The sequence below is a fragment of the Mya arenaria genome, chromosome 16, assembly GCF_026914265.1.
Source record: "Mya arenaria isolate MELC-2E11 chromosome 16, ASM2691426v1".
Taxonomy (NCBI): domain Eukaryota; kingdom Metazoa; phylum Mollusca; class Bivalvia; order Myida; family Myidae; genus Mya; species Mya arenaria.
In genome coordinates, this window is record NC_069137.1 from 45,008,085 (window position 1) to 45,080,173 (window position 72,089).

Consider the following 72,089-nt stretch of genomic DNA (forward strand, 5'->3'; position numbering starts at 1 on the left):
TCATACTGTCATGTTGCTCTTGTTATACCTTGCTTATAAGTGATTAGTTTGAGACATTTCTTTAAAAAAGTACTTGTGACAATGCTTGTTATTGGGGCGTTGTCTATCTTTACGTTTTTATCAGTCATTTTATCATTAAATTGGATAACAAAGCATATGATGCAATTTTATTTCGGACAATGGGTTGATTTATCGGCCTTGTGAATGTGTTACAACCTTGAACTACGCCCTCGATCGATGTCAATTCTGATTATTAGCAGATCAAAAGAAATCATAGCGACTTCACTTAAATGCAATAACCGTATAGTATTATTTACACCTAGTTTTTTTCTAGTGTGTTTATTTGTGCAATTCTCTTCAAATTAAGTATTGGCCTTCTAATGGTGCAAAGATTGTTTCTAAAACTATTAAAAGTATCTTACCTGATGTGGCAGATGGTGTCGTTTGTGGAACAGTTGCTGGAAAAAATAATCTTATATGGAGTTGCTGTTTTCAATTTATTTCAACACGGTTATATAATGGTTCTTATAGTTTGCTTTGTTGCCAACACACCTAAGGTAGTAAGACGCCAATGTGCATCATTTCAAACTATGATCAGCTTGATGATTTCCTAATTTTTATCATTTCCTGGATTGAAAAAAGGAACTTACGGTCAAATAACTCTTTTGATAAACCATGTACTTCCCTCACTCAATTTCAGTTTTTTATAAAAATCAAATCACCCAAAGACAAGAATTTTCCTTTATTTCAATAATTATTAATCATTTTGATAAGAACTTGGTATCAGAGAATTAATAAATTGTTTTTAGTAATAAAAATATGTATGTGTAGAAATGTTTTAACTATTTTAAATTTAAAAACACTTTAAACGTTTGTTGAAATGTTAGCTAATGAAAGCAAAGAAGAAAATAAAACCCCGTAAGTGTTTTTGAATGGATTCGACCCTCTACCTTGTAACCCTTTGGCCCTGCCGCAAACAACAAAGCATTAAAGGGACTAGACACCAGATGGTCCCAAAATCGGTATTTACAGTATTTACTCAAAACAAGCCTAGAACTGTCAATTCTAGGCCGATAATGCATCAATTTACATGATTGGAATGTTTCGTCGCTGTTTCAGCTGAGTTTACTCGATTAAAAATAGTGTATATTGGTTTGCGAGTTTATTATGTGTATATGAAGCATGTGAAAGTCTAGAGATTAGTAAAAGATACATTTACCTCACCCATATTTAAATTAACTGAATTGTCGTGCTCGTCGAACCAAGTAAATTTCGATTTGGAAAGATATACAACAACTGAACAAGATACATTTGTCGTAAGCGATGTCACACACCAATAAGTACTTCAATGTGTTGTTAAAAACGGTAACAATTTTATATTAGTTTTAGACAATTTTCATTTATTGTTGCAATTCTATCATCGTGCGTCTAGTCCCTTTAATATTGAAGAGTTTCAAATTGAGGTTTTCATAAGTGATGTGCTACAGTATTCGCAACTTGTTCCGCTTAATAAAACTATTTACTCACGGCATCTGTTACACATTACTGGACACGTGACCTCTGCGAGAAGAGCGTCGTGACAGAATTGCGGGTTTCTCCGACAGCCAGTCACATCTAGGTCCATACATGAGCCGGAACCTGTGTCCACGTGCAGGCAAACCGCCCAAAACAGTAAAATTGCTGCAATAAAAGCATTTCTATGTCAGACAACATGTATATTTTTAACCAAAGTGTATACGAGTTTAAGTCTCCGTCGACGAGTTAATACCACATTGATATGATGTTATATTATATATTATTCTTTAACATTAATGTTTATTTAATAGTTTGTATACAATAAGCTAAATAACCTTTCTCTTTAACAGCAGCCATGGTCTTGCTTGTTCCGATTTAATATTGAACCTTTATATAAGACAGTCCTGCTTATCTAAAGTTCATGATATGTTCGACCTTATTTGTGAAACTAGTACCATCTTTTATGATATGTATAACTGAGCCACATATAGATGAACTATATTTTATATCATGGCAAAGATAAAGATTTAGTGTTGATGCTCATGTCCCACCATTTGGATTGGTGGACGGCTTCTGGTATCATCCTTCATTACGCCACTGACGAAAAAAATAATTTGTTTTTATGGTGTGGGTAATGCACCATTCAATTGTAACCACGGCCCCACCCAAATGCGGGATTTAGCGGGGACTTTGACTTTCGGTCCTGCAAAGTCCGGGTAAAATTCTCGCCCTGCGGGGACGAACCGCTGGTAAACACCCCGCAAAATGACCCCGCACCCTAAGGACCCCAGATAAGGCCCATTTCCCGCTATATTTGGCGTGAAGACAAACCACCGCATTCATCCGACACTGCGCGACCACCTGAAAGGTATAAACACGGTCCATTTCCCCTGTTATCCCCGGTATATCCCCGGACCTTGGAAATATAAAGGTGAAAAAATGCGAGTAGGTGATGCTGTAAATGCAATTTTTATTTCAATATCGTGAGAATAAAGTTACAATCAATTATCAGTTTTGCAAGAAATAACGTTGCAAAGTTAATGATTAATGAGAGAAAGTTGCACGATAAAGTATCAATATCGAGAGAAAAAGGTTGCGATGTAAATAATTAGTATTAAGCTATATTTCTGTAATTCGATCACCAACAGATTACACGAGTACAAACCATAAACCGTTACCGCGACGTTGAACTTCATTAGTCAGGACTTGTTTACCAGTGATTGGTTTTGGGTGTGGAGCATGGTATGTGTTAAGAGAAATAAAATCTTACACGCTTCACAGGATTGGGATGGAAAATATAAATATTATACTGTATTTCCAACTTCCCACGACGTATAATTGTATCAAACCAGCGACAGCGTCATATTACAAGATGTTTTCATGAAATAAAGTGAATAAGAAACAAGAACCAAATGACTGCCTGTGACTTGATATTGATGCTATTAAAAGTCACTGGTTTTTGCCCATAAATTATTATTAAGCAAACGGCATGCAAACTTGAGATCACGAGTAATAGAAAGCAGAAAAAAGAAAACTTAATCAGAATATGAAGCATGATATTGTTTTCAAAACAATGTCAAGAAAGAATATGTAGGAAATGGTTACAGTAATATCGATTTACAAGATGTGATGTAATATTACAATCAGGTTTTAAATTAGCTTTCAAAACATTAGAAATTTATAAGTAATGCTTTCTATGCAACTATGCAACTCAGTATTTAGATCGATTAATCAAATATGTGATTCAGACATATAGTGTTATTTATATTAAACAATAAAAACATAATCATTTCAACTTCTAAATATGGTAACATTTACACAAGCGTTCGATGCACATAATTAACATTGATTTAGGCATAGCGTTTTATAATTATCGAATATACGTAAGCCGTTAAACTGTACAGTTGTGTACACAACTCGATTAATCGAATAAGTAATGCAATCAGCTTTCGTTATATATTCTAAACAACACATATATATTTTAACTTGTTGTTATTTTTATACAAGCATTTGATACATTTAATTAACATTGATAAAGGCGTTCATGTATCATTATTACAAAAAAATAAATAAACGAATAATAATGCAATCAGCTATCGTTATCAAATGTAAGCAGTACTGGTGTAAATTTTTAACTTCAAAAAGTGGTTCCTTTTACACAAGCAATAAATGTACATAATTACAATTGAATAGGCTTTACTTCAGCTAAATTATTTATTTGCATACCGACTTATTTATAATCAGAGCAATTATCTATCGGACCAATAACACTTGTACATGAAAGGAAAACCCACAAAAAGCCACACAATAAGCCAGTTACATATCAGAACAAGTGAACAATAAGTTTCTTTACTATACATAAAAGGTTCCTTTTTAGTTCAATTTGGACAAACATACTTTTTAGAAACCTTATAATCTAGGTAGAGGTAGTCAAACAGTCACAAAAGCAACCTGTGATTATCAATTTAATATAGCACAATCACTTCGGCGATTAAGTAAGCTGTTAAATCCAGTAAATGGTGAATAAACACAGGTATGGTTTTAGTAAAGGACATATATAAATAGCGTTTATACCTAGGTAATAGATTGCCAGGTGTAAAATAACAATATCATTGTAGGTGACAGTAATCTACACTGGTCTTCAAAGAGTCAATTTCGCGTGCCCTTGTAACCCTGTGCAGGCGCATGTCATTATCTCTGAACACGGTGACTCCATCAGAGGTCCAGGCACTGTTTATATGGCCTTTACGTACTAATGATCAAGCAAGTTATAATGCGTCACTCCGCGAACTATAAAAGTCTTCATTCACAAACAACTTCTTGAGATAAGAGTTATGCTTGGACTGTGAACGTACTGAGTACAGTTTCTGCCTCGCACGAAACGACGTAAATTTCAAAATTATATCACGTGGCTTGGCCGGATCATTGCGTCCCGGACGACCAACACGATGGGAACGACCGATTTCATCTAGCGATACTGTACTACCCAAGTCAGACAATGTTAATAATGATGTCGTCTGTACTTTCGCCTTCCCGCTCGCAGACACCAGATAACCGTAGGCTATTCCCTCCACCGTAATGCTCCATGTGTTCTAGGTGGTCTTCAGATTTCTTTAGCATGCTGATGCGATCGTTTAGTAGAAATGATTTAGCCTTTAGCGTGTCAATCTTGTCTGATAATCTCAAATTCTCTCGATTACTTTAGGGATAAGTGTGTAAACATCATTGTTGATAGAGCTTTGAATCTCAGCATTAAAGAGTGACTTCAAATTATCTCGATTACTTTAGGGATAAGTGTGTAAACATCATTGTTGATAGAGCTTTGAATCTCAGCATTAAAGAGTGACTTCAAGTGTAGCGATATCGCCGTAACATCAGCTATGGATAACTGCTGATAACTAATATGTCAATACAACTCGTTTAAGTACATTTACAAAGAGTTTAACACTCATCCAGGACACAAGGACACAAATATGTGAAGTTATGCTTTGGTAATTTTCTACCATTGATAAGAAAACAGTCGGCGTCGCGAAATTTATAAAGTATGCTAAAAGCTACAGACACAAGCTCAGTTGCAAAAAGTTTAAACATAAACCCATATTTCAAAACGTCACTTGTTAGGTAAAGTCTACACCCCCTTAGGAGTGATTCGTGGGATTTGCTCAGTTATGACGTACGGTCCCTTGATTCATTTGATGGTTTAATTATGTGGTCTTCGCTTATTACCAACTAAGGATATTTCTTTTAATTTTGTACCGAATGTTGTGATCAACACCATAATCTTAACTTATTATTATTTTGAAGAGAAAAGTGCTAAATAGTTATGCTAATATATATATATATATATATATATATATATATATATATATATATATATATATATATATATATATATATATATATTCCATCATGCTGCGAAGACAAATCGTCGATAATTAATAACAGATGAGATACGCACATATCAAATAAAATACGTCCAGCCATTCTAAAGACAGTCGCTTAACACTCAAACTGTAGGACAAGTTAGCAAAACATAGGTAATATAATATAAAGATGTTATATCACGAAATGCATTCTATTACCAGCAAAAAAGGAGTTTCACTCTGAATGGGCTTTAATCAACGAGACCCTGGTATGGGGATTACGAAAATATTTAACTACAGTCGAACCCCATTGGCTCGAACTCGCTTGGCTCGAATTCATTGTGGCTCGAACTGGTGTAAAGCACCGATTTCATAATACTGATGGAAAGTATTCGTTTGGCTCGAATTTTCTGAGGCTCGAAATATTTTAGCCTGTCCCTTGGAGTTCGAAACAACGGGATTCGACTGTATAAGTACACTCACCCCTCAATCTATGTTTCGGATTAGTACCAACCAAATGAAGGGTCGACGGTAGCATATGCAACACACAGTTAGTACAATAACCCCGGCATGACTATGTTTAATTCAAACTGACCAAATGTAGGGTCGGTGGAAACATATGCAACACACAGTTAGTACAATCACCCGGGATGACTATTTTGAATTTAAACTGACAAAATGTAGGGTCGGTGGAAGCATATGCAACACACAGTTAGTACAATCACCCGGGATGACTATAAGGTCAAATGTGTGATGCTCATTGGATTTTAACTATTCTTCTTAGTTTAAGACTGCATGTACGCGTGTTTTTATAGTAAGTTAATAATCAGTCATCTCACTGTCAGAGACCAGTCTGTTTCGCTTTAAAATGTTTGTTTTCCAGATAAAGAGTAAATTTCACGCTAGTTTGTTGACACATTTTGAGGTGTGGGTGGGGTAAAAAATATCGGATCTATCAATTGTTGTGTGAATTCGCCATGAAGCTCATTTTACGTACTACAACGGTTAACAGTTCAAAATACAGTTGAACGATAATATAAAATGTTCGAACAGTTGTTTTTGTCTGTAATTTGTTTGGTATGAAAGCAAATGTTCGAACATTCAGCTTCAAAGATCAGTAACATGTTTGATAAACGGGATAACCGGTAATAAACGGTAAGTTGTTAATTTCCAATTATATATTTATTTAAATTTATAAAATATTTCTTTATTTTTTTTTAAACATTTTTGACATAATTTACTGAAGTCCAATGTTCTGTTTTGATCAAGGCAAGTACATGTAACAACAAAGGAATTTAAAAGTAGTTCTGAAAGTTGACATTTTCACTCCTTATTTTGCAGTGAAAATATCAAATTGATATTTTCACTGTTGTTATTTCACTGTTAAAACCCCATATTTCATCGTAAAGCATGAACGAAATGAATAAATTATATCATTGTAGTAGGTAAAACGTATGATTAAAGTAATATATTAATGATTGTCGAATATGTCATTTTCACTCTTGACATAGACGAGTGCAAGTCATCAGAATACCAGTGTGGCAACAATAATTCTGGAAACTGCACTAACCATCCTGGTAGTTACACATGTGAATGCCTAGAGGGATACTATTACGAGCAGACAGACAACCATACCACCTTATGTCATGGTAATCATCTCTTTGCCTTATCAATATTACATAACAATGTTTCGTTTAGTTTGTGAGTCAGTATTGTATCATACTTTATTACCAATCAAATTATTTTTCCATATCCAACAGTAAAAAAGCGTCGTTTTCTGATCCCGTATCATGCGAGTACCATGAAAAATCTCGCAACTACTTTCGCATTGCTAAAAAAGCGTCCCCCCAAAAACCTGTCAAATACGTAAAATAACCTAACTTTACTCACTCTTCAGACGCATTTAAATATAATTCAGGAACATGATTCTCATGTTCTTCAAAGAGCCATGCGGATAAGCACGAATCAGAGATAAACTTCCAAACTACCTACACGGCTACTTCAGTGAACTAGTTGTTTTCCATTTCCAAGTTCATAAAATATTGCATAATCCGTGTCTATTATCAAAGATATGAGCAGCTCGCCAATACAAAGTAGAAGGTGAATTCGTGTCATGGATAGAAATACCGATTGACTCACGAAAAGTCTCTCCATTCTTCATATTGTGATTGTTAAAAAAATCCACGAATATTTACTTTGTTTAAACATTACGTCGACAAAAATGACGATTAGTGTATACTCGTAAAATAAGTACAAACTTGTTGTTGTTGTTTCTGTGCTGTGACATTTAATAATTATTTTCTTTTATGCAATTTGGTAATTTTGCTAAAACATAAAATATTTTGTTCTTATTTTGCCCAATAAAGTGAATTCTGTAACTTCTGACATCGTTTCGCTGTAGTAGCTTCCATTCACTGCATGACATAAACACTACGTAACACGTTCAAATTCATACGCGCATTTGACAGATGGCGGTAGATTTAAATCATATTGAGACCGAAAAATAAAAAGGAATAATTAAATACAATCAATGAAATATTACGATAAAACGTTTTTCTGGTGACCTGCATCACGTCTCGTTCGGCGAGCAAACTTGTATCCTTCTTGACCTGCGGTCTCGATTTATATGCGTTTACACACCGAACACGACGTGATACAGGTCACCAGAAAAGCGTCCTATCATAATACCGCCTATTTATTCTATTGTTGTTCTGATGTGCAAATTACGGAATCAAACAGAACAAGATATTAAATGGAATTATAATGTGGTTTTATTGCAGATATTGATGAATGCACTAACAACACATTTTCCTTTACCAATGCAAAATGTGCAAATACAAATGGAAGCTTTGAAGTAACGTGTTCGGAAGGATATGGTCCAAACGCAACATGCACTGGTCCTCACTTTCAGTGTGAAGGTTAGACTCTTTTTGATAATTAATGATTACCTTTCAAGTTTGCTGTAGAGGCATTAGGAAACGTGACTAAAAGACAGGTTTAATCATTAAAACGACGTTTGTCAGAAAATGCTCAGTTACTTACGTCAATGGCCTGCTATTCCACATATTTCATCGGCTTTTATACAAGCTTTTCTCTCAGTTAAGTGTAATGGCATTGTTATAATAATAAATCAATAAGTTGAATTCATGTTTCAGACATTAATGAATGCAAAACAATAGAACATGTGTGCGGCGGAACTGAAATGGGGAACTGTACTAATACCAATGGCAGTTACACATGTCAATGTGCACATGGGTATAAGAATAATGTCACGTCCAACAAAAAATCACCTTGCATAGGTAAGTCCTTCGGATGACAGCGATCTTATTAGAATATAATAATTATATTGGAAACAGCTGATAATAAAGAGGTTGTCAAATAATGTGAAGTCCAACAAAGGATTTCTTTGCGAAGGTACGTGCTTAGGTAAAGGCAAAAAGGTTAATCATATTAATGCTAACGTCCAAACAACTAGTACTATAGAACTTGCGGAACAATTTTACGTCCAAAACATTACACCTTTCGAAGAGGGAAAGACATTCAATATCGGCAATAAGGTCAATAACGATAATTCAATGGTCAAAAAAAAAAATTGGGAGGATGCAGAAGTTTGCTACTTGCACGTGCACCTATATAAAAATAATTGACATTTAACATTTTAAAATCAAATATGCGTAGCCTTTCCTAAAAGGCAGCTGTTTATGTTCATATACACACATGCACGAAACGGCCATGACTATGCCACAATATACTGTAGGAAAATATAAATGGCAAGGATTCAATAGATATGTTTTATTTTTTTAAATACGTTGAACAGTTAGTTGTCAATTCATATGCAAATTAGAGACCACATGATGTCAACGAAATATATCGGGTTTCACATGTCAACTGATTCCAAATATATTCGAACCTAGCATAAAACGTTTCCTAATACGTTGACGTAAAAGGAAGATTCCTGAAATGAATTTAAAGTCACTTGCAACTTGAGCATGTCTGATTACTGTGTTTGTGAAGATAACGACATAATCAATTATCTTTGTGTAATATATGGTATTAAAAAGAAATATTTCACACAAAGAATGATTGTGTTTAGCCTCTAACAAGGTATATATTTGCAATTAATACAATCTTGACTTACCATATTTCCTTAGGTGAACCGAATGGTAAAGCTATTCGTCCTTTCATACTTTTCATTTTGAACGATAACGAACACACCAGAAGCCAATAATATACAATGTGGAAAGTAGTCATAGGTTACATTTGGCTATTAAGCATATTCAAAGAAGCTAATTGGTTTAATATTGACCAATTGATAAATATTTTACAAATTTGATAAAAGCAAATAGTTTATCAGTTGTGCCTGCAGGTTATCAGATAGCTCAGTATATCTGTGTTGTTGGATTCCTTAAAATAAAATAAACCGAATTATATTTAATATATTTAGTAATTAAGTATATATTTTTGTAGATATCGATGAATGTCACACAGCCGGGTATATATGTGGAGACAAGGACTCTGGAGATTGTCGAAATTATAATGGGAGCTACCACTGTTACTGCCAACCTGGGTATTATGCTAAAACGTTCGGGAAAAACGTCACATTTTGCCAAGGTCAGTACTCTGTTTCGGAAACGAATTATCGATAGAAATAAGGTGAAATGTCATTCATTTTGACGTCAGCATATGTTTGAAAAAAATCTTATGCATTGTGCATATATTATAAACCATGTTTCTCTAAATTGATGCTGAAAGGAAACTTTTTACTAAACGTCTTATAACTCACACACTGTCACCTTCGTCACATTCGTGTCAGTATTTGAAACATTGTCAACAATGGTCGACTTAAATGTTATTCATTGAAGCCTATTTGAAATTTCAATAAAATGTAAAACACAAATATCTGTTCTTTAATACAATTAAAAAAAGAGTAACATCGGGTTTGTCTAAACGATAACATACCGTTGTCATTTGTTTAACCATGTATTATAAAGATTTTTTTTTATAAACACAACCATTTAATATAACTACATAATAAAAGGTCAGGACTAGACCGGTTGAAAGATAATTTCGATTTACTTTGATTTTCCTTCCAATGCCATGACATGAAGGCCTTTGTTTAATATCGTAAATAAATATATATAGTAAAAATATGTGACTTTTGATGGTTTATTGATATTTATCATGGAACTAAAATTGATATTTTACCGTAAACAATCATTGATTTTTTTGTTTGGAAATCTTATTAAGCTCTCGGTTCTAAATCAAACACCATCGCGCACAGGGCTTGAACATTATTTAAAAGACACAACTCTTAGAGCCCAGTTGGTTAAAAATATTGCGATATTTCATTGAAAAAAGGCATATACGAGCGTATGTTGTTATGATTGAATTATGAAAAAAGTAATATATGGTTACCAATATATTTTTTAGACTTTAATGAATGCGAAAACGATACCTACACGTGTGATGGAGAATGTAAAAACTCCCCAGGAGGATGGGACTGTAATTGCAACCACGGCTATACTAGAAACACCAGCCATGATGTTTTTCATAAGTTTTGCAGTGGTAGGCAATGATTTTGATTTTTGATTTTATGAATTAACGAAGTAATAGAAACGAAACTTATTTTTGTTAATGCCATTTAAAGAAAAATACTTTTATTTTAAAGTCCAGTGGTTTTCAGTTTATCTATTTAACACTGCAACAATGTGTTAACAAACTTAATCCTGACATTTGTCGGTTTTTAATTCATCCCTGGTTGGACGTAGTCATTTCTGATGACTATGCTTTAATCTAGCATCATTATATTAAATTTTAAAACCATTTCCATCCGTTCAAATACAATTTTTGTCTGACAAGTGTCTGTTAGACCTTTAATCGATTGTCTTAAGAAAGGATAATTGCAACATATTTTGTAAATTGGGCCTGGCCCTGTAGTTCCGATTGTATCATTGTATCACTAATAAGAACTGTGACGCTTTATTATACTGTAGATATTGACGAATGCCACAACAATACATATACATGCATAGACAGCACTAGCTGTATCAATACAGAAGGAGGATGGCAGTGTCTCTGTGAAGGAAAACGTGTCAGTAAAAGGAGAAATGACACCGCGTCTGAATGCCTACGTAAGTTAACCCTGTGATTTAGTAAACGTAAGGTGATTCACTTAAAAAAACACACCAAAACTTCTATTTATTATGGTATGTTATACAATTTAACTTACACATATTAATTTCAATGACGGTGTGCGAGCCTAAGTTACTAAGAGTTTAACCACCTTCCATTTAAATGTGTTGTATTTGTTTGATCTCTAAATATTATATTTGTTTAGAATGAATGTTATTAAACTTTCCAAAAGAACAGTGTACATACTACAGTTGTACAGGAACATTGTTCTTTGGCTTACATGGTTCTATACGCCAACATTCAGTGAAATTACGACAAACTGTAACCAGTTTATGAATGCAATATTTTACTGGTCAATGTGTATATTCATTTAACTCTATGTTAGCATTCACAATGATTGAAAATGGGGTTCTGCGTGATTACAATCATACAGTTTTACATTGTAATTCAATGTTAGGAGTTAAGGTTCAACCAGAAATTTTCTAATTATTTCAAAAAACTACTATATTAAAAGCTTTGAATCTAAACGTTATATTTGATAATGTAACATGGAGTGCATTTTTGTTTCAGCGGATTTCCAATACATAGCTACAGTTGTTGTCAAAATATATCCAGACACCGAAACTAAAATATCTGAACTGGAACTTTTTATTTCAAATGGAGTAAGTTTGTAATTAAAATGACTTTATTGATTAAGAGTGGTTAAGGTGTCTGAGAGGCAGTTTGTTCGATCGTTCAATTGATCTCGCTCATTATCTCTAAAATTGCATGGTTTCTACCGAGAAAACTGACTTGATCTTGATACTATTACCTATCGGCCAAGTCGAGCTTGAATAATTTAGCACAAACTCGAACATACAGGAATGTAAAAACAAATTTGTTCCATACATTTTGACTGTACACGGAATGCAGTCCACGTCCTGTTCATGCAATGTAATTCATTACTTTTATGTCAATTCGAAAAATTCAATTTAAAAAATGCATTAAATATTTGTCAAATAATAATTCATTTGCAATGCATCAAACACGTTTAACGGCTACTCTGTTTTCTTTTAGATTCGTCAAATATTCATGCAGTCAGATGATCTTAACTCGCAAATAGTCTTGCCAGTTGAAATAACCAATAATTCAAAGAGAGAGTTGACTGACAGGTGAATCATTGTTTACTTTTATTTGCTTATTAATTACTAAATTGTAAACAAATGACCAGAAGTGTTCCATAAATGAAGTTATTACAGTTTCTATAAATGCTTAATATGTCAGCTTGAGTCGGACTTAAACCACATATTTTTGCAATTTTTGAGAGCAGAAAGAATAGTATTTTTGGCATAGAAATATATTTTATTTTTCTGCACAAAAAGCCTCAAATGCTACTTAAATGATAGGGGGTCGATATATTCTTATACTTCACACATATATGGATTGAGTACCTTGACATGTTAAATGAAAATACGAGTCATATTTATTTATATATCATTGCAAGAACATTCTAATAATACAAGGAAATATAACAATAAAAACAACGTGACAAGCCGTGTTTAGTGCCACAAGGAAAGTAAATAATCGTCAATGAAAAAGACACACAAATGTTTTTACAAAAAATACATAAATAAAAACACCACAAAGAAACCACACATGTATCAAAATAGCTTAACATATTAATGATGTGATAACCTTCTTGGAACGGCCAGTGAAACACGAGTCTTCTTGGGACTTAAAGTAGTTGGACGGGAAACCACTCGGACAAGCCCATAAGTAAAATAGTCCCGTAAAAACCCTGACATCACACAAGGTACAAATTGCATGAATGCATGCTGAATTGAGCACTATTTCTTTCAGAATGCCGACTGAAAACTTTCAATCAGCAGTGACATTCATTTTACATTTAACGAAACAATTGACCAAAGCAACGTTTAAGAAAATTTTGGCTTCTATTTGGAAGTCAAAAAACACCTGCTTTCCTGTTACAACAAACGTCACATCAACTGTTATAAGGATGTGTGGGGAGTTGGACGAGAATGCAGGTGCGTAGAGCATTCCATTTTGTTTAGTTTAGTTAGTGTCATGACTTTTATATATCAAATATTATTTGAAGTAATAAAGAGTGTTTGTACACATAACAACATCTTATTTGACAAAAATGAAAGCAATTTTAAGATATTAAAGACATCTTTATATATTTTCGAATGAAGAACATTTTAATGTTAATATTTACCAGACCGTTAACAATAAAGAAATACAAAACATTTCAAGTGTTTTTAAAACATAAAAAACAAAACCATACAAAACTCTATCTTCGCCTCAAGTAAAAGTATTTCCCTAATGTTGACGATATCTACTGAAAGCCATGCAATACTTATATAATATAACATGTTTTAACTGTGTAGGTTAATCATATAACATGTAATAGTGTTCTGTTTTTAACATACCATCTATAACAATCTTAAAGATCAGGCTACATTTGCAGTGTGGTTCTTGATCACATTTCATGTCTTAGTGTTGTGTCTTTGAATCAATAGCATAGTTAATGATCATGTTATATTTCAAGTGTGTTTTTAATCAAATGACGTGTTTTAGTGAAGATATAGTGTTCGTAGTTGTGATTGTGTTACATTTCTAAGTGTCTTGATTATGTAACATGTCGTAGGGTACTTTCGTAGGAATGTTATTGATTATTTCAATGATATGTGTAGTTTGTGATCATAATGCATGTTTATTTGTGGAAATTGATCACATTATGATGTAATTCTTTTTCTTGTAACAGAGACAGGAGATTTATGCTCGCTTCCAACTGTGAACTATTGCAATGCGACCCGCTCTGTTTGTGCTGATTTCAATGGACAGATTCAGTGCAATTGCCGCCCTGGGTATCACAGGGAGACATCGAAAAATAAGACGTGTGTGCCTAAGGCGGATAAAAGGGGTAACATATTTAAGATACAAGGAATGAAACAAATAAAGAAACGTAACTTTTCCCAACATTATACATTGTATTAAGAACTCCAACTTATATTCCATATCGAAGCGTAATGTTTCCACTATATCTTGAACTCATTTTAGACATTGTTGTAGTATTTAAATGTGGATACACATAATATCAATCTGTTTATTTGACTTCTTAACACGTTATTTTTTTCAGAGGAGGTAGCGCTTGTGTGTACTGTCAGTTTTAGCATGGACACTCACGGCACGAATTACTCGACGATAAAATTCCAAGTTAAAACACAGGTAAAAAGTCATCTATGACTTAATCATGTGTTTAATATTTAAAAAAAAATACACAAAACTTAGGCTGATGTTAATTTGATGAATAAATTGATAGGAAGATCACAAATATGTTAAAATGGAATAACAACATTACTGATTTCTTTTGTTTCCTGGCATGTTATAAATGGTGGAAATATGCTCAGAACGTATTCATAAATATGTTGACGTCATTTCCCGTACACAATACACATACTGATGTAGGTTAAAATTGTCCACAAACGTCGACATAATACCTTTACTTATTCCGTCATGACAAATATTTACTTCGTAACTGCAAGATAACATACCATTACTTTGTTATTTCCAAATACGTTTCCGTAATGAATAACTCTTATACCGTTCTAATTAAATACTTATTCCGTTATCCCGAGATAACGAATTATTTCGTTAAAACGTAACTACGTATTTCTTACAAAGTAAATGTTTGTTATGACGTTTTATGGATTTATAACCAGGTTTTCAACGAAAACCGGGTTATCAGCATGAGGTTGTCGGTGGGCGGGCGGGCAGTCGGGCGGGCGGGCATCAAATATTGGTTTCTGTTCAATAACTTTAGTTAGGATTGACATATATTGATGAAACTTGGTGTGTAGGAGCTTATGTGAAGAGCTAGCTTGGGATTGCTTTCGAAGGGGGTGGGGCTAAGGTCAAGGTCGCCTGTTACTAAAAATAGAAAAATGGTTTCTTCCCAATAACTTAAGTTAGGATTGATAGATATTGACGAAAGTTGGTGTGTAGGTAGCTTATGTGAAGAGCTAGCTTGGGATTGCTATTGAGGGGGAGGGGCTAAGGTCAAGGTCACTGTTACTTAAAATAGAAAAATGGTTTCTGCCCAATAACTTTAGTTAGCATTGACCGATATTGATGAAACTTGGTGTGTTAATTGTTTATGTCAAGAGCTAGCTTGGGATTGCTTTTAAGTTGGGAGGGGCTAAGGTCAAGGTCACTATTACTTAAAATAGAAAAATGGTCAAGGTCACTGTTACTCAAAATAGAAAAATGGTATCTGCCCAATAACTTTAGTTAGCATTGACCGATATTGATGAATTTGGTGTGTAGGTAGCTTATGTAAAGAGCTAGCCTGGGATTGCTTTTGAGGGGGGTGGGACTAAGGTCAAGGTCGCCTGTTACTAAAAATAGAAAAATGGTTTCTGCCCAATAACATAAGTTAGCATTGATAGATATTGATGAAACTTGGTGTGTAGGTAGCTTATGTGATGATCTAGCTTGGAATTGCATTTGAGTGAGGGGGCTAAGGTCAAGGTCACTATTACTAAAAATAGAAAAATGGTTTCCGCCCAATAATTTTAGTTAGGATTGACAGATATTGATGAAACTTGGTGTGTAGGTAGCATGTGAAGAGCTAGCTTGGGATTGCTTTTGAGTGGGGAGGGGCTACTGTCAATGTCACTGTTACTTGAAATAGAAAAATGTTTTTTGCCAAATAACATTTGATAGCATTGATAGATATTGATTAAACTTGGTGTGTGGGTAGCTTATGTAAAGAGCTAGCTTGGGATTGCTTTTGAGGGGGGCGTCTCTTTTTGATAAAAGTAAAGATAAAGTCATACAACAAATTAATTGGCTATAATTTCTGATTGCCCATAACAAAAACTTGGTTTCGTCGCATTGCGGCGCTTCTAGTTTTTCTTGCTTATAATTTGAAAACAAATATTATCATATTAACATTGCGTTCATCTATCGTTCTTATATATGCAGATAAAATTGGTTTACGAAAAGATGTTCCCTAATGTCAGTTTTTGGATAGAAGTCATCAACATTTCCAATCCATCTAGTCATAGGCGTAAACGGTAAGCGGTACTAACAACATATTTTATTCAAGCAGGATATCCATGTTTGTCTTTATAACAGATTGGTGTATGTTACACACTAGATTTTACCAGGTTTGTATCATTGTTTACAATGATATACGAGTGAGTATTACTTAACATGAGATTCGGTCCAACTAAATTCTGTGAAAACTAATTATATTTGCTTTAACTTTGCAATGTCATGCGTACAACACAACAAAAGTGGAGTTTCATTACGCTTTAAGTATAAAAGTGAACATAGCCTAAAACAATCTACGAGTTTTTGTAACGTTAATTGTTATTTCAAGTACTAACCGTATATGTTTAAACCTTAATACCTAAATATAGGTTGAAAAAAGGAAACAAAAAATACTAATCAAATTGTGTTTATAATTAACTTAAATGAATATTTAAATACATAACATGTGTATTTGCTGTAAATAGTTTAAGAGTGCTCCAATATCGTAAGTGTTCATGCTGTTTGAATGCAAGAGGGTCGAAATATTGCGAATAAAGTGTATGAAGCGTGCTAGCTCTTCTTGGAAAATATGCATACACGCCGTCGTGCGTTTGTACATACGCCATGAAAAACGAATTAAAACGACTTTCAAGTGCATACATTCGAGATAGTATAAATGCAATTTTTATCTAAGCTTCGTTGCAAAATAAATTGAACTTATGATTTTTTTAAATGATTGAATAGTAAAAACATCAATCATTCAATCAATTTAATCAGTAAAAATGATTGGAATATTTGCAGTTATCAAATACATAATTATTAAAATATAGATCCTATGTAATATCTCTTGCGTTCCCTTTTAAAACTGTTCAAATTGTATTATTTTTAAGTACGGCAAGGAGCGTTGATCCTACTGTCATGGCGTCTTTGTGCTTATATATTATTACTCTCGAGTGCACAGTTTAAACCATATTTATATCTGCAATATATGTAGATAATTCGAAATAAACTCCAGGGAATTAACATATATATTAGCAACTGTGACAAATAGTGTTTAGCCCCTTTTAGATATATTAAGTATATTAACCTTTGTTTAAATTGTTTCACTCGCAAAAGCCAGCACACGAATTAATTTTGCCTGCTGGTTTATCGCATTCTTCGCATCATGAGTATCATTATTCATCCATCCAATTCACCTTACTAACATGTTGTGCCATTAGCTGTCGTTTTGCATTGGTAAATTCACTCTCGACACATATTCAAAACCCCATATTAAAAGTAAAGCATTGAGTACATATCAAAGGTATTTGTAATCAAATAATAGTTGCTTATGAATACTTTCTATTCTATATTTCAATTTGTTCTCTTAAAGTTTATTTGCTGATCAATATATTATTATTAAGATGATTTAAAAACGAAAGTGAAAATTAACAATAACAAAAATATATGCCTTACTGTAAAAGCAGCAGAGAACAGTTTAACGATATATCGCTCGGCCCAATTACACTTGTATAACCAAGAACAAAGACAAATACTAGTATTATGATCTTAGAAGTTTGGTTTGCCTTGTGTTTAAACTTTGTCTTAATGAAGCTTAACCGTTCTACTCTCGTGCGATCAAAGGATCATTTTTTACCCATTTGACTTTCTTATCAACACAAGTTTACGCAAATCACTTATAAAGATTTTATGTTATTTATAATCACATCAGGTGCATGCAACTTTTTCATATTTGAAAAACTATAATTTTTGTTATAAAAGTAATATTTCTCTTCTTTTGTTTTATTAAATGTCAGCAACCTTTTACTATTTGCTTAACAAAAAGGTGTTTGTTCTTTACAAGACCAATAGATATAATGAAACATTTTTCTAGGTGATTTTGTTAACAATGTATTGTTTCAACGTCTTTATAAAGTTTTTGTATAAATACAAATACATTATGAATATCCTTCCAAACAATGACAACAATATTGTCGCATCAAGGTTATTTGATTTGTGTCTAATAAACATCGACTCAAACATTCATATGTTTTGGGAATGTCATATTTCGCAGACGTATTGGGGTGAATTTAGAATATTCATAACATATTCGTTTAATTAAAAGAGCTGAAGAAAACTAGCATACGAAGCTTTTGTGACTTAATTCCAAACAAAGATAAATTTGGTTATCAATAAATCTCATGATACTTTAAGGAAAATATTTCTTCTTTAAATCAAAATGTGAAGGAAAGATACCAACTTGTGCCATGTTTGCCCACTATCTTAGTAAACGACTTAAAATAGAGAAACAATAGTAACAATGAAGAATAAAATCAACACCTTTAAAAGACGATGGCAATATTTAAAACACTTATTATCTTATTAAAACAGCTCTAGTATGTAGTAGAATGTTTAGTATATTTGAATAAAATATCCAGAAAATACTGTACTTAATAAGAACCTTTTATTAGTTAGTAGTTGTTTTTTTCATATTAAATTTTAATACATTTCAGAAGCGAAACAAAACAAACTGTCGAATTTATAGCTCACTTCGAACAGACAGACACCGTGATGAAAGTTCCTGAAATAAATGAGAAGATGTGGGAAAAGTTTGTTAAGGAAACACAGTCGGAAACGAATAGCATTCTAATAAAGCTTGGCACAATTAATGTAAAACGTGAGTATAAGACAGTTTGGAATGAAATTGTGTTTTGTTTCAAAATAAATAAAATTCGTCGCGCCCTTCAAGCCGGCAGATAAAGTTATATGTACATCAAATTGCTTTCAGCTGCAGAACAGACTGATTTGTGCAAACTCAGCAAGATGTATGAAAATAAAACAACGACATGCACTTCAACTCTATCTAAAATCACGTTTACGTGCAAGGAAGGATACGTCAACAGCCCCAGTAATAGAGAAATGTTCCGGTGCTCTTGGGCAGGTATGAAACCAAATATCAATAAAATTGTTTCAAGCAAGTGGCTTGAAGAAAATACGGGATGTTTACGTTTCGTCGTTCTTTAATAGTATATTTGGTTGTCCGGTTAACTCAGTGGTTAGCGCACTCGCTTCTCACCAAGGCGACTCCGGTTCGATTCCCGGCCAGGGTGCACGTGAGTTTGGTTAGTGGTCACCAAGCTGGACACGTGGATTTTCTCCGGTTACTCCGGTTTCTCCCACAACACAAGACCACACTATCGCACAGCATCTCATAGACTATCGATACATTACTACATGTATCTAAATATGACCAAGATACACTGATCAATATTTTAAAACGAATAACAAACAACTTAAGGTTAATGAGCTATTTTGAGACATGAAAAACACACATAAATAGTATAAACAACAGAACATACAAATGAACATCATGTCAATTACATGGTTCAATAGTAGGGATCAATGAGTAAGGATCAATGCGTAGGGATCAATGCGTAGGGATCAATGAGTAGGGATCAATGCGTAGGGATCAATGCGTAGGGATCAATTAGTAGAGATCAATGGGTTGGGATCAACGAGTAGGGATCAATGCGTAGGGATTAATGAGTAGGGATCAATGAGTAGGGATCAATGAGAAGGGATCAATGCGTAGGAATCAATGAGAAGGGATCAATGAGTAGGGATCAATGAGTAGGGATCAATGAGTAGGGATCAATGAGTAGGGATCAATGAGTAGGGATCAATGAGTAGGGATCAATGAGTAGGGATCAATGCGTAATGATCAATGCGTAGGGATCAATTAGTAGAGATCAATGGGTTGGGATCAACGAGTAGGGATCAATGCGTAGGGATCAATGAGTAGGGATCAATGAGTAGGGAGCAATGAGAAGGGATCAATGCGTAGGAATCAATGAGAAGGGATCAATGAGTAGGACTAAATGAGTAGGGATCAATGAACAGGGGTAATTGAATATGGATCGATCAATGAGTAGAAATCAATTAGTAGGGATCAATAAACAGTGATCAATGAGCATGAATCAATTAGTAGAGATCAATATGTAGTGACCAACGAACACGGATCAATGAGCATGGATCAATGAATAGGGATCAATATGCAGTGATCAATGAGCAGGAGTCATTGAACACGGGTCAATAAGCATGAATCAATGAATAGAGTTCAATAAGCAGTGATCAATGAACAGGAATTATTGAACATGGATCAATGAGCTTGGATCCATTAGAAGAGATTAATATATAGTGACCAGCGAGCACGGGTCCATGAACATGGATTAATTAGTAGGGATCATTGAGTAGGTATAAATATGCAATGGACAATGAGAAGTGATCAATATGCAGGGATAAATGAACATGGGTCAATGAACCTGGATCAGTGAAAAGGGATTAATATGCAGAGATCAAGGAAAATGGATTCATGAACAGGAATTTGCCAAATGTAATAACTACGTGTATAACAATATGTACCAGTCTTCTTTCGCAAACTTATTACTAACCGATTTATATATTGATACATAACACTTTGTCTTCCGATTCATTTTGATTGATAGATAAAACTCGGCCTCAGCCTACACTGCCTACGAAAACAGAACAGCCGGATGTGGCTACAAAGTATATCGAGCCGGACCCAAAAAGTGAGTACCATGAGCATATATGATATTTCAGGGTTGTCATTGATGCGTTCTATGTCAGGAGGAGCTATTTGAGTTTAGTGGAGCTCGCCGAGTGGATTTAAATTAACTCGCTTATGTTTTGGACCAAAAAAAAAGGTTTTTCCAATAATGCATCTGAAAACACTTACATATCATTATTTTACTCTATGATAACGAAATTGCAGAAAAAAAATACAACCATATCATCAAAAGTATTTAGATCTAGTGGGTTCAAACCCGTGACGGTAAGGTCGATCAAAAATAAAAACTGCCAGTTAGACCACACAGCCAGCGGGACTTTTACAAAAGTATATGTAAAATGATTTGTTGACCTGTTAAGGATATATTGATAATGATAAGGAGGATGTATTCGAGTTGAGTGGCGCTAGCCGAGTGGAATTAAAATCTTCATGAAAACATGAGGTTCGAATACGAGTAGTAATTCCGACCCTTTTAGTATATACCAAAATGTTTAAAAAAAATAAACACACATTTTATAATTAATGTAGTGATTATGACGAAGAATTATTTTTATGACGTCGTTTAAACGCTTCATAATGATACTTGTTATAGCATGACGACAACAGAGTGATCCACGACCGTATATGATGCATTATGGTTATTATATGAAGACTAAATTGATGCTCTCCAATTGATGTTGTTTATCACAAGGGCAAAGTTTATATTTTGTATAGTTGACCGATATAAATTAGAATTGATAAAAAATTCAGTCTCTTAAATAACGTAATTCTAAAAAAAACACAAGCAGCGATTTGTTTAATACTGGTAAAGTCTTTGGTTTGATTAAGGATAGTCAAAATATTTTTTAAATTGTCAATATATATTTAAAAAAATCATATCAAGAAATCAAAGCATTTGAAGTTGCAAACACGCCTTTTTATGACATTTTGACAACATCTCAAACTGTTGAACAATTGGCAGCGGTGCCTCAAATGGGGAAGATTACGTCTCATTTCATCAGAAATGTGGTCTATATAACAAATACTCATCTGTATTTTTTATGACCATTTCAGGTCAGACTGCCCTCATTGCAACAGGTACGGGACTTGGTGGGCTCGTCTTTATCCTTTTTGTTGTCGTTGTTGTTGTATGTAGGTAGGTGATTTTCATATTTAAGGAGATGTGTTGGAGTTTCCCTAACTTTATGATCTTAGAACTAAAATAGCATGGCCAATGAATGTTTTGTTAATAGGCACATTTGAGCGTGCAATAAAAATATTCATTTTTTTTATTTTGCATTTAATCTTAAAGATGTGTCAGTTCACTAGAAATAAGTGTTGACCTTTTTAAAGTGACCATATCAATTTTTATTTTTTATGACTATTTGAAATTTTAGTCTGCTCTCATTTTCAAATCATACGTTAGCAAGCACAGAGCTGTGAAACAATTTCAAAGATGTCATTATCGAAATGGGGTAACGTTTGCACATTTTTGTGCGAGTTTTACTGAAACTTTAATGATCTTTTTATATTCTTTTAAAAACATTGTATTTCACCTCGTGGCTGTGTTCTCGTAAAGTAAAATATTTATTGGTCACGTGTTAATATATATAACGATCATGCTTCAAAACAAATAAAAATCATCTTAATCGTCATTTATTATTATTTGCCTGTTGTTAACCCATTCCCATTTCACTGTCATAATATTGGAATAGAGTTTCAGAATTTCAAAGTTTCATTTAAACACGACTACTTTCACTTTTTCCCAGGCGGCAAAGGAAACATAAAGAAAAGGAAGCGGCACAAATTAAACTGAAAGAACGTGAAAACAAGAGACCAACGGGCTTTGATGGCTCTTTCCTCGAGCGGAATTACATTGGCAGACATTCGGGTTCTGAACATAGAAATGGGTAGGATTCACGTTTAATGCTTACTGCTTTGTTTTGATTCTTCCTATCAAATGCACTGGCAGGGTTTTCACCTCTAAAAATAAGTATGAATATGATACACTTTCACTTGGTAATTGTGTTGGGTTATTGTTTCCTATTTATAATATTAACAGACTTTCGGGCCCTGAACCTAGCAATGAAAATGATTCATGTTCAATCCTTAATGTGTAAGGCTATATATTTCCTATCAATTGTATTGGCACTCTGGCTCTGTACATAGCTATGGGACAATTTCACCTAATTCTTTACTGTGTTGGGTGATTTTGCCTATCAATTACATTAAAAAACACTCTGGCTCTGAACTTGGGAAATATTCACCTGATTTAAACTGCGTTGCTTTTTTCCTATTAATATCATTAGCAGATACTCTGGCTTCAAAAATAGCTTTGCGGAATATTCACCTTTTTTACTGCGTTTTTTCCCATACCAATTACATAAGCAGACACTTTGGCTTTAAATGTAGCTGTGGGAATTATTCACCTTATTTTCCTATAAATTGCATTTCCAGACAAACTGGCCCTGAACATAGCTATATAAATATTCACCTTATTTGTACTGAGTTGGTTTATTTTCCCATCAACAACATAGCAGACACTCAGGCTCTGAGCGTAGCTATGGGGGAAATGTACCTTATTTTTACTGCGTTTCTTTCCTATTAATATCATAAGCAAACACTCAGGCTCCAAACATTGCTATGGAAAAATCACCTTTTTTAACCGCGTTGTAGTTTTTCCTATCGACAACATTAGCAGACACTCTGGCTTTGAACAAAACTATGAGAAAAATAATCTTATTTTACCGCGTTGGTTTTTTCCTATTAAAAACATTAGGAGACAATCTGACTTTAAACATAATTATGTGGAAATTCACCTTTTTTACGTTTTTTCCTATTAATAGTATTAACAGACACTCTGTCTCTAAACATTACTATGAGGAAAATTCACCTTTTTTAAGGTATAAGGTTTTTCCTATTAATGATATCAACAGACACTCTGGCTCAGAACATAATTATAGGGGAAAATTCACCTTGTTTTACGGTGTTGTGATTTCCCTATTAATTATATCAACAGACACTCTGGCTCAGAACATAATTATAGGGGAAAATTCACCTTGTTTTACGGTGTTGTGATTTCCCTATTAATGATATCAACAGACACTCTGGCTCAGAACATAATTATAGGGGAAAATTCACCTTGCTTTACGGTGTTGTGATTTCCCTATTAATGATATCAACAGACACTTTGGCTCAGAACATAATTATAGGGGAAAATTCACCTTGTTTTACGGTGTTGTGATTTCCCTATTAATGATATCAACAGACACTCTGGCTCAGAACATTATTATAGGGGGAAATTCACCTTGTTTTACGGTGTTGTGATTTCCCTATTAATTATATCAACAGACACTCTGGCTCAGAACATAATTATAGGGGAAAATTCACCTTGTTTTACGGTGTTGTGATTTCCCTATTAATGATATCAACAGACACTCTGGCTCAGAACATAATTATAGGGGGAAATTCACCTTGTTTTACGGTGTTGTGATTTCCCTATTAATGATATCAACAGACACTCTGGCTCAGAACATAATTATAGGGGAAAATTCACCTTGTTTTACGGTGTTGTGATTTCCCTATTAATGATATCAACAGACACTCTGGCTCAGAACATTATTATAGGGGAAAATTCACCTTGTTTTACGGTGTTGTGATTTCCCTATTAATGATATCAACAGACACTTTGGCTCAGAACATAATTATAGGGGAAAATTCACCTTGTTTTACGGTGTTGTGATTTCCCTATTAATGATATCAACAGACACTTTGGCTCAGAACATTATTATAGGGGAAAATTCACCTTGTTTTACGGTGTTGTGATTTCCCTATTAATGATATCAACAGACACTCTGGCTCAGAACATTATTATAGGGGAAAATTCACCTTGTTTTACGGTGTTGTGATTTCCCTATTAATTATATCAACAGACACTCTGGCTAAGAACATAATTATATGGGAAAATTCACCTTGTTTTACGGTGTTGTGATTTCCCTATTAATGATATCAACAGACACTTTGGCTCAGAACATAATTATAGGGGAAAATTCACCTTGTTTTACGGTGTTGTGATTTCCCTATTAATGATATCAACAGACACTCTGGCTCAGAACATTATTATAGGGGAAAATTCACCTTGTTTTACGGTGTTGTGATTTCCCTATTAATGATATCAACAGACACTTTGGCTCAGAACATAATTATAGGGGAAAATTCACCTTGTTTTACGGTGTTGTGATTTCCCTATTAATGATATCAACAGACACTCTGGCTCAGAACATAATTATAGGGGGAAATTCACCTTGTTTTACGGTGTTGTGATTTCCCTATTAATGATATCAACAGACACTCTGGCTCAGAACATAATTATAGGGGAAAATTCACCTTGTTTTACGGTGTTGTGATTTCCCTATTAATGATATCAACAGACACTCTGGCTCAGAACATTATTATAGGGGAAAATTCACCTTGTTTTACGGTGTTGTGATTTCCCTATTAATGATATCAACAGACACTTTGGCTCAGAACATAATTATAGGGGGAAATTCACCTTGTTTTACGGTGTTGTGATTTCCCTATTAATGATATCAACAGACACTCTGGCTCAGAACATAATTATAGGGGAAAATTCACCTTGTTTTACGGTGTTGTGATTTCCCTATTAATGATATCAACAGACACTCTGGCTCAGAACATAATTATATGGGAAAATTCACCTTGTTTTACGGTGTTGTGATTTCCCTATTAATGATATCAACAGACACTTTGGCTCAGAACATAATTATAGGGGGAAATTCACCTTGTTTTACGGTGTTGTGATTTCCCTATTAATGATATCAACAGACACTCTGGCTCAGAACATAATTATAGGGGAAAATTCACCTTGTTTTACGGTGTTGTGATTTCCCTATTAATGATATCAACAGACACTCTGGCTCAGAACATAATTATAGGGGGAAATTCACCTTGTTTTACGGTGTTGTGATTTCCCTATTAATGATATCAACAGACACTCTGGCTCAGAACATAATTATATGGGAAAATTCACCTTGTTTTACGGTGTTGTGATTTCCCTATTAATGATATCAACAGACACTTTGGCTCAGAACATAATTATAGGGGAAAATTCACCTTGTTTTACGGTGTTGTGATTTCCCTATTAATGATATCAACAGACACTCTGGCTCAGAACATAATTATAGGGGAAAATTCACCTTGTTTTACGGTGTTGTGATTTCCCTATTTATGATATCAACAGACACTCTGGCTCAGAACTATTTATACATAACATAATTATAGGGGAAAGTTCACCTTATATTATACTGCGTTTTATTTTCTCCTTTCAATTACATTAACAGACAATGAGGCTCATATAAATGGTGAGGATCCAGCTTATTACTGCGTTTAATGTAATAGGTAGTTTATTTCTTTATGCAAAAAGCTACAGAAACAAGCTCAGTAGCAACAACATTAAACATAAACCCGGTTTAGTGGCACTGGGCAAACACCAGACACATAGAACACAAAATCACAAACAAGAAACATAGAAGAACAACACAAAACTCCACAAACAACACAGTGCATACATACTATATATATATATATATATATATATATATATATATAAAAAATATGTATGTTTATCAAGAAGTGTACCACCCTGGAACGGTCAATAAAATGTAAATTTACTGGGGGTTTAAACCACAAACCTCACTCTTATCCCAACAATCCTTAATAAAGATAAAACGCAAAAAGGTAAATATTATCAAAGTATGCATTAACTTGAGGAAACGTTTCAATAAAACAAATAATCATAAATGTATGGGTAAACCCAAAGTACTTCTATGATTAGAGATCCCAACTCTATCTGCAGACGGACGGAACAATTCAGAGCACCTAATGCAAACACCTTTCAAAGATATGATGCAGTCATTGTTAGAAACTATAAACATCCCACACAGACTGCCTTATAAAATAAAAGGTACGATCATAGAGTTTCGTAATAAAAAGCATCATTGTATTAAAACTGGGAACATATAAGGAAAATATTATCAAAAATAAAAGCGATTTGTATTTGATAATCTTTCCTTCAAAATGATTTTAAAATGTAAACCTTATGTTCATGTTTGTTGAGTATATGTTAGGACAAACGATCGCGATTTCGCTACCCCATCAAGTATTACATAAAGCAAATGATTCAAAACATCCCTACATGTACATAACTTCGTATCAGATTGCCGCATGATACCTTCCTATTGAGTTTTGAAAACTGTAAAAATTCACCAACGCACTCTTATACAAACAATGCATTGCCTCGCGCCAATTTTGGTAAAAAGGTATCGTTTAAGTTGACCCTCTTGATGGTCACCATTTTCTTCTAATATGCAATATAAGAATGATTCCTAAACAAGCCAAACAATTTTCCATATACCGCCATAAAATGTACTTTTGGTCCACTTTTACGGATCTAAAACAGGGTTTAAATAATGATAAAAACTTTTTTTGTTTCCTTGCAGCGGACCTTACCCTAGCGGCCCATTTAAGCCTATTTCAAATGGCCGAGGTAGTCTATTTCAGCCAATAGATATTACAACTGCATTCCCTAATGGTGGATATGTAGGCAGTGACCGTAGATTGTCTGAACCATTGTATTCAAGGACAAACAAACCATTGGTTGACGTTTACCTACCATCTGATAATTCACATAGAAAACCTTTCACCCAAGACATGGTTCGGGTGATTCCGGAAACTTACAGTCTCCGTTTACCGAGGCTACGATGTACTTCAACAGGTGTCGACATCGGTCGAGTGTTTCCAGTCCGCGAACCCAAACCAGATTACGATGCGCCAGCCTCACCGCCGCCGGATTATCATCGTCGCAGTAGATCACATGATAGGCTAAATATGTCACCTGGCAGCGGTTTGGTAAGACATTTTGGTTTTAGAAGTTTAGTTTATTTTTCTTAATTATTAGGTAAGAAGAAATGTTTTGATTCTTAAGCGATATTAAACTAAACTTTTTCACAAGATTATATATTCGTTGACTTTCTAATAGCGTTCGATAATAGTATTTATAACAACTTGTGTTTGGCAACGTTATTTGAATATCTTATTTACGTTTTTCAGAACGGTTTCAACAGCAGCGGAAGTATGGAGCGTGTGCGGTCACGTGACAGTCATGGATACGGAAGCCTGGAGAGAGATCGCGTACCCAGGCGGAGCACCAAGTTTTAATGACACTATATTTTGTCATATTGAATAGAAATAAAAATAATACATAATATGAACGTATTTAACAGCTTTAGGCAGCATGAACAGTAGCATTTCTTCTGAAAATGAAAAAGATAATTTTATGCAAGTATTTGAGTAGTTCTCGGACAACTTTTTTTCGGACAGCCGCGATGTTTGCCTCCTTTTTAAATATATTTTTTATCACATTCATATTACAATCACGTAGATATTAAGTCGATGATAAGGCATTATATTTTATCATTTATTATAAGTTAGATAGGAATGTATTTTGCGTTTTTTTATTACGTCATTGCAAATGACGACCACTGTTTAATATTTTTTTTTTTTATTTTAGCTTGGGAAATCCTTTTTTGCAAATATAATTCATATGCAACTCATTTTTCTTAATTTTAATTGTTAATTATAGCTTGGGCATCGGACTCCTACACATATACAAATGTTTCATTATTGTATTGTTCATGTTAGCTTGTTCATCCCTTTCATACATATAAATATAGTATGTACTTCCTATCTTTTACTATTTATTGTATATATTAGCTCGTGCCGCTGCCTCATAAGCATTGAAAATATGTGTCTCCTAACCTTAAATTATAATTACGTATACAGCTTTTAAAGCTGTCTTATACAAATATCAAACATATCATACGGCTTTCTTTTCTATTTATGCACTTATGATATTGTTTTGATTACAATGACATAATATATAAATTATATATATCATATGGCAGCATGTGCGACATTGATATTGTCAACTCGAGTTCTAATTGTCACCCGAGGCGTTTTTATAATTATAATATCATGATGTGTTTGTGGTAATTCATTTAACCAGTTTAACAAAATATACAAACATGTTTACTTGCTGACAGTTCACGGCTGTATGAGTAAAAGGGAGGCAATTATGTCATGATAAAGCTAAAATATTGAAAAAGTTTTTTACCCTTCTTGTCATTCGAAATATCATTACAGTCACATGACCTGGCAGTGAATTATGGCGTTGTCAAGTGTCAAAAAGGCTAGAAATGTTTCTGATAATCAAAATATATCTTTTACTTGTAATGGGATTGTACCATTGTATACAAAAGCGAGGTATAATAATGTAAAATATGTATGTTTTGTTTTCTGCCTTAGTATTCGTCTTTACAAAATAACTCTTGTTTGCATATCTGTATAAGCAATGTTAAATTGTGATGCGTAGAAAGGAAAAATACGTATGTTAGACAGCATCAGCGCCATATCATGTTACATTTCGCAGCTCTCGAGTTATTGCCTGTTCGAGTTATCGAACTTACTTAATCACAGATTATTATAGTTTTAGATAGTATATATATTTTTGTTTGTTCAATATCAGGACTATTTTATTTACACAGTATATATTACGACCAATCAAACAAAATCCTCCACATTTTTAATACACACATGAATAAATCTAAATTATAAGAATTCTGTCAAATCTCGCTATATCGATCTCTGTTATTTCGATGTTCTGGTTAACCAAACACATTCGAACGTGTTTGGTTTTGTAATACACTTGTTGTATTGCAGTTTTCCCCGTGTCACAACAACTTTTACAGAGCAATATTTGATTGAAGTTTGATTCCGTTATATCTTAAAAGTCAGCAATACACTTCCTGTACAGCTTTTAAACCCCCGCAAAATAGTAATCTTCAGTGTTACACATTATTTGCCAACTCAAATTTACATTACCTTTTCTGACCAAAAAAACACACTCTTTTTTCGAGACATATATAGAACGCCAGACAAATAAATTCGAAAAAAATCATCGTACATCACGTGCATAAATAAGATTTACCCTTGCTCTATAATTTCAGCAAGCGATGCATTCATTTTTGTGTTACAATATTATTCCATAAACTTATAAGTGTATGTGCTGTTGAATAAAACATTTAGACCAGTAATTGTCTTCTTTTGGGTACCATTTTACTTGGTGTTAATAGCACACGAAAGTGATTAAAGATATATAAATGATCGTGTCATGTAGGTTAGCAAACGTTGTAATCAGGGCAAATGACCCCAACTCTCGGTTTAAAGGTCGAATTAGAATTCCGCAAGGTTTTATTATATTGATATACCCTTCACAATTACAACTTACAAAGCTAATACATCAAATTTAAAGTCATCCCATTTATTCTGCAACTCGAAGTCAGGGAAGATATATTGAATATCAATCTCTATGATAACAGTGTGTGTATACTACGTGATCAATGAGGTCATATATGCTACGTCGGAAGGCAATATTTTGCTTAAAATGAAGATTTAATCAAAGATAACTTTTCTTTTAATACACCATTCTAAATAAAAAGAAGGGCAATCTATGCCGCTTAAAGAGCCTCGGCTTCGTTTTATTACCGAAGTTTGATAAGGTAAATAGTTTAATCAAACACTTCGACAATCCTGTTTCCAAAATAATGTTTTGACAGGGCTACGTCAGACGGCTATATTGTGAAAAGGTTTGTCGAAGTGTTTGAAGAAACTAAACTCTCAATCAAACTCTGGTAAAAGACCGAAGGCGGGGCTCCTTAAGCGGCGTAGACTGCGTTATATTTTATCGCAAATGGTGAAGAAATAGTGAAGTTATTTTTTGTTTTAAGTCTTCATTCGAAGCAATATATTGCCTTCCGACGTAGCATTTATGAAGTAATTTATAATTTAATAATATTGCTCATCCCGATTTTTATGGTGATGCTTTAGAGAAAATCCGTAAAACCAGCAGGTAGTTGGGCTGATAGACTCAATGAATTGATTGTATATCAATAAAACCGTGGACATAAATGCCATACTTTGAACAGTATTTGCCTTCTAGTTTTTGAAGAAGTATTAAGTTGCATCAAGTTAATGCATACTTAAGATTTACCTTTTACGTTTGTTTTTTCCTTTATTCAGGATTGTTGGGACAAGAGTGAGGTTTGTTCACGTAAACTGGTTTAAATCTCAAGTAAATTTTCATTTTACTGACTGTTCCAAGGCGGTACCCAACTGTCCTTGATAAACATACCTAGTTTTTTTTATATAGTATATATGCACTGTGTTGTGGAGTTTTGTTCCATGTTTCTTGTTTGTGATGTTTTGTTTTTGTGTTCTATGTCTTTGGCGTTTAGCATGTGCCATTAAACGAGGTTTATGTTTAACGTTTGGGTACTGACCTTGTTTCTGTAGTTTTTCAAGTTTTTTCCCGAAATTTAACGCAAAGACCTTGTTTAAACGTTGAAAAGTATCATATCATGGATCGCATTAAAGATGCAAAAGAAATGCTCATTTGGCTTAAGATATCAAGTGATTTTAATAAAACAAAATTAAAATATTTATTTTCCTATAACCTTCTTCTTGTGATTGTAATTCATTCATAAGTATATTGTGTTTGTTAAAAGCTTAAGACGGCTCTTACTTGACATTTTTATAAAGATTGATAAGCTAGTCGCACCAAACCCTTTTGTTGTGTTGATTTATTGCGAGGATAATGTTATTGTAGAAAGAAACCTTCAAGATCAACTTAATTTACACGCCCAATGCATTTCGTTTGATGGATTTGATTTAGTGGTCATATCTGTGTAGTAAATAAAATAAAACTCGGTCATGTTTGGAGTGTAGAGTAGGTTTAACTTAAATGCCTAAATGCTAAGTGGCAGTGCATTATTTAATGAAACAAAGTTCCAGATAAAGTTTGATATGCAAGAATTACTTCATACTTTAGTAACTATTTGGATATTCATCATATTGAATGAGCATTTCAAGTGGCTGATACTCAATGGTTTTGATTTAATTGAGTATCAGCATAAAACTCTACTGAATAACTATTTGTGAAGGAATTCATAAACCAAATGATATATTGGGTAAAAGGCGACACCTATTCCACTTGACCACTCTCAACCTGGTGTAAATCAAACCCCGATACGTCATAGGCAAAAGGCGGACACCTATTCAACTATACAACTCTCAGCTTTGGATCGAACTCACGACTTCCGAGTTAAAAGGCGGAAACCCTTACCCATCGGCTGCTCTTACCCTGGTTAGGATCGAATCTAAAACCTGTTTTGTGGTTGACCAATAAGTATACCACTAGACTAATGTATCTGGTAAGTGGCGAGTGTCATAACCACCAAACAAAAAAAATAAATGAACAAACGGTGCGAACGAATAATCAAACACATTGAAGGGACGTTTAAAAGGCGACACTATGTTACCACGACTTTGACTTGGAGAACTTTTACATAATACATAAAGTTTTCTTTCTGCATGAGTAATGATAATCACTAAAATGTCAACAACAAACAACAATCAGTATGCGTTGTTCAACATTACAGCACCAATACAACAAACTAAGCATGGTTTAATAATGAAAAAGTTAAATGTAAATAGGAAAACAAAACACACGTTCAATGCATAAAACATAATTACATAAGGGCAGAATATAGGAACTGAAACGAAATGGATTATAGTAAATTCCATGGCCGCTCGTGTATGATATATATATATCGGTTCATCGCAACCCGAACGTAGGGTGTTTGCGGAAACGAGGAACACACTTCGCGAGGGTTTGGATGAACCTTATTTCCACGAGCGGCCGTGGTAGACGCTCTTTTTCCCACCCCAGTCAATACAATGAAGTTAAAATGCAACTCTTTTGTGCATAGTGAAAATAAATCTCAAATATAGAAATGCAATGAGTTGTGTTTGTCATTTATATGCACGCAGTGATTCAGAATATTTAAATAGTCAAACTGTTTTCTAAATAGTTCTGTGGAGAGGGCAGTATTATTGTTTGAACGTAGCTCGATTAACATTTATTTTTATTTTAAATATTGCCACTAGGCAAGGTTTCAAAGTGATTCGGACGACGGTTTTCAACAAGGGATGTAATTGATCGATGACAATAAAAGGTAGTTCCTTACGGGTATTCTTTTATCTTTGTCCATGAGCAAGATGACGATTATTTTCAGCATGGCCAAATATTTAAAGGTTCTTATATGGGATGGGAAAATACTGAATCTGTCTTGTATTAAACATAGTAAGTTGAAGTGAAGAAATGTTATCCAATTGAATGTTTATGTAATAATTTGGAATACATTTTTACAGATGAAGACAGTGGTTACCAAAAACGAAACACGTTTTAGTAAAGAAACCTTATGTGAATGAAAAATAAAGCTTTTCATAGATATACAAAACAATATTATAAATAATTATCTAGTACTACATAGTGTACACAAATCACATAGACAGCAATCAATGTCGCTTCACTTTCAACTTTAAAGCATCGATTTCATGGCAATTAAGTGTTCATAGAACATCCTCTGTAAACAGTTTGCAGGGTTGACGTCATACTTCTTACGATAGATCTTTTTATGTTCCTACACTATTGCTGAAAATATAAACAGAACAGTTGATTATGTTCATTTCTAAAGCAATCGGAGTACCTCGGCCATCTCCGCCATACGTCGAGCCTCAGATGCAGTACGGTGCATTATTAAAAGAAGTTCGTTAAATTAATAAAATAATAATATAAGTTATATTACTAAGTTTAAATTTATTCCTAGTGAAGTGAAGTTTTGCATAAATCATATAGATTACTATGCGTAAAGTCCAAAGGCGTTACTCCTTAATTGAAACTACTACGCGATTTATTTACAGCAAAGTTTAATGTAAATACTTATGACATCCAAGCTTGTTTTCGGTGGAAAATGTTCTATAAGCGAAAAGATTCGTAACTAGATGAAATGAGAAATGACATTGTGTTATTTCAAATGCTAAAATGTGTGTGCCTTTTGTTGTAAACGAGAAAATACTGAACTGTGAGTGCCGTTTCGTTGTAAACGTTGAAATGCTCAAATGTGTTTAGCTTTTAGTTGTACGAGATGTTTGTTGGTTCGAATTGTGTGACGTATGGGTTGGTGTGTTTTTGCGAATTGTGTGACGTGTGCGTTGGTGTGTTTATGGCAATTGTTTGACGTGAGCGTTGATGTGTGAACATTTGTATGCGATTGTGCGAACTTTGCGACGTGTGTGGATGTGTGTTTGTACAAATTATGCGACCTATGTGTGACTTAAGACGTGTTTAAGTGCGCTTAATCGGTTACAGAAACGCATCAAATTGTTACACTTCTTAGCTTAGAAATGACTATGTCAGTATTGAGTCAACTCTATGTTGAAAAGCAAATGAGTAGATGATACATCTTATCCTACGTACCTATTACTCTGTCTGTTGTCCTGCAGCAGCAGTAGTAGATAATACACAGCGTAATCAGGAACCCGGTGACACCCCCGACCCCGCCGCCAGCATATACACCCACGCTCGTACTCTCTCTATTTATAAGGATAATATTTGTCAAACTACCATTTGTATTTGTGGCGTCAGATAGTATGTAATGAAATATCAAATTACAAGAGAAATCGGGATCAAATGGCCTCAATTTTATAATGCAGTCGAAACTCGTTTCGTTGAACTCTTTTTTCTCGACGTTCTGGTTTTGTCGAAATTTCTTCCAATGTGTTGGATTTATTTATACTTTTTTATTATGGTTATATCGAATATTCGTTTCTTGAAGTAAATTCCGAGTTACCAACGACTGTATATGTACGACATCTTTATGACGGAACGTCAAGCGGTCAGGCAATATCCAAAATCCATTCAGCTGAATCTCTTATTTTGTCGTTTTTGTATATTTTGTCATTGTATGATTCGTTTAATATCATGAAATTTAACACAAAAGTGGGCTATTCAAAATTATTAAATGTACATAATGAACGGTCACAGTAAGTCGCTTAAGTGAACGTTTCTCGTCAACAAAATAAGATGATGCATCATATACATTTGCAAAGATAGAAAAAAATAGAATCGGTCTGTTCATAATCCTATCTAACTAGTACAAAATTGTTCCTAGCCTGATTAATGAGATGCGTCCATGGGCCCTGCTTTAATAAAATACCTTAGTCGTAAATCTTAGTCTGCGTAATGCTCGGAACACTCGTTCGGAACGCATAGAAAGATACAATCTTTAGCTTTACGATTTTTATTGAAACGGCGCCCTCGGACTTTAAGATTTACGATCTTTATTGAAACGGCGCCCTCGGACTTTAGATTTACGAGCTTTATTGAAACGGCGCCCTCGGACTTTAGATTTACGAGCTTTATTGAAACGGCGCCCCCGGACTTTAGATTTACGAGCTTTATTGAAACGGCGCCCCCGGACTTTAGCTTTACGAGCTATATTGAAACGGCGCCCTCGGACTTTAGATTTACGATCTTTATTGAAACGGCGCCCTCGAACTTTAGATTTACGAGCTTTATTGAAACGGCGCCCTCGGACTTTAGCTTTACGAGCTTTATTGAAACGGCGCCCTCGGACTTTAGATTTACGAGCTTTATTGAAACGGCGCCCTCGGACTTTAGATTTACGAGCTTTATTGAAACGGCGCCCCCGGACTTTAGCTTTACGAGCTTTATTGAAACGGCGCCCTCGGACTTTAGATTTACGAGCTTTATTGAAACGGCGCCCTCGGACTTTAGCTTTACGAGCTTTATTGAAACGGCGCCCCCGGACTTTAGATTTACGAGCTTTATTGAAACGGCGCCCTCGGACTGTTATCAATAAGCAACTTAGATTGAACTTCTATTTAAGATTAGAAACTAAGTGTTTTGATTGGCCTTATATTAAGCTGACCCATAGGCTGAATGGAATCACTGAGGCATGTCTAAGAAAAAGATATTAAGATCAATATTGAATACTGCTCCTGAAGTATATATATATAAGTTCCTAATTGTATTCTGATAAACGCGGATGCGGAGATTTAATATAATACAATGACGTGTAGTATAAAATTGCCCGGTTTGTGGAGCCCACAATCAGACTATTAGTTTTTTTTTGTTTTGGAAACTAGGCCCTTTTTCAATAAAAGGTCTTAGTCATAAACCGGACGGTGCTAAATAGTACTCAGGGACACCCGTAAAGTCTCGGGCAGAATCTATATCATAGATAATAGAATAATTCAGGGCAACGCAGTTCACACCAAAATAATTATTGTTGAAACCCATTGGTCGAACTAGCTTGGCTCGATTTACTCGTTGGCTCAAATTGAATGTAATCATGTTCACTTGGCTCAATTGTCCCATGCTCGAGGTATTTTGCCGGTTCTTGGGAGTTCGAGTCTACAGGTCCAGACTGTATATTGTGATTGTGGGGTCGCTGAAGACGTCAAAGCCTCAACAAAGACTCTGTGCAAACATAACAAGAGATAACAGGCGGCATATTCGGGAAAGGCAAATAACTGTACTTAAGAAGTGATGCCCCTTTTCTACTAAAACATGTAGACGACCACTTTTGGTGATTAAAGTAGTATTTGAGTCATTTCTATAGAAACATCCCCTACAGCTTCCCTATACCTCCCCAGCAACCCCAACACACAATATACACCACCCTTAAGCGCTATAATGATCAAATGAGCCCCAAACACACACACACACGAACACACACGCATACGCTTTGTATACACTCATAAATATTGATGTGCTGTCTGTTTTTTTTTGTGTGACTATTCCTACGTAAAAAAAAAACAATTTGGGTTGTGCTAAAACCTGATACTCGGTACCCGGTATCACTTTCCGGTCCAGGAGTACCGGACAGGGTAAACCGGGTTATTATTAGATGATACGGTGTCAGCTTGCAGAGCTCATGTATAACCTACCCTTCACAACACTTCCTGGAATGGTCATACGACGACCCGCAACACCCATAGTCACAGTACTTAGATGACGTAGTCCATTGGTTATAATAATACGAGGTTGTGTCAACCGTGCAATACGTTGCCGCCACTGCTTGACTAACTATAAAACAAGAATATTCCATTAATATGTAATTTATAATAATTCCAATAAATATATCTTAGTAATTATTTCAATAAATTTGTCGATATAGTTATTCCACTTAATTTGTGTTTGTAATTTTTCACTAAATTTGTCCTTCATAAATTGTACTAAAATTGTCTTCGTAATAATTTCTCTAAATTTGTCTTTGTAATATTTCAAATATTCTTTTTTTTTATTATTCCACTAAAATTGTCTTCGAAATTATTCCACTTAATTGGTCTTTGTTACTACTCAACTAAAATTTGCCTATGTGAATTAATTTTGTAATAATTATATTTGAATGTAGGACAGTTGCGTCAACTTGCCTAAACTATCTATAAATTATTGTAACAGTACACTTTTGATTCGCTGATTGTTCCAGGGCGATACAATTTCATCATTAATGATTAAGGTAGTTGTAGAGTTTGTGGTCTCTTTGTGGAAAATAAATGCTTCTGTTCTCGTTCAATTAAGTTTGGCTTTTCAAAATGGTATATATTGCAATGTAATCTACTGCGTTTGTCTCTGTATTTACCATCATAGTTTCAGATATAACTTTAATAAATATACCGGAAATAAAGAGTTCTCAAATTGGATGGTTTAAAAAGGATACCTTGTTCAAAATTTGGCAACGGGTAAACATATCAATATAATAATGGAAACTATAGAACCATATAATTGTTATTGGCGTGTGATACTCATTAGATGCATATGAATCAAATCAATACATATCCGCAGCAAGAGAAACATAATATTAAATGAAATACATATATGGATCAAAACAATACAGAGTAGGGACACCATACACACACTGTCACATAACATACAAACATGGATCAAGACCTTTTAGAGTATGGCCAACAGTCACACACTGTCACATGACATACATACATGGACCAAGACCTTACATAGAGTGGAAAACAGCCAAACACTGTAATATTACATACATACATTGGTCAATACCTTACATGGTATGGAAAACAGACACACACTGTCACATTACATACATACATGGGTCAATGCCTTACATAGTAAGGACAACAGACACACACTGCCACATTACATACATACATGGATCAAGGCCTTACATAGTATAGACTACAGTCACACACTGTCACATTACATACATACATGGATCAAGGCCTTACATAGTATAGACTACAGTCACACACTGTCACATTACATACATACATGGACCAAGACCTTAAATAGTATGGACAACAGACACATACTGTCACATTATATACATACATGGGTCAATGCCTTACATAGTATGGACAACAGACACATACTGTCACATTACATACATACATGGGTCAATGCCTTACATAGTATGGACAACAGACACACACTGTCACATTACATACATACATGGATCAAAACCTTACATAGTATAGACAACAGTCATACACTGTCACATTACAAACATACATGGATCAAGACCTAACATAGTATAGGCAACTAACACGTATTGTTACATGACATACATACATGGACCAAGACCTTACATAGAGTGGGAAACAGTCAAACACTGTCATATTACATACATACATTGGTCAATACCTTACATAGTATAGAAAAAAGACACACACTGTCACATTACATACATACATGGATCAAGACCTTACATAGTATGGACACCAGACACACACTGTCACATTACATACATACATGGACCAAGACCTTACATAGAGTGGAAAACAGTCAAACACTGTCATATTACATACATACATTGGTCGATACCTTACATAGTATAGAAAAAAGACACACACAGTCACATTACATACTTACATATATAAAGACCTTACATAGTATGGACACCAGACACACACTGTCACATTACATGCACACATGGACCAAGACCTTACATAGAGTTGAAAACAGTCAAACACTGTCATATTACATACATACATTGGTCGATACCTTACATAGTATAGAAAAAAGACACACACTGTCACATTACATACATACATGTATATAGACCTTACATAGTATGGACAACAGACACACACTGTCACATTACATACATGCATGGGTCAGGGCCTTACATAGTAAGGACAACAGACACACACTGACACATTATATACATGCATGGATCAAGACCTTACATAGTATGGACAACAGACACACACTGTCACATTACATACATACATGGATCAATACCTTACATAGTATGGACAACAGACACACACTGTCACATTACATACATACATGGATCAAGGCCTTACATAGTATGGACAACAGACACACACTGTCACATTACATACATACATGGATCAAGACCTTACATAGTATGGACAACATACACACACTGTCACATTACATACATACATGGATCAAGGCCTTACATAGAAGGGACAACAGACACATACTGTCACATTACATACATACATGAATCAAGGCCATACATAGTAGGGACAACAGACACACACTGTCACATTACATACATACATGGATCAAGGCCTTACATAGTATGGAAAACAGACACACACTGTCACATTACATACAAACATGGATCAAGACCTTACATGGTATGGACAACAGACACATACTGTCATATTATATACATACATGGATCAAGACCTTACATAGTAGGGACAACAGACACACACTGTCACATTACATACATACATGTATCAAGACCATACATAGTATGGACACCAGACACACACTGTCACATTACATACATACATGGATCAAGAACATACATAGTATGGAAAACAGACACACACTGACACATTACATACATACATGGATCAAGGCCTTACATAGTAAGGACAACAGCCACACACGGTTACATTACATACATACATGGATCATCAAGGCCTTACATAGTATGGAAAACAGACACACACTGTCACATTACATAAAAACATGGATCAAGAACTTACATAGTATGGAAAACAGACACCCACTGACACATTACATACAGTGTGCCACATTACATACATACATGGATGAAGGCCTTACATAGTAAGGACAACAGACACACACTGACACATTTAATACATACTTGGGTCAGGGCCTTAAATAGTAAGTACAACAGACACACACTGTCTCAATACATACATACATGGATCAAGGCCTTACATAGTAAGGACAACATACACACACTGACACATTACATACATACATGGGTCAGGGCCTTAAAAACTATGGACAACAGACTCACACTGACACATTACATACATACATGGATCAATACCTTACATAGTATGGACAACATACACACACTGACACATTACATACATACAAGGATCAATACCTTACATAGTATGGACAACATACACACACTGACACATTACATCCATACATGGGTATCAAGGCCTTACATAGTAAGGACAACAGACACACACTGACACATTACAAACATACACGGGACAAGGCCTTAAATAGTATGGACAACAGACACATACTGTCACATTACATACATACATGGATAAAGGCCTTACATAGTAAGGACAACAGACACACACTGTCACATTACATGCATACATGGATCAAGGCCTTACATAATATGGACAGCAGACACACACTGTCACATTACATACATACATGGATCAAGACCTTACATAGTATGGAAAACAGACACACACTGTCACATTACATACAGACATGGATCAAGGCCTTACATAGTAAGTTCATCAGACACACACAGTCACATTACATACATACATGGTTCAAGGCCTTACATAGTAAGAACAATAGACACATACTGTCACATTACATACATACATGGATCAAGACCTTACATAGTAGGGACAACAGACACATACCGTCACATTATATACATATATGGATCAAGACCTTACATAGTAGGGACAACAGCCACACACTGTCACATTACATACAAATATGGATCAAGGCCATACACAGTATGGACACCAGACACACACTGTCACATTACATACATACATGGATCAAGGCCTTACACAGTAAGGACAGAAGACACACACTGTCACATTACATACATACATTGATCAAGACCTTACATAGTGTGGACACACGACACACACTGTCACATTACATACATACATGGATCAAGGCCTTACATAGTAAGGACAACAGACACACACTGTCACATTACATACATACATGGATCAAGGCCTTACATAGTAAGGACAACAGACACACACTGTCACATTACATACATACATGGATCAAGGCCTTACATAGTAAGGACAACAGACTCACACTGACACATTACATACATACATGGATCAATACCTTACATAGTATGGACAACAGACACACACTGACACATTACATACATACATGGATCAAGGCCTTACATAGTAAGGACAGCAGACACACACTGTCACATTACATACATACATGGATCAAGGCCTTACATAGTAAGGACAACAGACACACACTGTCACATTACATACATACATGGGTCAGGGCCTTAAATAGTAAGGACAACAGACACACACTGTCACATTACATACATACATGGATCAAGGCCTTACATAGTATGGACAGCAGACACACACTGTCACATTGCATACATACATGGATCAAGACCTTACATAGTATGGACACCAGACACCCTCTGTCACATTACATACATACATGGATCAAGACCTTACATAGTATGGACACCAGACACACACTGTCACATTACATACATACATGGATCAAGGCCTTACATAGTAAGAACAACAGACACACACTGTCACATTACATACATACATGGTTCAAGGCCTTACATAGTAAGAACAATAGACACACACTGTCACATTATATACATACATGGATCAAGACATTACAAAGTATAGACAACAGACACACACTGTTATATTACATACATGTATGTACTTATGACTTTACATACTATGGACAACAAACACAATTATAATCTGTCCATTTCCAGACATGACCGGCATCTGTAACGTTTTAATTTCGCGTCAGTTGGAATAATTGTAACGGATGTTAAACTCCAACTGCATAAAACAAACAACCGTAATTGGATGTTTAACATCAAAAGAATGCTCAACGTAAGACCGTCAGGTTTATGCCCCCAACCAATCACCAGCACGTCCATAATAACAGCCCACGAACGGACTCAAACACATCGGAATGATTCGTAAGATTTACTCTATATTACAGTTCATTGAAAAAAATGTGTCCAAAAAACAAGACAACAATAATATAAGTTCCGCCGTAAAGGAACCTGAATTATCTCGATATTCCATTAATAATTTCATTGATGACTGTAACTTGAACACAAAAGTACTGTTCCAAACATTCAAAGGACTTAAAAAGCCACAAACTTAAATATGTGACAGTAGCAAAATCCTGGATCTGAACAGATAAGTATGAGGTAAAATCTTGTCTCTGTCGGCATTCCAGAACAATATCTAGAAGCATCAGACACAAACGAACAAACATATGTTCATGAAAAACACAGAAGCGATGCAGGAGTAAGACTCAAACGTCGCACAGAAATGGACATCGCATTCATTTATTCCCAATAATGAAACACTTCAAACCGAATCCAAATTGCATTGCAAAGAAAAATGCTAAATAGTCCGCATAAAACTGTTGGTTTGGAAGAAATATATGATCCAAAAACTAGAACGCTTGTGTTGCCTAAAGATATCAACAACAACATCAACACATATTTGCAAGTGTAATAGACCTTTCAGAAACAAACAGGTCCGAAACAAAGGCCCGTGTCGATCCATCCCTCATCACAAACGTAGGGATCTGTATTTTACGACGCCCAACAGATATGTCACACTTTCTGACAATGCCAGTGAGTCCCAGTGAGAATCAAAACCATATTCAGATCTTCTCCACCCCCCTTAGAGAGACTTATTTGAAACACTACGGAGCCTTTCGTGTTATTCATGGAAAAATTGTGCAAATAGGTCATAGATTGTCGATTTAAGGAATGAATTGTTGGGTTGACGTCATTATCGGAGTATAAACGCAATTGGGTTGGTCAAAGTGTGTGGAGTCCGATATCCAGACATGACAGACAACTGTAACGGACTGTTTGAGAATCGTAAGTCATACCATCGTATTATTTTCATATTCAGACAAGAGAGACAATGATAGCGGAATCTTTTCAAATCGCCACAAGACAGACCATACATACTTTTTTTATATCCAGACATGACACACAAATGTAATGGAATGTTTTAAAATCGCTACAAGTCAGACCACTGAAATATATTCATATTCAGAGAAGACATACCAATGGAATGGAATGTTTTAAAATCGTGACAAGTCAGACCACCGTAATCTTTTCATATCTAGACATGACACACAAATGTAATGGAATGTTTTAAAATCGCTACAAGTCAGACCACTGTAATCTACTAAAATCTAGACAAGTCACACAAATGGAATGAAATATTTCAAAATCGCGATATGTCAGACCACTGTAATATATTCATATTTAGGCAAGTCACCCAAATGTAATGAAATGTTTCAAAATTGCGACAAGACAGACCATTGCATTTTATATCCAGACAAGATATACTATTTTAATACAATTTTTAAAGATGAAGATGAGACCAACAACTCTGAGTGAATGTATTGAAATAGTGACAAAACAGACCATTGTAATCTTTTAATATCCAGACAAGACAAACAACTTTAATATAATGTTTTAACATAAATACAAGACCAACAACTCAAATTAAATGTTTTAAAATCGCGACAAGACAGACCATTGTTATCTTGGCATATCTAGGCAAGACGAAACACTGAAATGGAATATTTTAAAATTGTGGCAAGACAGACTGTAATGCAATGCAATAATATTTTGGCAAGACAGACCATTGTTATGGAATGTTTTAAAATCTTGGCAAGACAGACAACTGTAATGGAATAATTTAAAACCGTGGCAAGACAGACAATTGTTATGGATATCTTTAAAATCGTGGCAAGACATACCACTGTTTTAGAATGTTTTAAATCGTGGCAAGGCAAACCACAGTAACGCAATGTTTTAAAAATGCATCAATACCGACACTTGCAATGTTATGTTTTAGAAAATAAACAAAATAGAATATTGCAATGGAATATTTTCAATTGTGTCAATGCAAACCACAGGTATTTATTCATGTTGTTTTTGAGAATTAAGCAAAAAAATACAAATTCATGTTATTTTATCAGGCACCGCTGATCTTGTTATTCTACGTCTGGCATTCTTGTTCTTGTATTATTATTTATTTTTAAATTGATAACAAAAACCTTATTAACAAGTTTTACCAAAATATACGTTATTGAAAATTTGAAGTGAATAAAAAATGTGTTCCATACAGTTTTGTCATGTTAAACACATGCATAATATGTAAACACTAATACTGGATGCAATTATTTTAATTACAGTATCAACATGTTTATGAACTAAATGGATTGCAACTTTATATAAAAAATGCTTAAAAGAAAATCAGTTATTGAATATCCGTGATAGAAATGCTTATATATAACTATACATATATATTTTTATTTCTTCACACAAATATGAATCGTTATAACTTTTTGTTGATTGAACACTTGTGTGCGTGCATACTGTAGTTGTGTTCATTATATTACTTAAATACACATCAATACAAACCATATTCAATAGTGAACACTGTCACAAGTAAACATATGAAAGTCCTCATTGTTTTACTATTTTCTACACTTTAAAAATTTAAGTGGTTCCTCTATAAATGTCCGCAGCTGAATGGGGCTTACCGTAGCTAGATTTTGGAGATCGGCCAACATGTCTAGGCCTTGGTACAAAGATACGGCGAAAATGTAATAAATGCTACCTTCCTTTCTTAAAATTCAATAAACTTGAATCGGCTTTGTTCTTTTTTGTGTTTCAACAAAGACTGTTTACGCGCGATAGTAAGTTTACTGCTTAAAGGACCTAACTGAAACGTATTGGATACTAGATATGGTATAGTGTTGCATCTACAAGTCTCCTGATAACACACTATTTCGTGGAATATTACGAAATTTCACGATACGCTTAACATACATCACATTGAACAAAGAGAACACCCTGGGTTTCTTAAAGCTGTACTCTCACTATTTCACCATCAGATAAGTGTTACAAACTTGGCCTAATATGATCAATGTGTATAATTATTATAGAAATGAGATATTCGAAGTTCAGGATAGAATGCATACATACATGGGACTTTGTATTCATTTTCAACAAGTTTATATTACACTAAGTACATATTTTATTTTCCCGTTCAATATTTCTTTATCTACTTTCTTCTGTCAACAAAGTAAGTGTTGAACATCATAACTTCTTTTAGTCTTTAATATAAAGAAAAAAAACAATACTGTGAAATGCTAGTATTTCGTTAAAGAGATTTCGATGTTTCTGTATTAATCAGCTAAATCACCAGATCAAATTCAAAAGCTACTGACTGCGGCTTTTAACAAATATGACTTACGGACCATGTCATTCGTGAGGGTTTCCATGCGGGACAGTCTCTTTAAACGCCCTCTTAGCCATTAATTACTTGGGTATACACCTTCATTTTCTCAATGCCTGTTAAATTCAACCCTGTTAACTATTCAAATTGTCACCCGAGCTTTGTTCTTTACTTTATCATATCGAAATGAAATCGTCGTACAAAGATACCATTTAGGCTTGTTTATTTATATAATAGACACACAGATTCTTTATTTTCCTAAACACCATAATATAGAACAGAACAGAACAGAAAATTTATTTTGACTTAATCATATAAACAGCTCATCGTCACATTACACAACATACACAATACGTATATATATATATATATATATATATATATATATATATATATATATATATATATCTATATAAACCAACTGTATGTAGTTCTATTGGCATACGATATATTAGTTATTTGGATTTACCAGAATTCATATCAGATCGTACTAAATAATCTGAGCATTAGACACTGATAAATACCGACAAAAGTAATATGATGTGAATTTAATATAATATCAAGCAATGCAATTACCGGTAGAAGGCGAGATTCAGAGCCGGTAGTGACGGGGATACCTGGAGAGGGCGAGAGCGGAAGGCGGAGAGTGACGGGATACCGAGAATGGGCGGGAGCGAGAGCCGGGGGAGAGTAAGGTTCCGAGAGAGGATGATAGCCGAAAAGTGACGGGAATACCTAAAGAAGTCGGGAGCGAGAGCCGGAGAGTGACGGGGATACCGAGTGAGAGCAAGAGCGATAGCCGTAGTTTGACATGTATATCGGGAGAGGGTTAATGCGAGAGCCGTAAAGTGACGCGGATACCGAGAGAGGGCGTGTGCGAGAGCCAACGTCTAACGGATATACCGAGCGCGGGCGAGTGCGAGAACTGGAGTTGGACAGCTATACCGGGAGAGGGCGAGTGCGGTAGCCGGAATTTGACGGATATACCGGGAAAGGGAGAGTGCAAGAGCCGGAGTTTGACGGATATACCGGGAGAAGGCGAGTGCGAGAGCACTGGAGCGACGTTGCTACCGAGAGAGGGCGAGAGCGAGAGCGCGAGCGAAAGCCGGAATTTGACGAATATACATGGACAGGGCGAGTGCGAGAGCCGTAATGTGACGCGGATACCGAGAGAAGGCGAGTTCAAGTGCGGGAGACGGAGTTTGACGTGTATGCCGGGCGAGGGCGAGTGCGGGAGCCGGAGATTGATTGGTATATCGGGAGAGGGCGAGTGCGAGAACCGTAGAGCGACGCGGCTACCGGGTGAGGGCGAGAGCGAGAGCGAAAAAAGGAGTTTGAAGTGTATACCGGGACAGGGCGAGTGCGAGAGCCGTAAAGAGACGCGGATAACGAGAGAGGGTGGGTTCGAGAGCCGGAGTTTGACAGATATACCGGGAGAGGGGCGAATGCGGGAGCAGGAGTTTGACGGGTATATCGGGAGAGGGCGAGTACGGGAGCCGGAGTTTGACGGGTATACCGGGAGAGAGCGAGTGCGAGAGCCGGAGTTTGACGGATAAACCTGAAGAGGGCGAGTTAGAGAGCCGAATAAGACGGGTATACCGGGAGAGGGCGAGTGCGAGAGCCGTAGGGTGACGCGGCTACCGAGTGAGGGCGAGAGCGAGAGCCGGCGTTTGATGTGTATACCTGGAGAGGGCGAGTGCGAGTGCGAGGACCGTCAAGTGACGCGTCTACCGAGCGAGGACCAAAGCGAGAGCCGGTATTTGACGTTTGTACCGGGAGGGGCGAGTGCTTAGGTCGTTAAATGACGCGGATACCGAGAGAGGGCGAGTGCGAGAACTGGTGTTTGACGGGTATTTCGGAAGAGGGCGAGTGCGAGAGCCGGAACTTTACGGATATACCGGAAGAAGGCGAGTGCGAGAGCCGTAGAGCGACTTGGCTTCCGAGTGAGGACGAGAACGAGAGAGAAAGCCAGAAATTGACGAATATACATGGACAGGGCGAGTGAGAGAGCCGTAATGTGACGCGGATACCGAGAGAGGGCGAGTTCAAGTGTGGGAGCCAAAGTTTGACGGGTATGCCGGGAGAGGGCGAGTGCGGAAGCCGAAGATTGACGGCTATATCGGGAGAGGGCGAGTGCGAGAGCCGTAGAGCGACGTGGCTACCGAGTGAGGGCGAGAGCGAGAGGAGAGCGAAATCCTGAGTTTGACGTTTGTACCGTGAGGGGGCGAGTGCTTGAGCCTTACAATGACGTGGATATCGAGAGAGGGCCAGTGCGAGAGCCGGTGTTTGACGGGTTTTCCAGAAAAGGGCGAGTGCGGGAGCCGGAGTTTGACTGGTATACCGGGAAAGAGCGAGTGCGGAAGACGGAGTTTGACGGGTATTCCAAGAGAGGGCGAGTGCGAGGACCGGAGTTAGACGGGTATAGCGAGAGAGGGCGAGTGCGAGGGCCGGAGTTTGACGGATAAACCGGGAGAGGGCGAGTGCGAGGACCGTTTTTTGAAGAGTATACCGAGAGAGGGCGAGTGCGATGGCCGGGGTTTGACGGATATACCGTGAGAGGGCAAATGGCTGAGCCGGAATTTGTCAGGTTTACCGGAGGAGGGCGAGAGCAGGATCGAAAGAAAAGATTGGACTCTAGTCCACTCGTTGTTAACAGAAACGGTGGGATGGAAGAGTTTTGTACTAGTATTCATATCCGACATTTTATAACTTGACCCTTTAACTGGTTTTTATGGTGGAATTGGGGTGAAATTAATATTTATCTAATATCGTGACCAAGACTTCTTCTTTGAAACAGTTAGACTTGTACTGTTTTGCACAATAATCAAAACAGTTACACATAATGTTTAGTGAAATCTCGGTTTGGTGAAATTTGGCGGCCATTCTGGATGAAATCTTAAATAGAAAAAACTAATAAGTTGTCTACGTAGAATAAGAGAAGTATAAGAATAGTGATTAGTCGTGAAATGTACATACAGTTATTTTTTTGTAATGCCGAAGATCAAACATTACAAATTGAATATGAAGTACAAGATATTTTTTCTAGTTCATAACACTATTTTTAGTAATGTAAAATATTCAAACACATGAAAGGACAAAACATTTGCTAGTGAAATATCTCATAGTATCGAGTATCTCAGGCATTAAACATTATATTTTGTCATTATCATTTAAATGCAATCGTTTTGTATAAATACATTTCTAAAGGATGAGCATCGTTAATCTATTCATTTTTAAAACATATCGTTTTTGCCAATATTCTTGTTCAGACTATCCTAGATACGTTCATATATAAACCCATGACCACATCCTAGATCTTTCTTCAATTTAAGTGTTAAGCCAGTAAGATTAAAGGCCGGTATTAAAGTGTCCCATGTGAAGTGTTTGTTATGTAGAATAAATTATGTTCAGGTATCTTTTGCGGTTAAGTATCTAGGCACACCTGCAAATTTAGTTACTTTTTGAAGTATTCACAAGTGTTCTGACATCACCATGTGGGGATTTTCGCTTAGTCACAGCATTCTGCATTTAAATATAAAAGATAAATCGAAAAACGTTAATGGAGGTCTAATGTGTATTAATGATTTCATATCCTCTTACAAAACAATTTATACAATTTATTTCAGGAAGAAAAAAAGGACAAACGAAGTCCACTCCTAATATTGCTTTTTAGTTCATGTTTGAAACAATAGATGTAGATTTGCACAATAATGAAAACAGTTACAAATAATTTTAAGCAAATTGTCGATTTGGTCAAATATGGCGGCCATCTTGGAAGCCATCTCGAAGACAAAAAAACTACCAAATGAGGCCTGAGGCAATTAATATTAAATAAGAGGCAATTTGAAATTAGGGAGTGTAGACTATCAATGTACATCAAACCATATTAAATACAAAACCACAGAAAGTTTAACTACCGACGATATTTGGATGCCTTTCTGTATAGGCTGGATAATAACCACGGCCTCTAAACGCCAGCTCCACCACTTTACGGTGGTGCAAAGAAAAAGAGCTGACATAACGTCAACAAAAATAGCATTAACAATATCTGTCATGTGTTTCCGTTCCGGGTAGAAAAATCCGACCCGAGGGCACCTGCGTTGCCAGGTAACGAGGCTTGCCGAGTTACCGGCAACGCAGCGTGCCCGAGGGTCGGATTTTTCTATCCGAAACGGACACACATGATAGATATGTTTTCTAGCATACATTAAATAACATATTTTGTGAAGAAAATATGTAAAAAGGCGCATTTTTGTACATACCACCAAAAAGCGCGTGCGATGATGTTTACTGACGTCATGACGCGCAGTAATTTGTATTCACTGCATACGTCAATAAGTTCCTTCGACATAACGTCTTTTAAGGGTTATTTTGTTTTGTTTTTTAAAGTTTTTACGTTAATGTTAGTGAAACTCATCTATTTAAATTTCATAATTATGTTTACATAACGTGTATTATAAAAGAAATTGAAATTATTACGTCACAGCGCGTGACTCATCTGGCATGGGGGGGATGCCAGATGGAGTTTTTCAGCACGGCTGAATTCACCGGAAATGCCTATCCGGTGTGCTAGAAAGGGTTATTCGGCATTTGATGTTACAGCACAAAGCTACATAACATAAACAACACATTGTCGTTTAGAGCGAAGATATGACCAACAGGCGTGTGATATCAGTTCAGAACTTCATACATATGAAATACCTTAAAACTAAGTATCTAATTTGTATATACTTATTAATATAGAGAATCGGATAACACTCATTGTTAATCTTTTGGTGCGTAGGTAAATGGTAAAAACGTAATTAAAGGTATACTTTTCATAAATTACTTTGTTTGACTCATACCAGGATGCAATTAACTTTTGTTACATAGGCCAAAGTCAGATATACTTCTAAATAATTCCTTCCTTAAATTATAATACTTGGGTCATTACATGAGGGAATATTATTCAGTTCTGGTGACATTCAAGATATGTTAATATCAAATTGTACTGTGTTTGAGGGTTTCTTTATTTCTTCGTTTTTCGTATTCCTTAACTTCAAATAGGATTTTTTTTACATTTTAAAAAGATGTTGGGCAAAAAAGAGCCTTTATATGCTTATCCCTTTATATATTTAAATCGGTATCGATTTATTTCAAATCGCTCAAGAAACCTGTCATTGTTCAATCATTTTCGGCCATCGTTAAAAACAATTCAAAGTGTATAATGATACGAAAAAGTAGTATGCAATGAAATTAAAAAGAGGATTAGAAAAAAAAATGTTATAGGGAAACAAATGAAATATGCAAAGGGCAACAACTCTAGTAATTCAAATGAACGCCTGATATAAATATATGTAAATGGAATCTCAAAACGGCATATACATATAATTTTGATGACATTTTTGTTTTTTGCTTTTTTCCAAACCTACTTTTGCACTGTGGACATTCCTATAGATAAGAATAAGGATTCATGAATTTCCCCTGCCTTTCTCCTTAATCCGACTTTTACGTAGGGGAGTATATGAACAACATATGTATTATTATATACTCATTATAAATCCACATATTTATTATAAAATACTCATTATAAATTCGCATATGTATTAGTATATACTCATTATAAATCCACATATGTATTTGTATAAACTCATTATAAATCCACATGTGTATTATTATATACTAATTATAATTCCACAAGCAATTCGCATTGCAAAGTGCAGTTGTCCGTATTCCATTCTAGTGAAATACGTTATATGCCACTCTGCTGACGTCACATCATACACGTATCATTGCGCAATACTTACATGACGTCATTAAAGAAAAACGTGCGTCCTTTATATGATCAATACTTTGTTATATAAAAAACATGTGATTCAACCAGTATATAAGTACTTTGTTTTGATCCGTAAAGTCATATAGATCTTACTCTGCCTTCGCCTCGTGAAATCCTATTCAGCAAAAGTTCACTCGTATCGAATACAACATCCCGGTTCAAACCCTATTGAATCTGATTACATATTTATGGATACATCTTGAGGTGAAAGCGAGAAGGTTATCTTGAGTTCTTTATTTGACATTCGCAGTTGCTAAGATTTTTGTATAGATTAAACTTAACGTTTATACTATATAACACTTAAGGAGGTATTTAATCTATTGCTTATACAAAGGCCTTAAAACACTTGTAGGCCCGATCGTTCTTCATGAAGGTGAGTTTGGAAATACCCATCCCAAAGATTTTTGTCTAAATTAGAAGCGTAATAGTGCAATTTGGAAGCATTCCAGGAGAAAAACAAAAGGCACAATGACATCCGTTTTATATGCACATTACACAAAATTAAATATATATGCAATTATCACAATAAAATCAAGCGATGCACATAGTTTAAATAAACACCAAACTTGCTATTGTTATAATAGCTTTATATACATCTTTTGAGTTGTTATAAATTTTTATTGCATTTTGGGGTTATTAAATTTTTGTCATTTTTCAAAAAAGTTGTAGGCCCAGGCCTACAAGGCCTATATGTAGCTACGCCACTGCTGGTAGGACTTATTCTTGCTATTTCAGATATTGACTATCATCAGGATTATTTTCTGACATAGCTCAAAATCATCGAAGACATGTGCAAATAAAATCGGGATCATTATTTTCCTTTGTTTAAGGCCGACAGCACAGACAAAGTTATTTGACAACGAGCTCTATTTTGGTACGCATGATTTCACATTGGAATCCATATTCTTAACAGTTCTAAGCATTTTTCCATCAACTTCTGGTCTATAAAGCTTTTGCCAGAGCTAGAGGCTATGTAAAGTTTCTGTATGAAAAGCACGTGTCATGTCAATACAATATATATCAAGTCTTCGTTAATTTCAATATTGCGCTCCGGTTGGATTAGCTCGACAACAATTAACCAATATTGTACGCCATTACAAACATCGGCTATTCTTTTATACAAACTTTTTTTCAGTTACATTTCTTAAAGAAGAAACACTCAATTGCTGAGATGATGCTAATGTTTAGCTGTATTGCATAATTATTTTAAAAAAAGTAAATACAAGTATTGATTGCATTTTTTTCTTGCGTTTATGCTGTATGCACGCAGAAGGGCAAGCGAGCAAAGTACCTAGATGCGAGTACGGCAAGCCAGGAAAATTACTTGAAGCGAAAACGGCAAGCGAGCAAAATACCTAGATGCGAGTACGGCAAGCGAGCAAAATACCTTGAAGCGAGTACGGCAAGCCAGCAAAATTAATTGAAGCGAAAACGGTAAGCGAGCAAAATACCTAGATGCGAGTACGGCAAGCCAGCAAAATTACTTGAAGCGAAAACGGCAAGCGAGCAAAATACCTAGAAGCGAGTACGGCAAGTGAGCAAAACACCTTGAAGCGTGTACGGCAAGCGAGCAAAATACATTGAAGCGCGTACGGCAAGCGAACAAAATACGGCATACGAGCAAAATTTGAAGCGCGTACGTAGTGAGCAAAAATACCTTGAAGCGCGTACGGGAAGCGAGCTAAATACCTAGAAGCGAGTTCGGCAAGCAAGCAAATAACCAAAAAAGTGCTAGCGCTAGTGCCTTCATCAAGCATAAAAGCAAGAAAAAATGCGATCGATTATTGAATTGAACGTTTTAGCTTTTGTGTTGCAAGTGTTCTGTTCACCTCGCACATACTATTACATAGTGTTGTCTATGTCAGACGCTTAACAACGGAAATTCATGTCAATATGTTTCGTGAGTGCCAGTAACAAAAACCAGATAAACTATTTTTTCGATAAAATCGTGTCACAACATCTCAGCCACGGTCGGTCGCAGTAGCAGTCAACACCTAAGATACTAACGCGTTCATCACCTTCTGTAATATCTAATAGTCAGGTGTGATATTTGTTTTATACAACAGACAGGTGTAATATTCATCTTATCTAACAGGCAGTACATTTCACACTGTTTCACTTTACCGTTAAGCATTCACACATGCGACACGAATTGTATAATGTCATTTTATATAATAAATACAAAAACACCCACATAGTAACATCACTGTTATTCAAGCTCTCGAAGTTAAGCATTATTTAATACTGTATGGTTTTATATATTAGATATTCATAATTGCATTTTTGCAATGGATTTAGAGGTAAAGTTATTATCAATTATTTACAAAACTTTTATTATCTTTCATATGTGGTATTTTGGTAAACAGAAATAAATTTTAGTTTTTATGCCTATATTACGTGAGTAAAGGCGTTATGTGTCGATGACATTGTATTTGTATGATGTTTTTATTAGGCGATTTCATATTGGCCCAGTTGTTTGTCCGAGGTTAGCTGTTTTTGTCTGAGCTCATGTATTTTATTGATTTTATTAATTAAACATTACATACGGTTCGACATTTTGGTTAAAAGCGTTCAAATAACTTTCCTTACGTTTATTATTGAAGCCTGCTTATCGCATATTTATTCATGGTGTCCGAACTTGACATGCATCCTTTAGTGACATTGCACATACTTATGAATAAAGCGCTGTACAGTCTACGGAAGCATGTACTTTTTATCTTTATTTCGTAAATCGTTTGTATAAAAGTCAAATATTTCACCTTCGTTGTCGATTTTATCGATGTAAAAAACATAATAGTCGTAAAAACCACCAACGGGTTAAACACAACTGATATATCTTATCATGGGTATTGTTTTATCCTAACGGAATAACGACATTGTGCCATTCGGAACTCCTCGGCCATTTTGATCGAAAACAACCTCGGATGTATGCCGGTACATTGGTTAAAGTAGTTCGTATTTGTTTTAATAATATCATTAATGAAATGCAGTGTTTTAGATTTGCATTAACTGATCTAAGTTTTAATTGATTGCCAATGAAATGAATTATTGCAAACATAATTAAGATTCCCACGAGTTAAGTAATAAACTTTAACTGCTAGATAAAATTACTTACTACGCGATCTACTTGCAGCGGACTTTAACGTACCGCTTTGAGTATGTACACCGTCCAAATATATCCGAGGTTGTTTTCGATAAAAATGGCCGAGGAGCTCCGATTGTGGGTGAATATGAGTTTGGTGCCTGACAATCCGTAACACGCCTTGTTGGTGTATGAGCGTGCTTACTACGACGGCTACACGTTTACACACGCACCTCGACATGATACAGGATGGTATATATAAATTAAACAGTTACATATATAGCCCACTACTTTATAAGTCTCATTAGAAATTGTGTCGAAAAGCAACAGAAAAAGGATAAGAAATGAGTAATAATTTGATTGCATAACATTGTATTGTCTGTTTCTTTCAGATTAACACAGAAAACCGTACTAAGAACAGTGAGTAATGGTTTACTTAATTTAATTAAGTTAAGTAGAGTTGAGTTGAGTTGTGCTCGTTCTCATTTCATTGGTTTTTATATATTTCATGTCAAATAAGGTTCATACGACAGCGTTAATTTTAGCGAATTTCTTCAGAAAAGATCTCAAAATTAAATCGGAAAAATAGAAGCTTATAAAATTCGTTGTCATTTTACATTTAAAACTTGGTAACCAGGGAAAGATATTTTTTTTTATTTAATTAAAGGCGCACAGCATAGGTTGATAAACATTTTTAAAAGGATTATCATGTTTTCCTCATTTGACTATAAATGACGAAAAACATAAAAAAGATTTTGATTCAGGTGCAAACACACTACATGACTTTTTTTAAATAAATAGCTACGTGGCCACAAAACGCGTTAAAATAGCGCTAATTTTCTTTGAGTTAAACTGATAATGCACTAATATTAAAGATGCACTCTTACTCCCAGATAATATTTACGACATTTGATAATATTGTTTTAATATTCTTAAAAATATAAATACATGTCGAAAACAATGGTCTTATGAAGGATAACGAGTTTCATTTGAGAGAAATGAGCATAAAACACGGTATTTCTACCTTATGAAACTTAAGTAGACCACAGTTAATATTTTAGCATTCACCAATCATTTAATATTATTGCGCGTTCTGCTATTAAATACACGGTTACAAAATTGTTATCCGTAATTAATATTATCCAAAAATACATTATTTAGTAAGCAGTTAAAAGTTTATCAGTCTAAATTGATGTTTGTAATACATGTGTATGTATTGATTTTGAATAAGAGTGTCACTTTAAAAACGAATGTTTTTTTTCTTTTACCTTATAGCGTCAACCTATATCGCGTTCTTTTCATTTGGCTGTTTTGATTTCCTATGCAAGGTTTATTACAAAAAATTGAAACTTCTCTTTTTGTATGCATGATTTTAATATGAGCTCAGTGATGATTCCTTTTTTTCGAAATGGCATTTTAAAACGAAAGTATTGCGCTGAATTCTGGGGCTGTGATTACGAACAGTCTCATGTCCTCATAGACACAGACTCAGATAAGCATTTTTATAAATAAACAACAAGTCATATTTATTCCATTTGTATTACAATATATATAACGAATGACTTACGCATATGTACTTTTATACTGTTTTTATTCCTCAAAGCCTCTTTCCCCCCTGATGGCATCGTGGTATCCGTCCCCTCAACTCCTGTTCCACCACCTCCATACACTGATGACGTCACATGTTGGACGTCACTGAAGGGAAAACTTGTTAGATGGTTCGTGTGTTTCGTCATTGCGTCATTTCTGATCGCGATCATCGGGGTTAGCCTCTTTTTCACTGGTAGGTACAAGCTATTCGGCTATGCGTGGTAAGGGTATTGAGTTGGTAACATGAACTGATTTATTATGATCTTTAAATAGACTTTTTCATGGTATGTAAAATGCGCTCATTTACGAAATTTTGTTTGTAACCAAATATTGTGTGGCAAACTTTACGAGCGTTTAAACTAAGATACTGACGACAGGATCCATTCCACAAATGTTGTAAATACCGCAAATATTGTCAACAAATTTAAAATTTGTTACTAACGCTATTTAAGAAAAGGCTGTAGCGTGATTGGTTGATTGCAATATCATGTGATGCTACCAATGTTTTCAAACAAAGTATAATATCCTTCACCTAAGTATGAATTCCTGTAGCAAAGTTGATAAGCGTGTGTTTTCTTTCAATCATTCAAGGCTCCATATTGTTGATTTTCTTCCAATATGACTTTGATACAAAGGCAAAACGTTAATTCTATGAACCGGTTACGTCCCTTTACTGTATATGATATTAACTACGGTTACTTTAATCACGTGCTTGAGATCTAAATCACGTGACTGTATTTCCATTCTCGATTATGTTTTTCGATTAAATTTAAACAATTTTTTATTCATAAAGATGCATTTGTGCGACAATAAGACAAACACAAAATGACAAATGACGAATGATGTAATTAGCTAAAATCCGGCTATCGTCGTCATCTTCTCTGCACTGCAAGGGAATTACTAAGTAGGGTATTGATCCAAACTGTCAAGCACAACACAGAGGTTTATTTCCCTTTTCTGTGTACACACTTGATTTGAATACCTTCTATTGTGTAAACACTGACATAACTAACACAGGAATTAATCATAAACTTGCTTTAAAAAAATAAACTTAAATGCACTATTCAAAATAAATCATCCTGGAGGGCGATAAACAGCCACAATTTGAACACACTGCCAGTATTATTAAAAACAATTCATTTACTTTACTTTAAAGTAATTTTTCTAAGTTATATATCGCACTGGTGATATGCTATTATACATAATTTATATCTGAAAATCATGAGTGATTTAAATGAATAATAAAACTCAATATTACCAACACTTATTCTTTTCTTCAAATATCGCTTCTTAAATTTTAGGAAATAGGTTTGGAGGCGACTTAATGTGTTTTATGAATACACGTCTTAGGTAGTTTCTAAGTTTTGATATATTCTTTTTAATTGTAACTGAAAAAATCACGTACCATACGTTTACACAATTGGAACGTTTTCAGCCGTCAAGGGATATTCAATGTTTTATGTAGAAGAGTGTCAAGCTGTCAAGCTGTTTATGATTTAATGTTAATTTTATTTCAAGTGTTTCCAAATCGTAATAGAGACACGTATAAAAAGCATTAATTTCGGGTAGATTGTATAGCTATCGAATGGGTCTATTAAGCGTAATGATAATTGAGCAAATCGCTGGCAACGTCATTAAATGTTCGTAAACATGTATTTTGAAGCGTTTTCACAAGTATATCCCAAAGCTTGCCGATGATGACCGAGTATATAACGACTCTATTTAACCCTATATCTCATTCATCATGAACAATTACGCTATATGAAAGAGTCACGAAATAACAACTGCACTTTGGTGGCAGTGAGTAATAACCCCAAAACACCAACCGTAACAATTCGGCCATATCCGGCATGTTCCGGAATATACCTCGTACAATGCTTTCAGATGTACGGAAATTTGATGAGGCCGGCAGCGTTTAAAGGCCTAGTTTAAGGAATGTTTGGCATGATATTCCCCTGCTGTGCATATCCTGCTAATCGCACTGGTGTCACAGTTGGGGCCAATTTCCTGTGTATTTATTATTGGGTCAGGGCCATTTAGAGTCCATTTATATAATAAAACATCGAATACTGCACAGCAGGATACTAAGATTGGAGATCTGATAAGCCAATTAGGCAATATGATTAAGATGAATTAACAGAGGTTGTGTACTAATACACGGTATTTGTTCGTTTTTTGGGGCGGGGGGGGGGGGTCACTTGTAGAAGGTTAAACTAGGCCTTTAACTAAATTTTCGGAATGCTAAGTAGACCCTTTCAATAACGTAAAACATGTACTGAAACGAACAATTTTGATTCGTGTGTTAATAACGCTTTGGAGAAAATTGAACATTATATTTAGTAAAAGCATTTAGTGAATATTTTAAACTTAGTGAGAATTTTGTCATTTTTTAAATCGAATATTTTACATATTCGCTACATTTCATCATATTTATTCATAGGCATATATTGTTCAGACTATTCCCATGCTTATTTTTATTGTTCGTTTTAATAATTCCCAGATAAGATTTTTTTTATTTTTTTCAAGTAAGTTGAAAATTGTTACTAAGATGCTTATTGAATATGGCCATAGGACCGGTACAAGGTCTTAAATTCTCCTCCCTAAAACAAATATAGCCCTTGACGTTTGAAAGCGCAAACAACACGTTCGAGGTGATTGATATTTTCAGAGACCTAATAAGTTTCGGAGGTCAGTTGGATAATAGCCGAGGTGTTTCGATTTCGAAAGTCACGTGCCATTTGTTTCAGTTTTCAACTCCCCTGAAGGCGTTGACGGACATGGCCGACGAGGTGATCGTAAAAAACAGCAAATAAACAAACCAAGAACTAATTTACAACAAGGCCTTCGCGGTGTCAAAGAAGACGGTTTCCCTGATATCGATCATTTCGGAATACAAACAGGACTCCCAAAACGCAACACTGTTCCGGAGGACATAGCAGACGATACCAAATCGAAAACAGCAACGTTTAAAGGGCCAATTACCACACGACCTGTTCCCATGGCACTACGGCCATCTCCATTTCCACGGGGCCAACCGGGTGCTAAAAAAGACGGCCCCTCGCGACATCAAACAGGGCTTAAATTACCAGATGTTAGCGCAGATGCTCAGCCGAAAATCCCTTGTCCCTCGGACTGGATGCAACATGGAGATCGATGCTATCTCTTCATTCCACATCCCGTGCATTTCACCAACATAACGGTTAGTTCAGTTTATCGAACATCAAATAGCATAATCAATTATGCAAAAACTTAATCATTTTGTGAGAATATCAGATACTACGAACATCTGGCTCTGACTAATTTGTATACTGTGTACTACTGATTAAGAGTTAAAATGATTTTATGTTTTGCTTATTTAGAGTTTTAAGACTAAATTCATAAAAATCTGATCCAATATTTATAAAAAAACTACAAAAACAAGCCCTGTATTCGAAAGTTTAGACATTAACCCCGTTTAATGGCACAGGGTCGACGCCAAAGACATATAACGAAAAAACAAACAATCACAAACCAGAAACATGTAACAACTACAAAAAAACTACAAACAAACCAGTACACATACACTTTATAGAGATAGGAGTAAAGTGACTTAGAAGATTATTTAAACAAGTTCAAGATGAATAATGTTTCTGTTTTTCATGACTGTTTTGCATATAACTTTTTGAACAAAGCTATGTATAGATAGTATGTTTTAAGAATATTTGTCTGGAAGAAATCGGATTTGCCGAAAACGACCAGATATCCAAGAAATCTGACATCAATGAAGAAATCGAATCACCTTTAGAGGTTGACAGGACGTTCAAGAAAATATACCCTAAATCTCTTACATTTCATTGTTTGGTTGCAGAATGACTGTCTTAAATATAGCGGATCCCCACTACTGGCTGAGGTCGATATGCCATTAATACTTCTGAAATGATAATTTGTTTGTTTTCAGGAGTTCTGGTCTGAAGATATCACCTTCACGTTTTGCCCGGAGACAAACGGGATATACAAGAAATAAGCCCGAATATCCGATATGATTTTTGTTTTAGGAGTACTGTTCTGAAGAAGGCGGTTCACCTGCAGTACTTGAGGACGATAAAGGGACATTTGAGAAGTTTCTAGTGTCCGGAGCTCGTCCAATTTTAGGTATGCCATACTGGCGACTTACACTAATGGACTGTGGTCGCACGCCATAAGATGGGTGTAGTATGGGGTAAATTTTGACTTGAAAAATGAAAGCAGATATAAGTTGATTGGTTAGTAAATATTGACTATACACTACTATTACTTATGTTGGAAATACATGTACATATATATAAACCTAACATGTTAATATTTACCTGGTACTGAGATTTAATGGGGCGAAATGTTTAGAATATGTTAAGTACATGTAATACTTTTAATAAGTGACATTTTTTGCAGAGTTTTTATATATGGTAAATTAAACATCGTTTGACACATTGGGCTAACATGACCAAGTCTTAAATTCACCGAAGTACCGTATGTTTAGCAGGGTTGAGTTTTATTATATTGTTTTTATATTTTATCACACAGAATGTTGTCTGAACGAAAAAGGTAAACGGGACGGAAGACCAGAACTTTTACAGCGTCTAGACGATGATCTCATCAAATTTATGGGTAAAGAATGATGGTCCTTTGTTTGAACGTCCTAAAATCCCTTACACCAATACCACGATAAACATCATCAGTCATATCATACCTCAATATCAATGATATCATCAACGACTATAAACCACACGCACACGAACGCGCGCACGCAGGCACACACGTACGTATAAACAACACATACACAAACAAAAGAACAAAAAAACTAACACATTAAATAGCTGTACCAAGTAAACGAACGGTAAGTGAAGCACGAATGATCAGTTGATGTTTCAAAACAGAAAGGTATGTTTTTAAATGTACTTTTAAATAGCGAAGCGTACTTTCCACTTGATGTTGATGAACGCCATTGCTCAACAATCTATAAAAACAACAAAATCTGGAACAAAAATAATAAATTAAACTTGAAATTTCAATTGAAGTTTTAGTTCTTTGGATTAAATATTGACCACCTGCTTTTATTAAAATAACGAGATATTGAAACAAGTAATGCAGAATAAAAAAAACTCCTCCTATGCGGTTATTTGGTAAAATGAGTTGATACTGAGATAGGCATTGGTAATTCTCTTAAATACTTTGTGTGGTAGAAGAGCCTGTCATATGTTCTCCATAACCTTGTTCCTAATCCGTTAATGCGGAATTCTTCATATACATTCCCACACAAATCATCAGTCAATAGCTTTTGCCATTTGACCGATAAATAAGGAAGGGTAAGTTTTGATTTACTTCATTTTTGGCTACATTTCTAATTTAGGAATTATATTCAAAGCATTATGTTTGATAAGAAAAAAACAACACATAACTAGCCATGTTCTACAACGCTGATTTTGTTGATAAATATATTTTAAGATTGAATCTTAAATCTTAAATTGACGCATTAGTACGGTACTTGTTGCAAAGAGGAAGTGTTGGTTACATAACAGTAAGCAACCAGGGAAGTCTCTCCGGAATATTTGAATATTAATTTCGGGTGCCCGATACACTGTTAACCGCTAATTGGTGTGATTTGTGTTCTATAAAATATCGTCATGTGATTATTATCAAATCCAAGTAACGTCATTCATATTTTTCTTTTATTTAAAACTAAAAATAATAATAAGATATTTTTAAAATGGACCCTAAACAACGTTTTGCATACCTACATGCTTAACACTTCACTATTGTTCGAAAAAATGAGTATGAAAACTCACATATTGTCGTTCTTGGTGGCAGAGGTAACTTTTGTTGTCAGGGGCGATCGCTTTGGAAATTACATTCAATTTGGACCATTAATCATGCAACAACTCGAATCCGCCATGTTTTATGACCAGTATCTAAAGCGCATCACATTCTGACATATATTTATTGTTAATGCTATATTTATTATCCTCAGCCAAATTCAGTACCAAATGGCCCCAAGAGGAGGACAACCCGAAACCGGGACCTAACAACCGAATAATACCTCGCCACTTGTTGCTACGTAAAGGAGTGACAACCACATCACCAACGATTCCGGACATTGCCGGTTTGTAACTCCTAGTAAAAACATAATGATAATAATAATAAAATTTATCATCACAATCATTATCATCATCACCATCATCATCATCATCAATAAACGAAACATTGGTTACTCATGTATTGCCATTTTTTCGAGTCCTGTTCGTTTCAAAAACATGAATAATAGAAAACAAAGTAATGCACAAGTAAATTAGTCAAAATTAACCACCATCTACGTCCCCCGCTGACCTAATCGCGCCCCTTTTCACGTTCATCAACTGCAGTTTTGTATATTAACAGCGACAGGAACATCGTCGTCCTTTATACAGACGAAAACGGATTCCATGCAAACTAATGCCGACAATGGAGGACAGCTGGATGGAGGGTTCGGCCTCATAAACCACGAAAAAGCTAACTCTACCACAACAACCACCACGACACTTAGCACCTCCATCATTTTTGCTGACATCACAACGAGTAGTAATGATTCTGAGTTAGAAGTTCCTGTAAGTGGAGACAAAAACACAGACCAGTTCTCCACTCTCGATGACGTCACACGAAATCGACTTGCTAAAAATGAGAATAAGAATGCTAAAGAGTTACCCATATTTACCGCAATTCAAGAAAAAATGTGTAAAAGCTATCTAGGCGCGTACATGGACGAGTGGCTGAGTGTTGATTGTAACGTGGTTTATTTGCAGGTTTGTGTGAAAGGACAACAGTGACATCGACTAAATGGCGAACAATATACTAGGAAGAGGCCAAATGATTGTTTATATCATTTTAATGCATTACCGTATTTAACCTCTTTGATTATATATTGATCAAATAAAAAAATTATAAAATAAAAAAATAAAAAATTAAGATAAAAAACAACAACAACCTCTTAGTGATTTTTGTGTGTGTTTTTTTAGCTGGGAACATGGTGGCCACGAACCTATTAGTTAAAACAATTGTTTGAATAATGGTTTAGATATGTTGTGTGTATCTAAACCATGTGCATTTTTTATTTGGTCATAAAGGTTGAGTGAGTTAAACATGATAATGCATTGAAATCAAAATGGATCGACTATAAGTGTGCGCCTTTATAGTGGACAACTACGTCAGTAGTTATATACAATCCAAGATAAAATCAGTGCATAATGTTGTTGTTGTTGTTCGTATATGAATTCCAACCGTTCAAATGAAGAATTGTGTATTCATTCGTGTTTGGTCCTTTTGCAATGAATTTCCAATTTACGAGAATGAAATATAATGCAAATACTATATGGAGAATGACATACAATGCACACTGATAATATAAATAAACTAAATGTTGTAATTAACAATTTTCTAAAATGAAAAAAAAACAAAAACAAAAAACAATATGTTATGTAAGCATTATCCTAATTTGGGTCAAATTTACATATTTGACATGTCACGTTGATTGTGTACCAATGTTGTACATATGAGACGGGAAGATGGACACACATACCAAGCAAAGACCGTTTATGTATAAGATGTTATACGTTAGGAGATTAGTATCTCTTTTCAGTTGAATGCTGAACGTGGCAAACATTTAAGAAATACTGCAGTGAACACAACGCTGCTGATCTATTTCAATTCGAGATTGCATACATCTTTAAAAACGTGGCTTAGTGCGAGTAATTGGCCATACATACTATGTGAGTCCCCTATAAACTCGTGTTTAAGTGAACTCGTGTTACACTTGCGGTCTCAAGACAGTTATCCCATGTTTTGTAGGTAAGAAGTATTAATAGCGCTTCAAAATTTGTTCTTCTTCTCCTTTAGCGGCGGGAACTGTTTTAGGCGGGAAGTTTTCTCGTGGTCTGTGTTTTACTTACGAAAACAGAGTGAAAAAAGCTATTTTGATGCATCTGTGGTATTTTTGTTGTTTGTGTATTAATTGTGTGCATGTGGTGTTAATACATTTTTGGCTCCATTGTATTGTCGTTCGGTGTCATAACAGGGTTATATATTGAATTTTGCTCTACTTGGTTTGCCCATGTAGTTCTCAGTAATGTTATTATAAATGCTATTCTATTTGTGATCAGGTAATTTATTTGACACCCCTTATACGTTTTTTGTCTCTAGTTCATTGTCATTCGGACTCTAGGACTCTAAGCAGGGTTATTTTTTTTTAAATTTTGTCCCTTCAGTTCTTATTGTAATATTCGTATTTGAACTCTGATAAATTCGTTGATAAACCTGTTAGTCTTGCTTGCCGTATTATCATGATGTCTTTAATTTAGGGCACCAGTATATGACATTAAATGATAAGACATTTATAAGTTAAGGCACACAAACAGTTTAGTTTTTCTGGCTCGCCTCAATCATTCTTTTTTATCGAATTTTATTATAAACCAAATGTTATTTATATCAATCCTCAGCCAAACAGTGATTTTAAAATATATTTGAAAACAATATAAGAAAACAATTTGTTTTGTTGATTGTTGATGATAGATTCTCCATTTAGACATGCATATATATACAAAGCGGATATGGGTACTTTCTGGAAGATATTCAACAATCTAAGAATATGTTTATAGACTGCTAATTCACCATTTGGGACCGTTCGGAACACATCACGTTGATAAAAAAATATCGTCATATTTTTTTTAATTTACTACTTGGGACTGTTTGAAAGACATTCAAAATCTTCAAAAATTAAGAAATTTTCGTAAAATGTTCATTAACTTCTTTGGACCTTTTAGAAGACATTTAACGTCTTAACAATATTCTTCTTAAATAAAAAATGAACTATTTTACATCGTATGAAAGGCAATACATCAAATAGTAATTGAGTCATTGTGGAGCAAAATACTATAATAAAAATGATAAGTGAACTACAACAATATCCTTCACTAACTTTAAATACATGGGAATCTAGAGTATAGTTTGTCTTGGCCTTCCTACACTATCTACATTTTCATTTGAAAGGAATACTGAGGACACCACTGCTCTAAAAGTAAGTTAAAGTTTAAGATCATTTAAAGGTTATTTCAAACAATCCTATTTGATGCTTTTAAATAATTAAAGCGAGCAGCATTTATTTATTAAGAAGTGTTTGTTTTCTGTTGATGTATATTAAAATAATCCAGTCAGTAGTATAATTTTATTTCATCATGGTATTGACTTAAGTAAAATGTTTAGCCGGTATTAATATGGTTGTCTTATCTACTTTAGTTCACACAGAGTACACAAATATTGACCTTCGTTGATCTTCAATTCAGAACTTGAAGATGTTTAAACATTCAACATAAACGTTAGGTCAGGGCGAAAGAGATAACGCATTGCTAAACCTGCTTTAATAAATGACATTGCTCCTTATAAAATAATCACTTTAAAAGTTTGGTTTAAAAAATCAATTCACAACTGATGTTAAAGGCCTAGTTTAAGGAATGTTTGGCATGATAATCCCCTGCTGTGCATCTCCTGCTAATTGCACTGGTGTCACAGTAGAGGTCAATTTCCTGTGTATTCGTTAATTGGCTCAGGGCCATTTAGGGTCTTTTTTCATAACAAACATCCCCAACTGCACAGCAGGATAGTTTGGAGATCTGATAAGACAATTAAGCAAGAAGATTAAGATCAATTAACAAAGGTTGTGTACAAATACACGTCGTTTGTTTTTGTGGCGGGGGGGGGGGGGGGGTCACTTACAGAAGGCTTAAACTAGGCCTTTAAACAAGAAACTGCCTTAATGTATTTGTGGTCAACCTTTCTGTTTGTTTAATGAGAAGGCAGTATTTTGCATTTTTCCAATTCATTTATTTCAGTGAATAAGCAGTCAGCAGTTATTGGTATAAAAACACGTGAAGCGTTTTATATTATTGTGACATATATAGTTTACACAATATAATGTTGACCACTTAAAAGATAAAGGTTGTTAGTCGCTTCAAACCTTTTTTTGTAAGGGTATACATACACATTTAAAACATTTGTAAAACACTCTTGTAAGCTCGATTTTACATCATTATTTAATTCTTAGTACATTGTGCTATTCAAATGTTTTCAGAATCAGAATTATATCCAGAAAAATGACCTCAAAAATTGGCCTGGCAGTATTTGGTATGGGCAAAATGGGTGAGCGTGTTTGTTTGTATGATTTGTAAAGCAGGTGTCAAATGTGTGTTAATATACGTCAGCTTACACTGATAATCATGTTGTTCCTTTTTGGGCTATAATTTACAGTGGATCCATATTCATATAATACTCGTCTTCAAGATGTTTTAAGTTTGAATGGCAAAAGCGGCAGTACAAAAGCCTGTGTCAATAAACAATGCACATAGCAATAGGATGTTTACAATTCTGAAAGTTTGAGTTAATAATTGCTATTAATAAAAACATTTCCAAAATGCATTTTGTTAAACACAGAGAATTTGTATAATTCAGTGTATTATCAAAGTATGAAGTAACGTCAACAAAGATTTAAGGACGTCGTAGAAAAGTCTTTTAAATATGTTTGAACCCTTTATGACAGATTTATCTATTTTGTAAACGGACTGTTGTCACATATACAACGGCTGTTTTTTACATTTAAACACTTTTTCTGCTTTATTAAGGCTGATTAATTAATTATTGCTCTTTTTCAACTAATGAAAGGTAAGATGGAAAGAGTAACCGTGGAGGTTGAGAGTTTAAACCCTACCAGGGTGTCAGTTGTCCAGTGATATATGTGTCCGCCCATCACGGAAAAGGTTCTCATTCTGACCTCGAACAGGATTAAAGTTGACACAAGTGCTGAGTTATATTCAAATAACGGAATCGAGCGTGATCCTATATTCAAAATATAGCTACAAGACATCATTATGAACTAAAAACATTACAACACTTTTATGCTTAGTTCCGCGTTTTATTTGTTTCATATATAACTATAAACATGTTTCATGAAATGATAATCAACATATCAATGCAAACCCATTTCCGTTGTCAGGATTAGAGCACGTACGGAATATTCTGCGATCGCCACGTGCCTCTCTCAGATGGATCGTTCGTGAGAACGTTGAAGAGGCACGTGCTCTGACGTCATCATACAACCTTGACACGCGCTGCGAGACGCCTGCTAATGCTCAAGTGGCCATCGAGGACCCAAAGTCGGTAGTTCGTGAGATAAATTTGATGAATAATTTGTTAAATGTCCGTTTTAGTCAAAATTAATCGTCAGCACATTACTATTGATTTATATATATATATGTGTGATCAAAAACGAGTCGACATATATTATGCACCTCTATTTAACGAGTCCATTAAATGTGTAAGTAAGCGAGCTTTTGGTGAAATTGGGTATATATGAGTTGGGCGAGTGGAATAAATTTGGCAATTATACATACACGAGTGTCACAGTATTTTTATCCCATGCTTTTGTCACCAATAAGACTTTAGCTTATGATGTGCCGATCACCAAAAACTGACAAAGCATGCCATTTCCCGCGGTACATGCAGTGCAGAAATTAAGTACCCGAAAAGAAATTCGACCATTTTAATTCCGTGTATAAAAAAAATAATAATGTGTTGATATCTTATACGAATCATAAAATCGACTCTACATCTTTAACGAATTGTTTTATGTAGTATTTAAATGGTGAAATAACACCTGTTGGATCATAAATTTGTAATATGATTATGTCTTCATTGCCCATTTAATGCGGAAAGTGTTAAACGTTTGATTATTGTCTTTTATGAAATCAAGGGGGAAAAATCATGTTTGCCTCTAATTATCTAAAAGGAGAAGGAAGTACTTAAGACAAATAAAATTGTATCATCTTAAAACAAAATGAGAAATAAACGTATGCTTTACTGAAACATTATCAAGTTATCAGTTATTGGAACCAAATATACTGTTAACAAACAAAAGTGATATTGTTTTCTTGTTTAAATTTGTTAGTGAAGTTATCTTAACGTAACGTCTATTTGAAGAAATTTGAAAAGTGTTATGGTTGTTATCAGTGTAGAAGCAGTGCTGATTGTATCCCCATCATCCACCCACGAGGATCTCATTACCAGATCTCTTCATGCAGGTAAAATACAACAATACTCTAGAAGGCTACCAATTGCCTGTTAAAAAAGCATCAATGTCTTGCTTACACAAAGTACATACCATTTAAACGTAGATGGACAAACTCAACGGGCAAGACTTAACTATGACCCAAGCATTAAACTGATCTATTGGTAAGTAAAGATACCAACCAAGCAGCCAAAGCATTACCAATTTCATAGTTTTTATTGAACACAAGCGAACATAATTATGTAAGTGAATGTACAGGGATAAGCAAGTAAGAACGCCTTAACAATTATCATCTTTGCAAACACATAGCCTAATACAAAAACTAAAACTACACAGAAAAGCCCAGAAAGCAAGCCTTGACAATGTTCGTGTTTAAACACACGTAGCTCAATACAAAGTTTGAAACTACAGAGACAAGCCCAGTAAGCAAGCCTTGACAATGTTCATGTTTAAACACACGTAGCTCAATACAAAGTCTGAAACTTCAGAGACAAGCTCAGTAAGCAAGCCTTGAAAATGTTCAGGTTTAAGCACACAAGTTCATGTTTAAACACACGTAGCTCAATACAAAGTCTGAGACTACAGAGACAAGCTCAGTAAGTAAGCCTTGACAATGTTCGTGTTTAAACACACGTAGCTCAATACAAAGTCTAAAACTACAGAGACAAGCTCAGTAAGCAAGCCTTGACAATGTTCGTGTTTAAACACAAGTAGCTCAATACAATGTCTAAAACTACAGAGACAAGCTCAGTAAGCAAGCCTTGACAATGTTCGTGTTTAAACACAAGTAGCTCAATACAATGTCTGAAACTACAGAGACAAGCTCAGTAAGCAAGCCTTGACAATGTTCGTGTTTAAACACAAGTAGCTCAATACAATGTCTGAAACTACAGAGACAAGCTCAGTAAGCAAGCCTTGACAATGTTCATGTTTAAACACACGTAGCTTAATACAAAGTCTGAAACTACAGAGACAAGCTCAGTAAGCAAGCCTTGACAATGTTCATGTTTAAACACACGTAGCTTAATACAAAGTCTGAAACTACAGAGACAAGCTCAGTAAGCAAGCCTTGACAATGTTCATGTTTAAACACACGTAGCTTAATACAAAGTCTAAAACTACAGAGACAAGCTCAGTAAGCAAGCCTTGACAATGCTCATGTTTAAACACACGTAGCTTAATACAAAGTCTGAAACTACACCGACAAGCCCAGTAAGCAAGCCTTGACAATGTTCATGTTTAAACACACGTAGCTCAATACAAAGTCTGAAACTACAGAGACAAGCTCAGTAAGCAAGCCTTGAAAATGTTCATGTTTAAACACACGTAGCTTAATACAAAGTCTGAAACTACAACGACAAGCCCAGTAAGCAAGCCTTGACAATGTTCATGTTTAAACACACGTAGCTTAATACAAAGTCTGAAACTACAGAGACAAGCTCAGTAAGCAAACCTTGACAATGTTCATGTTTAAACACACGTAGCTGAATACAAAGTCTAAAACTACAGAGAAAAGCTCAGTAAGCAAGCCTTGACAATGTTCATGTTTAAACACACGTAGCTCAATACAAAGTCTGAAACTACAGAGACAAGCCCAGTAAGCAAGCCTTGACAATGTTCATGTTTAAACACACGTAGCTCAATACAAAGTCTGAAACTACAGAGACAAGCTCAGTAAGCAAGCCTTGACAATGTTCATGTTTAAACACACGTAGCTCAATACAAAGTCTAAAACTACAGAGACAAGCTCAGTAAGCAAGCCTTGACAATGTTCATGTTTAAACACACGTAGCTCAATACAAAGTCTAAAACTACAGAGACAAGCCTCAGTAAGCAAGCCTTGACAATGCTCATGTTTAAACACACGTAGCTCAATACAAAGTCTAAAACTACAGAGACAAGCTCAGTAAGCAAGCCTTGACAATGCTTCATGTTTAAACACACGTAGCTCAATACAAAGTCTGAAACTACAGAGACAAGCTCAGTAAGCAAGCCTTGACAATGTTCATGTTTAAACACACGTAGCTCAATACAAAGTCTGAAACTACAGAGACAAGCTCAGTAAGCAAGCCTTGAAAATGTTCATGTTTAAACACACGTAGCTTAATACAAAGTCTGAAACTACAACGACAAGCCCAGTAAGCAAGCCTTGACAATGTTCATGTTTAAACACACGTAGCTTAATACAAAGTCTGAAACTACAGAGACAAGCTCAGTAAGCAAACCTTGACAATGTTCATGTTTAAACACACGTAGCTGAATACAAAGTCTAAAACTACAGAGACAAGCTCAGTAAGCAAGCCTTGACAATGTTCATGTTTAAACACACGTAGCTCAATACAAAGTCTAAAACTACAGAGACAAGCCCAGTAAGCAAGCCTTGACAATGTTCATGTTTAAACACACGTAGCTCAATACAAAGTCTAAAACTACAGAGACAAGCCCAGTAAGCAAGCCTTGACAATGTTCATGTTTAAACACACGTAGCTCAATACAAAGTCTAAAACTACAGAGACAAGCCCAGTAAGCAAGCCTTGACAATGTTCATGTTTAAACACACGTAGCTCAATACAAAGTCTAAAACTACAGAGACAAGCCCAGTAAGCAAGCCTTGACAATGTTCATGTTTAAACACACGTAGCTCAATACAAAGTCTAAAACTACAGAGACAAGCTCAGTAAGCAAGCCTTGACAATGTTCATGTTTAAACACACGTAGCTCAATACAAAGTTTAAAACTACAGAGACAAGCTCAGTAAGCAAGCCTTGACAATGTTCATGTTTAAACACACTTAGCTTAATACAAAGTCTGAAACTACAGAGACAAGCCCAGTAAGCAAGTCTTGACAATGTTCATGTTTAAACACACGTAGCTCAATACAAAGTCTGAAACTACAGGGACAAGCTCAGTAAGCAAGCCTTGACAATGTTCATGTTTAAACACACGTAGCTCAAAACAAAGTCTGAAACTACAGAGACAAGCCCAGTAAGCAAGCCTTGACAATGTTCATGTTTAAACACACAACACTCAATCCGAACACCGAAACTACAAGAAAAGGTCCAGTAGCATTAAATGTTATCATATGTCCTGTATATAAACACAAAAGTCAAACACCTAAACAACATATAGCGCTGCAAGACAACATGTATTTCCGAATAATCATAATATAATCATTATTAAATGAACCGACTTGACACTGTCCGTAAAAACTAAGACAGAAATCGCCTAATCGGATAATGATTAGTAGTCCCAAAATGCAACGAAAATCTAATATGACTAACAATCTTATCGGCAAATCGGCATTGCCAGAGTGCTAGTAAACTTACACACCACCCTGAACATTATTTCTAGTATAATAAAACTGTAACCACATAGAATTGCTTCGCGTTCAACAATGAGTCAACTGTATGACCGAACGACATTATTTATACTGGAGCCGTTGCGCTTCTAGCGTATGTAATGCCATGACATTATGCCTCCAAACACTGAATTCGTTAAGCATTCGGCTACTTGGCAGGTCTCTCAAAAGTTCGGATGGTGTTTTCTTTGATTAAATCTACAAAATAAATCAAATAGCGGAACGATAACAAGAATTGAAGCAATAACTAACGTGTGAATAAATAACAACGCCTTTCGCTCATAAGCTAGTAAGTTATTGAACGTTGTCCATGATAGTATGGCTCAAAAAATGATTACTTCATCCACAACCTTCGACAAAAATAAACAAACGACTCGTTCTCGAGTACAATTTCAATAATTCGGATGGTGGATGTTTTAACATTAACATAAACACAAAACTCTTTTATGGATAGCCATCAGAACACATTATGTTTGCTAGTATATTTTAGGGAAGGCCGTGTTTTGCGAGAAGCCGCTGACCACGAGTATACAGTCCACCCGGGCATGTT

General features: G+C 35.2%; 3 protein-coding genes across 3 annotated transcripts in view; 2 read left to right on the forward strand and 1 right to left on the reverse strand.

Annotated features, from left to right (window-relative positions):
* The first annotated feature begins 6,920 nt into the window (after positions 1-6,920).
* Positions 6,921-28,329, forward strand: LOC128221699 (uncharacterized). Its single transcript, XM_052930300.1, has 19 exons — positions 6,921-7,027; positions 8,159-8,296; positions 8,534-8,677; positions 9,846-9,989; positions 10,809-10,943; positions 11,372-11,509; positions 12,081-12,172; positions 12,567-12,661; positions 13,350-13,534; positions 14,275-14,433; positions 14,650-14,738; positions 16,497-16,588; positions 19,040-19,203; positions 19,315-19,467; positions 21,032-21,115; positions 22,168-22,249; positions 22,863-23,003; positions 27,612-28,020; positions 28,222-28,329. Exons 3-19 carry the CDS (start codon positions 8,581-8,583, stop codon positions 28,327-28,329), a joined length of 2,367 nt encoding a protein of 788 aa, XP_052786260.1. The 5' UTR covers positions 6,921-7,027; positions 8,159-8,296; positions 8,534-8,580.
* Positions 28,330-32,638: 4,309 nt separating this feature from the next.
* Positions 32,639-44,914, reverse strand: LOC128221281 (uncharacterized). The gene is made up of 4 exons (XM_052929837.1): positions 44,778-44,914; positions 37,042-37,180; positions 34,547-34,662; positions 32,639-33,721 (listed from the first exon to the last, which is right to left on the reverse strand). The coding sequence occupies exons 1-4, from the start codon at positions 44,824-44,826 to the stop codon at positions 33,711-33,713; spliced, it is 315 nt and encodes a 104-aa protein (XP_052785797.1). The 5' UTR covers positions 44,827-44,914; the 3' UTR covers positions 32,639-33,710.
* Positions 44,915-65,105: 20,191 nt separating this feature from the next.
* Positions 65,106-72,089, forward strand: part of LOC128221277 (inositol 2-dehydrogenase-like) — a 10,017-nt gene continuing 3,033 nt past the window's right edge. Inside the window, exons 1-5 of the mRNA XM_052929831.1 lie at positions 65,106-65,142; positions 66,193-66,260; positions 67,111-67,270; positions 68,124-68,194; positions 72,030-72,089. The exon at positions 72,030-72,089 is cut by the window's right edge and continues 49 nt beyond it. Coding sequence (XP_052785791.1) covers positions 66,215-66,260; positions 67,111-67,270; positions 68,124-68,194; positions 72,030-72,089 — 337 coding nt within the window. The 5' untranslated portion in view covers positions 65,106-65,142; positions 66,193-66,214. The remainder of the gene's footprint in view (positions 65,143-66,192; positions 66,261-67,110; positions 67,271-68,123; positions 68,195-72,029) is intronic.

Bases quoted from the DNA above. Each gene is read 5' to 3' on its own strand.
- LOC128221699 (XM_052930300.1), top strand. From the start codon at position 8,581: ATGGGGAACTGTACTAATACCAATGGCAGTTACACATGTCAATGTGCA. The intron at 11,510-12,080 runs GTAAGTTAACCC...TTTTTGTTTCAG, and splicing joins CACCGCGTCTGAATGCCTAC to CGGATTTCCAATACATAGCT. The intron at 14,434-14,649 runs GTAACATATTTA...TATTTTTTTCAG, and splicing joins GCCTAAGGCGGATAAAAGGG to AGGAGGTAGCGCTTGTGTGT.
- LOC128221281 (XM_052929837.1), bottom strand. From the start codon at position 44,826: ATGAGGACTTTCATATGTTTACTTGTGACAGTGTTCACTATTGAATAT. The intron at 37,181-44,777 runs GTTTGTATTGAT...CTTGTTTTATAG, and splicing joins AGTGTTCACTATTGAATATG to TTAGTCAAGCAGTGGCGGCA. The intron at 34,663-37,041 runs GTAGGTTATACA...CCTTATAAATAG, and splicing joins TCCAGGAAGTGTTGTGAAGG to AGAGAGTACGAGCGTGGGTG.